The following is a 72089-nucleotide window of genomic DNA, read 5'->3' on the forward strand; positions in this document are numbered from 1 at the left end:
ACAGGATGCATCGAACGATGCGCGCGCGGACGGACGAACGCAGCGCTGCGTGCGCGCAAGGTATGGGCTGGTTGTGCGTCCGGCTGACTAAGTGCCTCACCAACGCAACCTTATTTCTTTTTATCTCTAATCAATTTAGCAGCCTAATAACTAAAACATCACTCTCTTAATATGCTCTCAACACACGATTTAGGTGCTGGTATGAATGAATTCCCCTTGCCCAACTCCCCTATTTATAGCCATTTCAAACTCACCCTATGTTGACAACACAACTCCCATTTGTCTCACTTTGGAGCTGCCAACATTCGGTCTACCCAACCTATCCTTAGCCTAGCCTTGAGTTGTTCCCATTTCAGCTTGCCAGCCAAAATCTTCGTTTCTGCATGAAATATCCTTCACCTACCTCCTACTTAGGGTGATAAAACTTCAATTGCATGCAATCTCCTTTAGCCACCTCCTACTAGAATTTTGTGTGATCCTTCTTTTGCCACCTAAATACCTCACATATTTCTCTACTTAAATTTTTTAAGTCTTATTCATACATCTTTGGCATCCTCCCTTGAAGCTTTCCATCAATTAGCCTGGCGCATCAATGCATGGTTGCTCGGCAGACTCAGCAGCGCTTTGATGCATAGGATGGCTTGCCCGCTTGTTCATTCGACGCATAGGCAGGCGCTCGACATACACCATCAACGCATGGCCTGCGCACTCGACGCATGGCCTGCGCGCTTGGCGCATGGCCTGTGCCTTTGGCATCGACGCCTGGCTGGTGCGCCTAGAATGCTTCACTCGACGTATGCTTGCTACCCATATCTGTGAGCCTTTGCATTGGTTGTATGCAACCCTTAGCCATTTTTTCAAGTTTTCTTGCCTCCATCCTCTATGCCTTCTTGCGTCCACATGTTTTAAGCCCTTCATAGGCGTTTGGTTTTTGGTCACCCTTTTTGGATAATTTTGATGTTTTCCTCCCTTTGTTCCACTATCCTTACTTAGGACTTTAGATTTAATGTTAAGGTCTTACATTGCATCCTTCTTTGTGGTGAACCGATTTCTTCGATTGTGATGGCTGAACAAACTAGTCACATTTTTCGATTATCGCATAGCTCTACCGCAATCATTTACCACAATCGTTGCTAAAAACATCGAGAGAGTAAAAAATATAAAAGACAGAGTTAAAAAAAAAATTGAATGATGGTGTAAAAAGGATAAAGGATATAAAAAGGTAGAGTGAGTTCATGAAATGAAGATTTCAAAGGATACTTCAAAAAGATTGTGGCCCTGATGAGTTTGAATCGTATGATTGCGCAGGGACTGCCCACTTCTTCTTTAGTCGGAATTCCTCAGGTCCACGGAGGTTTTCTCGCGATGCAAGTCTTCTCCGTGATATATCTTGACTCTTTGCCTGTTAACTTTGAATGCGTTGGTCCCGTCTTCATTGGAAAATTCAACCGCTCCATGCAGGAATACCTCTTTGATTATAAATGGACAAGACCATCGTGATTTTAATTTTTCGGGAAAAAGTCGTAGCCGAGAATTGTATAACAAAACCTTCTGTCCGACTTGGATATTCCTCTCGCATAGTTGTTTGTCATGCCAATGTTTTGCGCGCTCTTTGTAGATCTTGGCATTTTCATATGCTTGAGTTTTCCATTCGTCAAGCTCAACCAACTAAAGTTTCCTTGCCTCCCCTGTGGTCTTCAAATCAAAATTGAGCTTTTTCACTGCCCACATTGCTTTATGCTCCAATTCAAGCGGTAAGTGTCATGCCTTTCCAAACACCAGCGCATACAGGGACATGCCTATAGGTGTTTTATAGGCGGTCATGTATGCCCACAAGGCATCGTCCAACTTCATTGCCCAATCTTTGCGCGAAAGCTTCACCACATTCTCTAAGATCAGCTTAATTTCCCTATTGGACACCTCAGCTTGGTCGTTTGTCTGTGGATGGTATGCGGTGGCGACCTTATGGTGGATATTATACTTGAAAAGCAATAAGTGAGAGCCTTCATCACTTATTATGGCATGTGGGGTGCCAAAACGAGTGAAGATACTTTTCCGCAAGAATTTGGAGACTACCGTCACATCGTTTGCGACGCACGATACCGCTTCTACCCATTTGGACACATAATCGATGGCCAACAGAATGTATTTGTGACCATTTGATGGTGGAAATGGCCCTATAAAGTCTATGCCCCATATGTTGAATAGCTCCAATTCTAAGATGATATTCATGGGCATCGCATTTTTCCATGAAATGTTTCCCATGCATTGGCACCTGTCACATTTCATTGAGTAGTCTCTTGTGTTCTTAAATAAAGTTGACAAAAAATATCCACTTTGTAGAACCTTTGCAGTTGTGCGTTGACCTCCAAAATGTCCACCATACAGCGAGTCATGGCATTGGGATAAGATGCGTTGGTGAGCAGCTTCTGGTAGGCATAAGCGAAAAATCTGGTCTACCCGCCTCTTGTAAAGATTTGGCTCGTCCCAATAATATGATTTACATTCGTGTCTAAGCCACCTCTTTTGGTGGGTTATGTAGTTCTCAGGAAATTATTCACAACCCAGATAATTGACCATATCTGCATACCATAGTAACTCTTCAATTTTAAACAGCTGCTCATCTGGGAAATTTGCGTTCACCTCCGACTGGTTGCGGTCGTCTTTCGGATTTTCTAATCTTGATAAATGGTCCGCAACCTGGTTCTCTGTCCCCTTTCAATCAATGATTTCCATGTTGAATTCTTGAAGGAGGAGAACCCATCAAATCAACCTCGGCTTTGCATCTTTCTTTGTCATTAAATATTTGATTGGCAAGTGGTCAGTGTGAACGATCACTTTGGATCCCAGCAAGTAAGCTCTGAATTTCTCCAGCGCAAAGATCACCGCAAGAAGTTCTTTTTCAGTGTTAGTGTAGTTTATTTGGGTAGGGTTCAAGGTTCTACTCGCATATGCGATGAGGTGTAGCATTGTTTTCTTCTTTTGTGCTAGCACCGCCCCCATCGCATAACTGCTTGCATCGCACATCAACTCAAACGGCTTTGTCTAGTCAGGTACGATCAACACAGGTGCGATTATTAATGCATTCTTCAGTATCTTGAATGCACTGAGGTATTGTTCGTCAAAGTCAAACGTTCTCTCAGCCTCCAGCAATACACTCAATGGTCAAGCAATCTTTGAAAAGTCCTTCACAAAACGTCGATAAAATCATGCATGCCCCATGAAGCTCCTGACAGCCTTAACATTTGCTGGAGGTGAGAGCTTTTCGATGGCCTCAATCTTGGCCTTATCCACTTCTAGCATGTTCTTAGAGACTTTGTGCCTAAGCACAATACCTTCATTCACCATGAAGTGGCACTTCTCCCAGTTCAGCACAAGGTTCGTCTCTTCACATCTTCTCAGTATCTTTTCCAAATTGTTTAGACAGACTTCATATGTTTGCCTGTACATTGAGAAGTCGTCCATAAAAATTTCCATTGAATCTTCAAGATACTCAGAGAACATGGCCATCATACACCTTTGGAACGTGCTCGACGCATTGCATAATCCGAACGGCATGCGGCGAAAAGCAAACGTTTCATAGGGTCAGGTAAATGTGGTTTTCTCTTGATCTTTAGGAGCAATCATGTTTTGGTTGTAGCCCGCATACCTGTCCAAAAAGCTGAAGTAATCATTTCCTGCTAGGCGATCTAGCATCTGGTCAATGAAAGGCAAAGAGAAATGATCCTTCTTCGTCGCTGCATTAAGTTTGTTGTAGTCCATGCAGATTCGCCAGCTAATGACGGTCCTCATCGGTATTAATTCATTGTTTGCATTTGGAAATACCATCATTCCTTCTTTCTTTGGCACACATTGCTTGGGGCTGACCCACGTGCTATTGGCGATTGGATAAATAATGCCTGTGTCCAACCATTTGATTATCTCCTTTTTCAGGACTTCCTTCATTGCAGGGTTTAGTCTACATTGATGTTCAATCGACCCTTTTTTATTTTCCTCGAGACGTATCCTGCACATGCAATATGCGGGGCTGATTCCTCTAATGTCAATTAACGTCCATCCTATTGCTTTTATGTACTTTTTTAGGATTCTCAGCAGCACATGCTCTTGTTCTTCTTGAAGTGCAGAGGAAATTATTACTGGTAGAGTTTCATTTTGCCCCAAAAAAGCATACTTCAGGTGGTTTGGCAAGGTTTTCAACTCCACAGTGGGTGGTTGTTCCAAGGAAGGTTGTTGTGCTTTTCTCTCTTCATTCAACGTCAGTTTTTCTTCTTTGGTTGTTGTTTCCATGATCGCATTGCAGGTTACTACGGATGCGGTCGCATCCTCTCTTTCATTTTCATCTTCGGAATCTGTTAGGTCTTCTTCTTCCGAATACTTCATGGCCTTAATAATGTCAAGCCTGAGCTTTTTTCCATTCACGCTCAGGGTGATCTCTCCCTTGTACACATCAATTTGACCGCGACCAGTGGATAAAAATGGTCATCCCAAAATGATGGGTACATCCTTATCTGCTTCATACTCAAGGATGATGAAGTCTGCTGGTAAGATAAATTTGTCAATCGAGACCAGGACATCCTTCACTTTCCCTTCTAGATGAACAAGGAACCTGTTAGTTAGCTGGAGAGTCACCGTCTGGGCGCCAGTTTCCCCACATTCAACTGTTTAAAATTGAAAGAGGCATTAAGTTGATACTGGCCCCGAGATCGCAAAGTGCTTGAACAATATATATCCCGCCAATTGAGCAGGGTATTGTGAAACTTCCAGGGTCGCGCATTTTCAGTAGAATAATGGTGTTTGACTTTTGTGTAAATGCCACCGTTGCGAACTTCCTTGTGCTCTTCTTCTTTGTCACCATGTCCTTCAGAAACTTTGCATATTGGCATTTTTTTCAATCGCTTCAGAGAAAGGGATGTTGATATGTAACTGTTTCAGCATGTCCACGAAGCGATGATACTGCACTTCATCATTTTTCTTCTTCTTAAGTCTCTGAGGAAATGGTGGCAGCTGTATTTTCACGGTTTCCTGTTCCATGGGCTTAGAAGTGGACGCAACTTCTGGTTCCATCGTCTCCTATTCTTCTGGTTCCTCTTGTGTTAACGGGGTCTGAGGTTCCATCACAACTGGAGCAATCCTACTCGACTTCTTCTTCTCTTCTGCCACTATCTTTCCGCTTCCCAAAGTCACAACTTAACATTGCTCATTTCTCGTATTCCCTGAGTTGCGTGGGAGCTCAGTTGAACTCGGTAACGCCCCTTATGGTTTACATTTGAGCTTGTCCACAATCTGTCCTATCTAAATTTTGAGATTGCGGATAGACGTCGCCTGATTCTGGAGTACTGTTTCATTCTTCTCAATATACTGCTTTAGTAAGCTCTCCAGAGATGAAGATTGTCGCGTCTGTGAACTGCTAGTTTGATTTTGCGATTGACCGTTTGTTCGCGGGAAAAATCCTGGAGGCCCTTCTTTTTGCGCCATCGATTGAAAAAAATTTTGTTGATTTTTCCACGCAAAATTGAGGTGGTTTCTGGGTTGTAAGTATTAGAGAAAGAATTGTTTTTTACAAAGCAAATAGATTGCGGATTCCTCGGACACTCTTCCATCGGATGGCCTTCTCCGTAAGTGGCATAACTTGCGCTCGTTTGATCGATTGCTTTGACCTGCCTTCTATGCATTCCTGGGCTATTGATTGCGATGCCTTGTATCATATTCATCATCGCATTCATTTGATTTTTTAGGGATGCAATGGCCCCATTACTTGAATCACCTTCTTTAATTCTGAGTCGTCGATCGCTTTCCCTCCAGTCTTCATGATTCTTTGAAATGCGATCAAGTATATTTTTAGCCTCGTCATATGTTTTGTCAAGCAGACCTCCAGTTGCTGCCGCATTGGTAGCCGTCTACGATGCAGTTCAAACAGTGATAAAAAATTTCCATTTGGAGACAATCGGGTAAGCCATTATACGGACAATCTCACACCAGTCTTTTAAACCTCACCCAGGCGTCACTGAGCGATTCGTCAATATCCTGTTCAAAATTTGTAATCAACTTCCTCCTTCTTGCATTCTCTGTCAGAGGAAGTACTTCTTCATGAACTTCTCAACTACTTGTTCCCAAGACGTTATCTCCCCTAGTTCGAGAGAATAGGCCCACTTCCTTGCTTGGTCGCACAGTGAAAATGGGAACAACGTTAGTGGAACCTCTTCAGCTGAGATGTTTGGGAATACACAAGTATTGCAGATATAAAACTCTAGAGATGGGTGTGCAAATCGCCACGCCTTCCACCAAACTGTCCGGCCGTCTGAATCATCTACAACATAACCGACTTCATCTCGGACCTCGATCCGTACAAGGTTGGCCTCATGATTCCTGGGGAGAAATCATAGAGGTTGGGTGACGCATAGTCCCGGATGGGTCTATTGCAGTCGTTCGCCAGGAGAATGGGGTTCGCCACGAAGCGATGATACTGCACTTCATCATTTTTTCTACTCTATCTTCTGGTTGCTCCACCATATTGGGATTTCTCTCTTGTTATTGTCGGCAGTTGTTTCTTCTTCTTCTTTTGAACGTTCTTTCATTCTCTGGATCGTAGTTGGGATCAGGAACTTGTCCTTCGCTCATACGACACCCATTTCTTCTCTTACCAAAGGAGAAGCAGTGCACAGAGGTTGAAAGCTGCAAAGAAAATCAAAATGTTATTGTTAGTGCAATATGTACTACCATAGTCCCTGACAACAGTGTCAAAAACTTGATGCGTTGTGAATGTGATGAAATAATGGTATGAAATTGCGGTGGTAAACTAAGTGTTGCACATGCAAGTTTTCCTAGTAAAACTCAAGTATAAATCTTACTAAGTTTCCTGGTAAGTCTAGGGTCGAACATAGAGACTACTGAGTTACTTATGCGACGGCAAAATTTTGATTCCTTTGCAGTGACAAAAACAATAAGTTGGTTGATATGTTGTTTAAAGTATAAATCCTATGCAGGGGAGTTGAGTAAAGAGTTAATGACAGTGAAAGTTATAATGAATATGTAGGGAATGGATTGATAAGGGATTTAGCTAACACTTCCTAAAATTGTGTTCAAGTTATGCAATCATGCTACATACATACAACAGCATGTCATCACTCAATGCAAATGCTATAGTCCTTATTTCTAGGACGCATGCGATGTATACGATAATGTTGATAGAACTTATGTCTAAGCCTCTATTCTTGTCTATGTGATGATGAATGACACACATACACAAGGTGACCGCATACTATCATATCCTATTTCTAGGGTGCATGCGATGCATGATAGCAAACAGAACTTATCCCTAAGTCTCTATCTCTTGCTTATGCAATTCTAATCTGACTCTCTCAAGCCTAGATTCTAACCTGATTTTCTCAAGTCTAGGTTCTTTCTTTAGACTACTCTCTCAAGTATCTCTAAAGGGTGAAGGGTGCATACATAAGACAAGATGACCGCATAAAATGAAGATCTTAGGTCATGCTAGCTAAGTGCTTCTCAACCCATTCAGAAATTTAGTTACTCATGCGCAATGTGAAGAGATTGAACAGATGTAGAGATGCAATTTCCATTTTATAAATAAAATCAGAATACAAAACGACAATGGAAAGTAGGGATAGGAAGCCCGGTAGCAATGTCTTGCTTCTCGAGGCTTTTACACTGTGTTCTACTCTACTCTACCCAAAAGAATGCTCTTGCTTTCGCAAGTGTTGGCCCTCTCTCCGTTTGCAGCGCCTCCCAGCAGTCTTTCAAGCTACCCAGGAGTGATCACTCGGCGTCTTCTTCTCTTCGCTCGCCTCCACCTTCTAAGTATAAAAATTACATACTAACGACTATCTATGATCTATCTTCTATGTATATGGTGAACTGTGTATATTTCGAACTCCAAAAACTCAGAATTATTTTTCAAACTCCTTTCACGGTGGTGGCCTTTGGTATTTATAGAGCTTCAAGGTGAAGAACTTTTCTCTCAAATGATTTCTATATTGGGCGGTCATTAATTCATGCCGATTAATGGTCAACGAAAAGTTGAATGTACTTTCTACAGTGTGTCGTTAACGGCTTGTCAATCAAATTCGGATTCGACCATCGTCAACTTTCCGTCCCATCATGATTTATTATGCTTTCACCTTGATGTGCCATCTTTATGTGGCCACCTTCTTGAGTAGATCTTCGCGAACGCATACGATCGCATAGCTTTATGGTCGTAATCTTCTAATGCGCTTGGGCGCCGAATTCCTTGGATCGTAATTTACTTTGGGCAAACGCATTTTTCTACACAAAATAAGTAAATTAGCTTCTTTAATGCAATGGGCGCATGCGATCGCAATATTCTCAACTTAATGCTTTTGGACACGATTTTGCATATTTTTACTATCGCATTCCCACATTGTTTTATATCTTTACGTTGTAATAATGTACATTTCTACCCGTTATCAATAGCTCAATACCACCACAACATCATCAATTGACGTCGAACCTATAGAGGTCAATGTCCCACAAACAGAGCCCGACATGTCTGCCTTACTCACCATGTCACATACAGAGACTGATATGTCTAGCATCCCAGAGGCCAACACTTATGGGATTGTTACGACCATAGAAGGAGTTACATTGGTGAGTAATTTATTGATTAATAATCTTACGACCACAGAAGGAGTTACATTGGTGAGTAATTTATTGATTAATAATCTTTGTTTATTTTTTTGTATTTCTTGATGAGTAATCTTTTTTTATCTGTTTATGTAGGAATCTCGAAGAATTAGTCGTAAGAGGAAACCTGTTGATAAATATACACCTCCAACTCAAGTAAAGAAGAAAAAAAGTGTGGTTAAGTATCCTCTCCCAGGTGTAGCTACGTCACTATCCAGAGCGATCTTCACATATAACGTAGCACATGATGTTCCACACAATATCCTTACAGAAATGATGGGCTGGATCTCAGACGACAATACGGACAACGAGGTTCGAGAGAACTCCTTTAAACCAACTCGCCAAGAAATTCTTCAAGGAATTTATTACTCCGAGTTCGTTGGTCGAGTGCGATGTAAGTTTCCTAGTCTTGACTTCTTTACATGTTGACTATCTTGTACTTTTACTGACATAGTAATTTTTCGTGTAGACCATAAATACTTTATTTTATTTTATGAAAGAAAAATTTTATACCCGACTCGACATGTGCATGCACAAGTTCACCATCTTGCCAATTGGTGTAATGGTAAATTTTGATATTTCGTTTCTTAACTTTTCATTATATTTTGTTACTTAACTTCTCATTTTATTTGATAGAGCCACCTTAATGCCCGTGGCGGGGTATTTAAACGAATAAAGAATAAGACACTTCTGGAGGCTGCCCTAGCATGGGAAGATGAAGACACATATAAGGACTACGTCACCAGTAAATTCGATGTCAAATGGGCATATGTGAATTTCATTTATATGGTGATGAATATCAGTGACCACTGAATGGTCCTTGCAATGGACATTAACAGAGGCCACATATTCATGTTCAATTCACTTTAGCCATACATACCAATGACAAAGCTGGTGAATTAGCTAGAGCCATTGACTGTCACAGTACCATTCCTACTTCACTACTGTGACGTGGATCGTTCAAAGCCAGACCTATCCACAACCCGTTGGAAAATCTCGCGACCTATGAACGTCGACATACAACACGGGTCGTTTGATTATGGCATCTTCGCAGTCAAATTACTAAAACACCTAGTGACTGGTGTTGATCCATCCGTAATAACTCAAGAGAAGATGAGCGAATATAGGATGCAGTTAACGTGTCAACTATGGGCAAACACTCCATATTTTTTATGTGTATAGAACATGTATTTTTTATGTATGTAAAAACATTTACTTTTTATGTATAATGGAGCTACTACTCTTTTCATTGTATAATTGAACATGTGTTTTTTATATAAGTTCAAAATTCAAAGTTCAAAGTTCAATATCATAATTTTATCAGAACATGTATAATTGAGCTACTGCTCTTTTCATTGTATCAATGGTATGTAAAACATTATATGGTTCAAGGTTCAAAGTTCAAACATTGAGAGAGCGAGATTTTGAGAGAGAGCGAGATTTTGGGAGAGAGCGAGATTGAGAGAGTATAAAGTTATTGTTTTTTGTTACAAGTATGAAAATTGAGAGAGTATGAAGTTATTGTTTTTTGTTACAAGTATGAACATTGAGAAAGTATGAAGTTATTGTTTTTTGTTACAAGTATGAAGATTGAGAGAGTATGAAGTTATTGTTTTTTGTTACAAGTATGAACATTGAAAAAGTATGAAGTTATTGTTTTTTGTTACAAGTATGAAGATTGAGAGAGTATGAAAATGGAGAGAGTATGAAGATTGAGAGAGTACGAAGATGGAGAGATATGAAGATTGAGAGAGTATGAAGATTGCTATTATAGAAATACTCCAGCTTATTATTGATTTTTGTTTACAAGATGAAAGTATGAAGTATGAAGTATGAAAAGGTATGAAGTATATTACAATGAAGTATGAAAAGGTATGAAGTATATTACAAGTATGAAAAAGTATGAAGTATGTTACAAGTATGAAAACGTATGAAATATGTTACAAGTATGTTACAAGTATGGCGTATAAAAAAATGATAAATGGTATTTATAACAAATGAAATGTTACAAGTTAGTTATAAAGTAAACTAGATGAGGGGTGTTTGTGTCACAGTCTCTGGCATTTTCAGTACATCACACGGTTGTAAGCGGTTCGGTACAATTTTGGTGGTTATGCCCATAATTCCCACACTAACCATATTTCATTTGTCTGCGAAATTCTCCTTTGGATGGTATTCTTCTCACTCTCCGTCGCTCGGCTTGCGGCACAAACTTCGTAGGAAGGATAATCTTTTCTACATATCCAGGAGGTCTCTTCCATTCAAATATGTGGCCAAATGGATTTATAGGCTCCGCATACACAGTCATTAGAAAGTCCACTGTATAAAATTAACTAAAAAGACTATGGATGGGTATATTTCATTCCTTGGCAGCAACAATTGCATGCGAACACGGGATACCAAGTGAGTCGAATTCCTTCGTGTGAAGATTGACAATACCATCCAACCGATTATCTCACATGTGTACCCGCTAACAATCAATAGGCTCAACTAGATATCATCTGCCTTTATCGGCCTCAATTGCCAATTGGGTTTCACAGTAGTCAGAGTGCAATGTCGTTCGAGATGCCCAGTAATTCCTCGTTTCGTAGAACCACGATTGGAGCATTCCTCTAACATGTTCAATCAAGCATACTATGGGCAATAGTCGATACTCTTTAGTTAATGAATTGAAACACTCTGCACTATTGAATGTTATGTTATCATATCTTCGTTCTATTTGGTAAACTCGTGCCCGCCTTTGAACATCGATGTCTTCCAAATATTTCGTGACAGCACCGTCTAGAAAACTATGAAGTTCGTCCCATTTTGCCTAGAACTCTGTCATGCGAAATGCTCTTGTTGCATCTATAAATATTCCAACAACCGTACTATCCTTAAAGTTTGTAACCAGATTTTGTTCTATATACCATGAGCACAATCCATGAAATGCCATGGGAAAAAATGCACGAATAGCATTGTTGATAGATACCATCTGATCAGACACAAACACCAGATTATCAGGTTCTCCAATACTACATTTCAAGTTTAATATAAGTCATTTCCATGATCGATCGATTTCATTGTTCACTATTGCATATGCTAGTGGGTATAATTGATTGTTTCCGTCCATAGAAACTGCAACCAACATGGTGCCTTTGTATTTTCCTTTCAAGTGCGACCCATCAACAATAATACAAGGCCAACAGCTTGAGAAACCTCTAATACAAGGCCCTAATTCCATAAATATATACTTGAAATGCATCTCATCTTCAAATTCAATCTCAAAGACTGTACCCGGATTCTCTATTTTTAACGCTTCTCCATAAGCATGTAGTATGGAGTATGACTATTCTAGAGTACCTCTAGTGAGATTATACACAACTTCCCTTGCACGCCATGCTTTATCATAACTCATGTTCACGCCATAATCTCTCTTCATATCCTCAACAATATGACAAGGTTTATAAATATGTCCTATTCCTGTGAACTTATCTTTAATGAGTTGACCAACAACCGTAGTAGTTGCTTGTCTATGGTCGTGATTCAGAATTCCAATGGAACATGTGTGCGAACTGCAGTACTTTGTGATCTTGAATATATCAGACCCTTCCATTTTGACTGCACGAAAGCTCCATTTACATGTCTCCCTAATACATTTAACAGTAAACAAAGATTTAGTTGATTTCCTGACCTTAAATTCAAAATTTTTGTTGATGGACAGCATAGATAATCTCATTTTCAAGTCATGTTTGCTCAAAAATAGTTGACCAACTTCAACGTTCTCTGTCCCGGATGAAGAGGTACCAGGCATAATCAACTTTGTCCTATGACTTGAAGACACAAATGTGGAACCACTGAAGCTGCTGTAGGACAACGCACATCTCCATGATCACGATCTATTTCATTCAATCCTGCTGGTTGCTCATTCACATCCACTGAAGGACCACAATCTATATAATCGAATGCTAATGGTACAGTGTTGCTAGACAATGGAATATCATCCTCTTCCCGACGAAACTGATATGATTCCTCATATTGTCTGTCCACAGCCGTATCATCATAACTCATATTTCCGAACCCCATTCCAATATTTTCATCCTGATTAGATTTCAACGTTACAGCTATCTGAAGTCTACTAAGCTCTTCTCGTAAAAGAAGGAAGCGAACATCATCCTCATTCCTTATGCATTGTGGAGGGCTTCAAATTCAAGCTTATATTTAACTTTTAGTATAAGATCAAACTCTGAAGAATTGACATTTGTAATCCTGTAAATGCGAGATTTAAATTCTTCATAATTCAATGTATGAGGCACAATGATTCCTGTCAACTATCCCCCAATATACGAACTTTCATTCTCATCCCAATCACCTCCATATCGAATAAGTAGACACTTTTCTGTCATCTTACAAAGCAAGAAAACATTTGTCATTAAGTTGTACAAGCAATTGAAGTGTACTCTTGCTCTCAATCTCACTCTCTCTCTCTTAATCTCGCTCTCTCTCGTAATCTTACTCTCTCGTAACCTCGCTCTCTCTTAATCTTGTTCTCTCTCTTACTCTTGCTCTCTCTCTTACTCTTCCTCTTTCTTACTCTCTCCCAATACAAAATTTCGTAATGCTACCTTTCCAGAAATAACACAGCAAAAATAATTAAACAAACTCAAAATAATGAAACATCTTTCTGAAAAAGTTGTTTCGTTCTGAAAAAACCTCGTCTTGGAAATCCCCGTTTAAAAATTGTCAAATCATTCATACACTGACGAGCAATCACATCAAACCGGGAATTTCAAGTGAGAGCGAGAGTGTTTAATCAGACGAGAACAAGATTTACCTCATGTGGCTAGTGTAAGAGCAATTTACTTAATTTGGTATAGCGATGATATCAATAGAAGGTCAATTGACATTATTTTTTAAAAATGGGTCATTTGACATTTTGGATCCAAAAATTGGATCATCTATACAAATTTTCCAAGTCTTATGGTCTCAATTTCGATCTCCTAGATTGAAGGCGTCCCTATTAGACTAAGAATTAAAAGGGTAATCACAATCTTCAAGAAAATCCTTAAAACTCACCCAAAATTCAAGATTCTGGCGGCCGAACGAAACTGTACAACGATCGACAATGGACAGGACACGACGATAAATCTTAACTGATCAAGTTTGTAGATCACAGCACTTCAAAACATTAATTTTATACCTCATTAATTGAGTATGGATTCAGAATTTGATAACTCCCCTCCATCTCACAAGCTTAATTGACACGCATAGCCTAACAGGCTAAGAAGCAAAGGCAAAACTGAATTTTGCTTGATCGAACGGTCAAACGCCACTACTACAATCCAACGGTGGCAATAATTTTATCCTTTCGAACCTCACGTGGAAACAATCTTCCATCGTCCTTCTTTCGTTTACGGAGAGAGATATCGAGAAAGGTCCATTGAAATGGAAGAAAGTAGCAAAGCCACCGCAATCCGTCAGCTGCAGGACGCGAAGCGCTCATCGGGAAAATCTTACAACCAGATAGCAGAAGAGACTGGCCTCACTAACGTCTATGTCGCTCAACTTCTCCGCCGTCAAGCACACCTTAAGCCTGAGACTGTCCCTAAGTTGAGGTCCGCCTTGCCTCAACTTACGGATGATCATATTCAGGAGATGATGCGGCCGCCGATGAGGTCCTACGATCCTTGTTTGATCCAAGAACCCACAATTTACAGGTGGATTATCGGCTAATTGTTTGTTAGTTTGTTTGTTCGCTTTCCGTTCTCGCTTTTTCTTTGTGTAGTTCGTTCTGGATTCTAATCGCATTGAAATTTCAAAGCCTTTTGGGTACTGATTTTAATTTACTTTCTTAACTAATTGAAACTTGAAGTCCTGGATGCTGTTTGGCTAATCCAGTAATCTTATAGGTTAACAGCTATTGTATTGTTATATTGCTATATTAACAGCCTCTAACTTCGATGAATGCTTAGGCTTGAGTAATCGGTTAATTGAGCTTACTTCCAGTGGATTTGCTCGTCTGTACTGACTTGTGATCACTTCCATGCATATAGATTGAACGAAGCAGTTATGCATTTTGGCGAGAGTATCAAGGAAATTATTAATGAGGAGTTTGGCGATGGAATGTAAGTGATTTGTTTGATTTTTTTTTTTTTTTCTTTTCAACCTGAAATTAATAATAGTTGATTCTTATTTGTATGTCTTGGACTTCATCATTTGCAAGTAAATATTAAAATCTTAAGTTTGATAACAACTTTGTTCTGATAAGGATGTTTATGAATACCTAGTGTTCTGTGTTCTACTATCTGAAACCACATTTCAACAAAACAAATCAATCAGGCTTTGATTTCTAGTTTTTTAACATCTTGCTAGAAAAAAAATTAGTAGCTATAGTTATACTATGAAGAAACAAGCTTGCCTTGAAAAGCAAAATAACTAAAAAATAAAATGGCTTCTTTGATTCCCTCAGAAGGAATTTTCTGGTACTCAATATTTCAATCCTTACCTTGGACATAACAATGAATAAACAAAACAGATTTTATTCCTCCTTCCATGAATTCTCCATCAGGAAAATTAAAGTTGAGAATCAATTACATGGCTAACATTAATAATTCAAGGATTTAAGATAAGACCCTTCAATTCATGCAGGAGCATAAACATTCTGATATAATTAGTTTGAATCAGTTCCAGGTGGTAGCACAGCAAACAAAATTAAGAAATGTAGAGGTCTAGTGAATGTTAGTATATGGAAGTATTGAAACTTGTTTGAAAAATTGAAAGTTACTGAACGATGATATTATAGCTGTGTGTTGCTCATATTAGTTTTCTGCTCAGACTCTGAGGTCTTCAACTGTTCTTTCACTTTGATGATGGAAATTTCGTGGTGTTTATCATATTCATACGAAACTTTTTTTCTCAACTTCTCGCATAAGAAATTACCAGTCAAGACTTTTTGTGATTCCTTTGCTACCATACTCAATGATAAGATTCTTTAACGCTTCACTATATGTTCATAAGCCCAAACACTTCATATCATTGTAAACACCCCTTTGTCCTTCTATTCCATAAACCTCAACCCTCCTTGCAGCCAAGACCAGTGAGCTTTAATTTTTTCCCAGTAGTAGAGATTCTGTTGAAGAAGCTAATGTATAATCATTTCAAGATCTGATTTATGTTTATTAGTATGTCAGCTATAGACTTCTACTGCTCAGTTGACAAGGTCAAGGGTGTTGATGGGAAGGATCGTGTTGTGATAACGTTCGATGGTAAATATTTGCCCTACACTGAGCAGGTTAGTTTTCTTTTCAACATCCATGACCATTACCCTCAATTTTTCATGAATGGAGTAAACAACAGAATGGTATCAAATACCTGGATGTGTTAACATCTCATAGATTCTCATTCTAAATTTACCTATCTTTTTTTTATATGAATCTGTAGAAGGTAGAGCACATGGCTTCCAAATGACCGTCGCAGGAAAGTTAAACGAGATTCTAAAGCTTGCAACACGGTTGCTGTAGGAATCTGCTCTTTTTCCCCTTTGCATAATGATTACTTTACATCTTTCATCTGAAAATCTTGTATGATTAAATGTGAAGCTGCTTGTTTTGTGTATGAAAGCCTTGTATCCATGTTCTTTTGGCTTCCAAGGATTTGTATGTGATCGTGTCATGGCCAAAGTTTGTCCTGGATAATTTTCAGGGCTGTTTGTGCTTAGTAAATGACATGTCTTCTAGTATCTTTATTTACGTTGGCAGCTCTAAATTGATTGTCTATCAAGATATGGACATGAAATTGTCTCTTGTTACCAAGTCAATGAAGTGTCTTTTAATTGTTTAGAAACATTGTTGTTTGCTTCGCTAGTTTTTGCCTACAAATTGTCTCAAGGCGAGCCATGATTTATTGACAACTAATTTTACTATACTTATTTAGGGGCGGGTTGAGGTTTTATAAATATCCCAGAATTAAAGATGCCTGAAATAATAAACCTGTGGTATAAGATTGATGGAAATCTAGAATGACTGTATTTGGTTGTGTCATGAAAATGTTACCAGGATTTTATACGAATAAATTATTTTTGTATTTAATTTGTAAAATTAAAAATTTAATAGATTAGTTGATAAACAATAGATTCAATTCAAAGTTTTGAGAAAAATTAATATATTAATTAAATTATTAATTATAAGTGTTTGTAAAATAAGAAATCTATAATTAAAGTTAATGAGATCAATTTGATGAATTTATATAATTATGATGTATTAATTAATAAAACAACTAATAAATTTTAATTAATCAATGATAAACTAATTATAATTATTAAAAAAATAAATTCATATTGTATTGATCATAATGATCATTGACTAACTGTAAATATAGTTAATTAATTAATGGATAGTTTTATTGTAAAGAATATGTGTATATATAAATTAATTTATTAAACTAAAATAAATGTTTATATATAAATTAATTTATTTATTAGATAGGATTAGTTAAATTCATACACTATAATTCAAAATTTAATATAATTTTATAAAATATAAATTTAATTCGCATATAATAGATAATTTTAATTTTAATTTTAATAATATATAAAATAAAATAATAAATAAATGTATCATAAGAGTTGAAAGAGTGGGAATGAAAAAAAATTACTCTTTTTATGGTAATCATTAATGTGTATAGTGATTATTTCCATACCAAGACTAGAAAACTGGTAGCAAACAAACGATACACATTCCCTTGTTTGGTACAAGTTCTAGTAAACAAAAAAAACGCATCTCCTTGATTGATATAAGTTTTGAAATTTTAGGTATGGAAATACGAGTCTTTCTAAATCCACTCTCTCCCCTTTTAATACATAAATTTATTATTTTATTTTATATTATTAAAATTAATTAATATATGAATATTAAATTTATAATTTAGAGAATTATATTATATGTTGAATTATAATATTTGAATTTAACTACTCTAGATTCATAAATTAATTGATTAATTATTTAATAAACCATAAAGAATCAATCATTAATACTATGAATTCATTAATAGATTATATATGTAGTTATTAATTGTCATTATCATTAATATTTTATGAGATTATTTTTAAATAGTTATAATTAGTTGATCAATTCATTAATCAAAAAATGTTATATTTATTTTTTTAAAGCTGATTTTGATTGTTTTATTAATTAATACATCATATTTATATAAGTTCATCAAATTAGGTAATCAAGTAACTTTAATTATGAATTACTTATTTTACAATTATTTGTAATTAATAATTTAATTATTATAATTGGATAGTTAAATAATTAATTTTGCAAAAAAAATTTGTGTAGTACCTATTTTTATCCGGTCTTATTTAAAATAAATTTAATTATTAATCTAATTTATCTTAATTTTGTTAATTTTAATTTGATGCTTTTTCACCTTTTTTTTTTCGCGCTAATTTTTACCTCTTTTTAAATTTTATTTTATAAGTTTGGTTAAAGTAACCAACACTACAAGAAATAGTAGGTATCATAGCTTTGGTAGATAGCCTTTCAGAAAATAGGTTATGAAATCTCACCAAAAAAAGGCTCTCAATTGTTAAAAATGAAATTTGGGAGGGTTCAAAATTTTGGAACCAACGTGCACAAAGCTCAACAGTACGTACTAAGAGTTTCTTTTTCCCTTCTCATCTTCCCTTTCCTTTCCTTATCTCTTCACACAAAAACCAAACCCCTCTTCCTCTAAAAACCCAAACTTTCATTGTTGAAAACCTGGCCAAGCTCTGTCGCTCCCAAATTTCTTGGTGAAATCGCAGAAGAAGAAGTGCAAAGCAAAGACGACACTCTCGTCATCGCCTTGATTTTCAAGAAACATCGATTCAAATCTCACTAAAGGCAAAGGTCAGTGGCTCTTCTTCTACAATACGATTGATTATGATTTTTTTTGTAACATCCCGAATTTTTGTCGTAATGTAATTTCGATATTTTGTAATATTCGAGATTATTTTTGAATTTGAAAATTTAATTAGATTACTAAAATTTAATTACTAAGTAAGAGGTGTTTCCATTTAATGGTTAAATCAAGGACAAATTTTGGAAATTGGACTTTTCATGACACATAATTTAATTTGAGATTAATATCAGGAATTAATTTCAAATTGAAAGTGGAATGGTTGTTTTTGAGATTTGGGGGAAAGGAATTTAATAAAATGAAATAAAATAGGAAAGAATAAATAAAGTAAATATTTTATTATATTATTTTATTTTATTTTTTCCCTTTTCTTTTATTTTTATTTTTTCTTTTTTATCGAGCTGCCCAACCCACCGCCAGATCCGGTCGAACGCCTCCCTCCCGCCGCCCCTGGAGATCGTTCGTCGCCTTTCGAAGCCACCTTTCTTTCGTGCCAAGCCCTGCTCCGCACGACGCCGCTCGCCGTTCGTGGTGTGCAGCCGCGGCGCCGTGAGTTGCCCAGCCTCGCCAGCTCGCCGTACCTGTCCGGCTCACATAGAGGCTGCTGCCGCTGTCGACCGCCTCTCCGATCTGCCTCATCCACCAATTTTCGCCAGTCAATCCCTGCCGCGTGGGTTTTCGTCGGACTCTTGGAGTTGGGTAAGTTTTTTTTTTTTTTTTTTTTTTTTGTTGTTGAGGTTCTTGAAGGATTGTCACTCACCGGTTACTGAACTGAATGTTGTCTTGATGTCTATTTTTCTTTGAAGGTCCCAAGTAGTATCTGTTGGAATTAGAATCTGCTTTAAGGGGAGATTTTGGATATTGAAATCTTGGGTGTGTTGTTGATCAAGTTTCTATGAGTAAGTTTGGGATATTTTAGATTTGGATATGAAGTTTTGCGGTTATTGTTGGACTTGTCTGATTTGAGACTGGTGATAAAGTGTTCTTAAAGGTGACACCGATGAAGGGTGTTCTGAGGTTTGGAAGGAAATGGAAGCTGAGCCCGAGGTTTATTGGACTTCCGAGGTCTTGGAGTAAATTGGTCCTATAGCTTACTGATGTCTTCCATGTTTTGATGCTGAGAAAGTATGTGACAGATCCGTCCATGTAGTTGACTTTGAGCCATTGTAGTTGAATGACAACTTGAGCTACAAGGAGAAGCTGTAAAAATGCTCGCCAGAGGGGGAAAGACATTGCACAGAAGGGAGATAGTATTTGTGAAAGTCCTGTGGCAGAATCACAATTCAAGAGGCTACCTTGGAGTGAGAGGATGAGGTGAAGCCATAGTACCCAGAGTTTTTTCAGGAATAAACTTTCAAGGATGAAAGTTCTTGAAGGAGAAAAGAATGTAAAATCTCGAAATTTTGTTCGTAATGTAATTTCAATATTTTGTAATTTTTTAGATCATTTTTTAATTTTGGAAATTTAATTGGATTAATGAGATCCAATTATTGAGAAAGGGATGTTTCAATTTAATTGTTAAATAAGAGAGAAATTGTGGGAATTGGACTTTATGTCAGACGAATTTAATTTGAAATTAATGTCAAGAATTAATTTTATTTTGGAAGGGGGTTATGTCACACAAATTTAATTTGAAATTTATGTCAATAATTAATTTCATTTTGGAAGAGGGTTATGTCACATAAATTTAATTTGAAATTAATGTCAAGAATTAATTTAATTTTGGAATGGGTTATGTCACACAAATTTAAGTTGTTATTAATGTCAAGAAATTTAAGTTTAAGTTGTTTTTCAGCCAACACCCGATACAACAAGCAGGCAGAGTTCTTGAATTTGAAACAAGGGGTTATGTCGGTGGAGAAATATGAGCAGAAATTTAATAAGTTGTCCCATTTTGCCCCTAAGCTGGTAGCCACCAAGGCAGCAAGGACAGAAAGGTTCATCCAGGGTCTGAGGAGCGGATTGCGAGGTATGGTGCATGCCTTGGACCTCAAGACATATGTTGCGGTACTGCGGGCTGCCGTGAGGATTGATGCTGACTCCCAGGAGGGAGAAGAGTACAGAAAGTCGCTCGAAATTGGGACCTCTGTAGATCAGAAAAGGAAGGCGGAGTCAAGGACTTCTAAGCCTCAGCAAAGAAACCAGAATGCAGTTAATGCTCCACGTCAATGAGGACAGCAAGACTCTCAAGCTATAACTATCAAGGAAGATAAGCCGATCTGTACAACCTTGGTAGACATCATTGGGGATGTTGCATGGCTGCTACTGAAGTTTGTTTTCGGTGTGGTCAAAAGAGGCATATGTCAGAGAAATACCCAAAGAGGAACGTGTCTAAGATCATAGGCCAGCCCGTATGCTCATTTCAGGGAGGCCCGAGCCGTCAGCAGCAGCAGGGTACTACTACTCGGCATGAGGCCGAGAAGTCAAGCACAGTTGTGACAGGTACGCTTCCCATCAAGACTCTCTTTTCTTATTCCAGCAGTGTGAGTTGCAGGCAATAGACGACGGACATGGGGAGAAAGAATCTCCGGCACAGGCATGAGCAATTTTGGCGTGGGCTCGAGCAGAGGATAGTGTGGTTGCAGACAGACGGCGTGAGACAATGTGGTGCGAGGCGAAGTTTCCAACACCGAGTGCCAGCAAATCCGATGAGGACTTGTGTATATCCAGTCGACGGCGACGCAGGCTCGAGCAAATAGACGATGTGAGATGACGTGGCGAAGCTTCTGAAGATCCGCGCACGGACTCGGGTAGATCCAATCGATGGAGCTAGGCAAGAAGATCCAGCCGATGGTGGGGGTTTAATATAAACGATGAGGATATATATACTGTGATATATATAATCGTTTATTTTACATAAACGATGATGATTTTTGTATTTAGAATTCTTGTTTTGTGAGATATACACTTATATATATGTTCCATGTTGAACATCAAGTTCATCTGTGATTTTTACTATGATAGATTTTTTTTGCTGATTTTTGACTACTTTGAATTTATGATATATAATATATACATGTTTGTATATATGTTCTCTAAGGTATATTTAAAAATAACCATGAATACAAGTAGATATCAAATATATTTACCAATATATTTCATATATATTTTTAGAATGTTTCCAAATAAACAACGAAATATATTACATGTACACGTAAACAAACAATGAAATATTTCATATAATAACAAAAATCAACAAAAAAAAAACGAAATGGAAAATAAAATCATATTAAATGTCATTCTCTCCAAATGAAAATGTAAAACAACATATCAAATGTATTTTATCTCTACAATCAAAAAAGGAAAAAATCATAATAAATACATTTTCTCTCTTCATAATAAATGCATTATAGGGCGATTTATGTCAAATATTGAATTTATATACTGTGGTATATTTCATATATTGGTTAGAATATTTTCAAATACCAAACAAAATGTTCTGAGGTATATTTTAAATAATCATGAATCCACAAAAATACATTTAATGATTTTTTTTCTATTTTTTTTTCGTTTCATGCTTTTTTTGTGAAACGAAAAAAAATAGAAAAAAAATCATTAAATGTATTTTCTCTCCCAATTAAATTAAATAAAGGAAAAAATCTAAACAAATGCATTTTCTCTCTCCATTTGAAAATATATATATAAAAAAAAAATCATATTAGAATTTTCTTTCTCCATAATAAATGCAATTTCTCTCTCTATCATTAAGAAAATTTTGAAAATAGGGAAATGTATATAAAAATCGGGAATAAAAATAATAAAAAAAAAAGTAAATTTATTCCAAAATAATATTAAAAGTTTTTCTTGAAAAAATTTAAATTTAAAGACATTTTTTAAATATAGGGCCTAAAGATAGTTTTTTATATAAAAATCTAATTTTCATTTATTTGAATCAATCTGAATTGATAACCCAAACCAAATCATATAGATTAGGTTGGATTGATCGGTTTGGTTAGATGACACCCCAAACATGTAGCCTAAACATTTTGAAACTTAACTCTCCATAAAAGTTATTTTTGAGAAAAAGAAAGTCTATGCTTTTTGGAAATAGCTTTGAATTGGGGGTAGGGCAGGGCAGGGGTTGGGTGGAGGCTCGGGATTGCCAGTGTTCCATTACGATCACCATTGAAGACAAAAGAGAAAGTTAAAGGAAAGAAAAAGGATGCAGAATACGGTTGAATTTTGGCTCTACTCCGACCGATTTCACTCGTCGGAGTCCCAGTTTTGGCTGTCATTCGAAGGAACCCAACAAACAAGCATTGTGAATACCGAATTGAATCGAATTCAATTGGCATTCAATTCAATAATGACAGAGGCAGGAGTTCGGTTGTTTAAAGCGCTTTTGCATTTAGTAGCCATCTCTGTATCTGATGTCCTTACCTTTCATCCGTCTCCAGTTTCATTTAATCATTTTAATGGGAAACAGCTTGTCCTCCACTTTCGTAGGTAACTCACCAGGTTTTACTTTCAATCCCCAAAATTGCTTTCCATTTTCTCTTAATTTTTGTTTGTATTCCAATTTTTACCAATGATTTGCTCCCAATCCCAAATACCTCTTTAATTCATACTTTTCAGTAACAGTTCCTTCTGTATTCGGGCAATTGTTGACTTGTAAGGGAGGGGTTTTCAAAATGGGCCCTGCCCTGCATATTAATTTTCATTGGAAATTGCCCTTGCCCATTATTTTAATACTTATTGGCACAAATTTGTGAGATTTTGGACTGGTTAAAATATTTAGAACAAAATTATGCGTGTTCACACGTTGAAGGGAGAACTAATGAATGTGTATTGTCAGGATTCCAGGTCTGTGCTTTGACTTTGAATACAAATTTGCACTGTGCCGTAAGGAAATGAAAGATTAAAAAGTAAAAAGGAAACCCCAGAAAGAAAGTATACTCATTGGGACCTTGGATTCTTGGTTAGGAAGATAAGTTAGATGGCTTTCTTTCTTTTGAGAGAATTGGAGAATGCACGGTGGAGTTGATGTTTTGTGGGCTCGCTCGATGACTTTTCTTGGCCTAAAGGTTTTACTTTTCTTTTTGTTGATGTTTGCTCTCATCGCATTACCTCTCCTTCATGATGCTCCTGTGGGTTTCTCTTTCTTTTTTCATCCTCTTTACCTTTAGTAATCATATAATTTTCCTGCATTATGATGTCTACTTATAGTGAGTTTGATTTCATTTTGTCACTGCTTATGGTTTTCTCCATAACTTTCATCATTTCCTTGTTCTTTCCCTGTTATGGGTTTCTTTCGTGCTTAATATTTGTTATTTGACAGGTATTTAACGAGTCGTTGAAAATTATACTGGAAAATTTGATGGGTTCCAATATTCTATGCTAGTAGGAATTTTGGAAGAACTATTGAGTCGACCTTTCTCAATTCCTAAACCGTTCATTTTTCAAATTGAATCTTGTAGTACAAGGTTTTACTGATTAGGAATTGGGCATTCTATTTTTGTAATTTTCTCAAATCTCGAGCTGTGTGCCTTACAGAAACTTGTTTAAGAAGTTTTAATCTTTTGTTTATCCCCCCACTTTTATTCCATCTGTTTTTGCAGTTCTTCAGGTGGAATGAGCCAGCATGAGAGCAAAGGCCTGGATTGACGAACAAATTTTTGGCCTCAAGAGTAAGTTCAGGAAGATGATAAATTGTATTCGTCCAGGGGATCAGTTAAGAGATGAAATGATTCATTCATCAGATTCTCTGGCAACTCGAGACTATTCAGCTAGTGGTTTTTCATCCCGAACGGGTGAGGTGGAACCAAAGGTGGATAATGGCAACATTGAAGAAGCTGAATCATCTCTTCGTGAGAGTGGCTATTTGAATTATGAGGTCTGTCTATCTTCAATTATGAAACCATTGTTTTTAAGGAAAGAGGCAAGAAACTCACTGTGTTCTTGGTATAGGATTAGCTCATTGTATTTTTTTTTTTATTTATTATTCTTCTTTTTTTTGTTGAGGACATCGCCTGAAATGGTTACTTTCATGAGGCAGATGCGTTAATGAATTACTGTCTTCTTTATTTGGAAGATTTGTCTCTATGTATTCACGTTGTAGAAGATTGAGAAATTGACTCAACTAAAGTTGGTGTTTGTTGAAAGTCTTCAAGTTGCTTGTAGATTCAAGGTCTGTTTAGAATGACTTTCTAAGTGTATAAAAGCACTTTTGATGCAGTCATCTTCAATTATGAAACCATTGTTTTTAAGGAAAGAGGCAAGAAACTCACTGTGTTCTTGGTATAGGATTAGCTCATTGTATTTTTTTTTTTATTTATTATTCTTCTTTTTTTTGTTGAGGACATCGCCTGAAATGGTTACTTTCATGAGGCAGATGCGTTAATGAATTACTGTCTTCTTTATTTGGAAGATTTGTCTCTATGTATTCACGTTGTAGAAGATTGAGAAATTGACTCAACTAAAGTTGGTGTTTGTTGAAAGTCTTCAAGTTGCTTGTAGATTCAAGGTCTGTTTAGAATGACTTTCTAAGTGTATAAAAGCACTTTTGATGCAGTCATTTGACCATGTATGACCTAACGTAAGGAAAATTACTCTTTTAAAAGCACATTGTAGAGAGTGTCCAAGGATATTTGAAATATCATATTTGCTATTAATGAAACTGAACAGCTACAGTACTTAAAATTTTCTAGGAAGCACGTGCCTTACTTGGAAGGCTGGAGTATCAAAAGGGTAACATAGAAGCTGCTCTTCATGTTTTTGAAGGAATAGATATTGCTGCTGTAATTTCCAGGATAAAAGCTTCTATTTCAACGAGATATGAACAAAATAGGCGCCAATCACAAAGTGATGTTGTGCCTACTATGTCCATGCATGCCATTAGTTTACTTCTTGAAGCTATTTTTCTGAAAGCAAAATCATTGCAGGGTTTAGGAAGGTTTGTAGGTAGTTTCTCTTTTCTCTCCCCCCCTTCTGCTTTACCATTTTCAAAGGATGCCTTTTTCTCTCCATCTGTATTCATAATCTTTCCTTTTTGTCCATGATCTGCAGAGGCGGCGAAATCATGCAAACTAATTTTAGACACTGTTGAATCGGCATTACCAGAAGGCTTACCAGAAAACTTTGCTATTGATTGTAAATTGCAAGAGACACTAACGAAGGCTGTTTACTTACTTCCAGAATTGTGGAAATCTGCTGGTTCTCCAGATGAATCTATCTTGTCATATAGGCGTGCTCTTCTCTATCAATGGAATCTGGAAACGGAAACCAGAGCAAAAATAGAAAAAGAGTTTGCAATATTCCTTCTCTATAGTGGTTGTGATGCAAGTCCTCCAACTCTTCGTTCACAGATGGAAAGCTCGTTTGTGCCAAGAAATAATATGGAAGAGGCAATTCTTCTGTTAATGGATCTGATGAGAAAATATATACTTGGATTGATTGTATGGGACCCGTCAATACTAGAGCATCTCTCATTTGCATTGTCTATTTCAGGGGAATTTGGAGCTCTAGCAAATGAGGTTGAACAATTGCCTCCTGGAATTATAGGACGAAAAGAAAAATACTGCACCCTAGCACTTTGTTACTATGGGGAAGGTAAAAGCTTAGTTGCATTGAATCTTTTGAAGAACTTCTTGAGTAACATAGAGAACGTAGACTGCTTACTGGAATTGTTGCTGGCTTCAAAGCTCTGTGGAGAAAATTTGGTTTGTCTTGATGAGGGGGTCACATACACATTGAGAGTGCTTTCAGAGCTGCATGGTAAATGCATCCAGATGACTTCTGTTGCTAATTGCTTACTTGGTGTGTTATTGTCAGCTATGTCAAAATCAGTTGCTTCGGATTCTCAGAAAACATTGAAGCAGTCTGAAGCACTTAAGGCGCTACAAACTGGTGAGCAATTGATGAGACAAAGAGATCCATTCATTGTTTATCATATTTGTCTTGAGTATGCTGAACAGAGGAAGCTGGATATTGCTTTATACTATGCAAAACAGCTAGTGAAACTCGAGGCAGGCTCTAGTCTGAAGTCTTACATACTCTTGGCTAGAATATTGTCTGCCCAAAAACGGTTTGTGGATGCGGAGACTGTTCTCAATGCTGCTCTTGAGCAGACAGGGAAGTGGGAACAGGGGAAACTCTTACGAACTAAAGCTAAACTCCAGATTGCGCAGGGCCAGTTGAAGAACGGTATAGAAACATATAGTCATCTTCTTGCTATAATTCAAGTCCAGACCAAAAGTAGTGGAAAGATGCTTCCGAAGGTAAGGGAATCCGTATTAGGAGCCTTTTCTTGTGATCTTATTATATGGGGTATTTGAATGAGAGATTCATAATTTGATGAACCTATGTCTCAATTTGGCTAACGTCAACACGTTGACACTTGGACACTCCTATACTTGTTGGACACGAATTGAATATTTGGTAATACAATAGATATGTGTTAAATACTAATTGCACAGAGTTATATTAATCCACATTTATTAGAGATTGAACACTTGTTAAGCATACTCAATAGACACATAATAATATGGGACAAAAATAATGAATTTTGAGTGAAATACATCAAACTCATTTTAAGCATATCAATCCAAAACCTTGTTTGAGTTTGAAATTTCATATTGTTTAAAAATGCACATTTAAATAAATATACCACATTGGACACGAATTGAACAAGTAGCACAATAGATATGTGTTAAATACTAGTTGCACAAAGTCATATTAATCCAACATTTATTAGAGATTGAACACTTGTTAAACATATTCAATAGACACAATAATATTGGACAAAAATTATGAATTTTGAGTGAAATATATTTCAAACTCATTTTTAAGCATATCAATCTATAAACTTGTTGGGTTTAAATTTTCATATTGTTTTAAAATGCATGTTTAAATAAACACATCATTGTTATGTTTGTGTCCTAGATTTGTTAAAAATGGTAAATGGCATGCCACCGTATCTGTGTTGTATATGTGTCTCATGTTTCCATACAAAATCGGATCCATATCCTCCATACTTCATAGACTATGGCCATCAAGCTGAGTTAATATTAGTTCATTTGTTCCTTTGTTTCTTCACCTTCATGCAGGATGTGAGAAAATCTGACAGAAGTCTGGAAGTAGATACGTGGCATGACTTGGCCAATATTTACACAAGCTTGTCTCAGTGGCGGGACGCGGAGATCTGTCTGTCAAAATTGGAGGCAATCAATCCGTATTCTGCTTCCAAATGGCATTCCACAGGTAAAACATCATCCCCATTTACTGTGTGGCTCAAATACTTTTCAATTTGAGGCTTCCACACATTCTGTTAATTTTTGGATCAATTGCTCGATTCAACTTCTCCATGCTGCTTAGTAAGTTGCTAAGAATTAAATTGACACATTATAGAGTTAGTTCTTCAGAAAACATTTAGTTTAGTTGTATTTCTCTTATGTGGGCATTTTTTACTTTTAGAGGCCTGTGGTTTCCTGTTGGCTTGTTGCTTTCAAGACTCTAAAAAATTATAAAGAAAAGAAAGACTCATTACTAGTAATCAACTCAGTTTTGATTCAAAATTTCCCCATCGAAGCGTGTTGATAAAGAATGTCATCAAGCTGTGATATCTATACTGAATAATGAATTCATAACTCGATGAACTGCTAGGTTTACTCTACGAGTCAAAGGGTCTTCCGCGAGATGCTCTGCAAGCATACAACAAAGCATTGGACATTGATCCCAGCCATGTTCCCAGCTTGATATCCACTGCCTGTCTTCTCCAACAGTTAGGCGGCAGTCAGTCATTTCCTGTAGTAAGAAGCTTGCTAACCGATGCCCTTCGACTAGATCAAGCAAATCCATCTGCGTGGTACAGTCTCGGGATGCTATATAAAGCTGACGTTGGGGCATCGGCACTGGAGGTTGCTGAATGCTTTGAAGCTGCAACTCTGCTTGAAGAGTCAGCACCAGTTGAACCTTTCAGATGATGAACACTTGCTTTCTCGACATAGAGAAGCCGTATCCTAACTCTAAGGTTTTACTCAAGATTTTCTTGCTTGCTGCATTTTATTTTTCAGGATTAGGGATGTATTAGATGATTGTCACAAAGTAGTGTGTAAATAAAAGAGCAGAAATGTGTAAACGAAGTTTTCTAGCCAACCTTTTTTTCTTTTTCTTCACTTTCTTTTATAGAGATATGAACATTAAAATTTAGTAGTTTGATCTGTAAAGCGGATTAGTGAAACATTATTCCCCAAGTTGGCCAGGTAAATAGAAGTTCAATTCAACTGTGGCACCAAATATTAGTATTTTTATATTTTTATATGATAAATATTATTTTATAGTACAGTGGAATATGAGAATTGAACCATTAGTCTCAAAAGAAGGCATGCCAATTATCGTGGAGTTACGCTCACTTGACGAAAAAAAATAATAATGATAATAAATATGGGGTATTGATCACTTGTAATGTTTGTACATTTGATATTAATCTCTGTCTTATAATTACTTTTTCAAGTTCATTAAAAAGAAAATTATAATTAACTATGTAAATAATAAATACTGTATCAAATTGAACTCGTTAAAGTTAGACTCTCTTACTATTCTCATTGAACATTATATAACATTTCTCATTCATTCATTTTCAATATTTGAGTATGTTTGGAATGATCTTTTCCGTATTGATCATTTTTTCTTTTGCATTAATTTTTTTAAAAGCATTTAAAAAGTCATTTCAAATAAATTCTTCAGAAAAATTAATAATGATGCTTCAAACTCTCAGCTCTTAAATTGTCAAACACATTAAGATAAAGTTTCTCTTAAGTTATAAAGATGATTCAAGAAGTTAAGAAAAATGCAACTGCACATGGGATATTGAACCTGGAGGTTATGTTAATATCACTAAGTCATGGGATATTGAACCTGGAGGTTATGTTAATATCACTAAGTCAAACTCACTTTGACAGGAACCAACCTTTTCGTTATTCTTAAATGGGTTAAAATACTTGGCTTCATTTACTAAAACACACTGCTGCCCCTTCTGGATTGATGCATTGTTCCCAAGGGCAAGGGGAAGATGAAGAAATCTTCTGAAATTAAATTAACTATTTGGAAGGCCAGCTCAAGTTGAAATCATAGGTTCAAATGCAGAAATCATTAAGCATGAAAAATTCAGCCACAAAATGTATTCAACTCTCTACAGCATTAAGTTCTAGGCTTTGGAGTTACCTCCAAATGATACCTAATTTGATGAAGAATTTTAGGATTTAGCATCAAATTTGTAAGACCACTCTAGCTGGACTACTAAAAAATCGAATCATTCGTGAAACCCTGAAAGGAAAAGGGATGGATTTCAGATTTCAGCTTCATTGCCAAATGGAGGAAAAACAAAGATATAAGAATATTGTGACCATTAAAAATAAATAGTTCACTAACAACAAGAATAAGCAAAAACAGCAGGATACAACATGATAGTGTAATTAAACAAATCTTCATCGAATTCTAAAAAGAGTAAAATTAAAGTGACATGAAGTACCATATCATTCCTTACGAAGATCAATCCCTGCCTTCTTAGCCACAGCATCAAGTCCATTCTTCTCAATGGTCTTCAAAGCCTTAGTTGACAAGCGTAGCTTAACAAAACGCTTCCCAGCTTCCCACCAAACCTTCTTGTATTGAAGATTTACAAACTGCAACTTCTTGGTCTTGTGGTTGGAGAAAGAAACTAAGTTCTTCTTATTTGCTTTCTTTCCAGTAAAGGGACAAACTCTACCTGAAACAACAAACAATCAGACCACCAAGATTGAGATGGTTCCCAATTCTCACAACATTCCAATTCAAATAGAAATTCTAGATAGCCCAAATTGGAACCAGAACATGGGTGATTTAGAAACCTAATTCAAATAGGAAATGCTTCAAATATACAAATCAATTAGAGCCCAAAAAGGGTTGAAGTTGAGGAATGAAAAACAAGAAAATGAATCATATTAAGCAAGAGTCGAGAAGAGGGGATATTACGAGCAACAGGTTGAAGAGCAGGTCTGAGAGGAGCAGAAATTGGTGAGGGGGAGATCAGCGAGTGGTTGGAGGAGATTTTGATGCCGGCTAATTGAGAAGTGAGAAACCCTAGCTCGGAATTGGGTTTAGTTGTGAATTGAAGTTTGGTTGAGGAAGCTGCCATTACACCGGAAGAAGTGGCCGGCGTGAAGCCTAAGACTACGGAAGCAGCCATTGTTTCTGATCGTTATCTTTGTAAGTTGGGGAAGCGTCTGGTTGAATTTCTGAAGGAGAAGGGGATAAGCTTCTTTTGTTGTTGGGTTGGATAATGCTCTCTTTGGGCTGAGGATGGAAGGTCAAGTAAAAGCCCATAAATTTCCGTTTGTTTGTGTTTGTTGGTTTGTTTTTGGGATAGTTAGGAATATACCAAATCTCGTCCAAAATATTAGCAAATGTAGTACAATGTAAAAAATATCACTGATAGAAGTCTATTAATGATAGTCTATCACTTGTAGATTTTGATATAGTTACAATTCTTTAAAAATATTGATATACAGTTTATTATTATCTCTGAAAATGTTATTTATTGCAATTTTTTTTTGTTGATACATATTTTTTATTTTTTTTTTCTCAATAGAAAAAGTGGAGTTACAAATATATCAATCAACCCAAAGTATTTATAGGTATAACGCAATATAAAAGAATGTACAAATATAGCAAAATTTAGATTCTCCAAGTCATTGAGTCTCGTGAAGTCTATCACTAATAAAAATCTGTCAATGATAAATTTTACGATATTTGCAATTCTCTAAAAATGTTGCTACAAACTTAATAAGTAATCCTAAAAGTGTTATCCATTTTAATTATTTTATTATTTTAGAATGTTTGGACCACCGATTTCAAGTTGATAGAATGAGCACTTATAACTCACTTAATGCGTATCCAACTATTATTCTTTTCCTTGGTGTAGCTGGGTCATCCTGGACTTGAACCAGAGACCTCGCCCGTGAAGTAAATCATCGCACCTATGGTCCAATCATTGATAAAGCAATTCGGTTTGGCGAGAAAAACAATTTTCAATAACTTGTTGATCCCTATCCCCAGATTTTGATCTTAAAATAAGAAGATTGGAAATAATCCAACGGAATGCTTAAAATGGAGTTCTCTTTATGAGTTTGTCCATTCGAGCAGTCTGTCGAAAAGAGAGTAGTGGATGAACTATCCTAATCTCTATCTTGAGTACCTCCCACTTATTGATTCAATTACAAGGGGTGGTTGACTCTTGATTCAATTCAAAGATAGACAGTGAACTAAACGAATCAAAAAGCAAAGAATTTAGTTGGTGATGCTTACTTAAGAAACAAAGCCATTAGTCTCTTTGGCAAACCAGTAATAAAGCCTGACGCTGGACTCGCTGCCTCGCCAATCCGCAAAACTCTTGCCAATGGGTTAAGTTTGATTCAATTTAATAGTTTTTTATTAGCGTGTGAAACTTATAATGGCTCCTTGAGGGCTTTATTTAAATCTAAGGAGCGTATCCAAGTGCAAAATAAATTAGAGATTATTCTATACACGCTACCATAAACAAGTAGCCAAAGCAAGCACAAGTTTCACACTAATTGGCACATACTCATTCCTTCAAAGTTAAAAATAATAATAATCATTATTATTAATTAACCCATTGGCAAGAGTTTAATAAATTATATAAACCAACCGTTAGAAGAAGCTTTTGCAAACTCGATTTAAATACCTCAACCACCATATAGTAAAGATAAAAGACAATTTCAACATCAAGGGGTCACTTGCAAAGCTTCCCAAGCTTGTTATTAAATTTTCACGAAGGTTATAGATTATATCAAATTTTAGAGAACTAAAAAAGTCGAAAGCCTTTGTACTAAGACTTTGAATAAGGCTATATCAAACTTTCCCTAAACGCCCACAAGTCCACTCACATAGCTCTTGCTTAGACTTCAAATGTGCACACGTTCAGAACTAAGCAAACTCAATAAACATTCACTAGGAACGCCATAAAGATATTTATCCATGTTCATCGGCAAAAGTTAACATCTACTGAACATGACTCTTCTACCAAACAAATAACTTCAGTTTAATGTTTCTAAAATTCCTCAAGTTCTCCAATTTGCCTTTCCAGATATTTCAGATTCCCTTTCCCTTTAGTCATATATGCACATTTTCTCAATGTCTCAAATGCATCACCTTGCATTTTCTCGGCGTCTCACATAGCGGGTTCTGTCATTATATCTCGGTCTATCCTGAGCTCTCTGGGGCTGTGGTTCCACCCTTCTCTGTCTCTCTGGTGGCCTTTGAACAATCTCTCCATTCACGAACAACTCAGCTGCACCCAACAAAATCAGTGGGGTTAGCATTATCAGTTGACAATTATCATCTATCAAGTCCTAACATGCTTCAAGTTTATGAAATACGAGCACTCAAAACTTTGACCTTCTCAACCAAAATTATTTGGCTTCATGAGTTGAGATGGTTTCTATGAATGAAATTGCTGTATTGAGTGAAAAAGATATTCCCAACTCCAAATTTTTAGGATGCTGCTAGAAAGCTACGTCCAAATTTATCAGCACTAAAAAGTAAGCACCGCAAGGATAAGTCTTCAAAACATTATAAGCAAGCTGGATGTTTCTTCTCTACTGATCTGCATCTCCACAAAGTTTAAAGAGCACAGAACAGTCTAAAGAGACATTTGCTGTAAGTCCATTAGCATTCAAAACTAATCATTGTCTTCAAGACTGTTTTAGGTTTGCCAAGATAGACTGTACACATTCTTTAGATAACTCATTGGAGAAGCAATCTAGTTTTCGTTCATACTATCAACCACAAGCTTCCACTACTAATGAATATGTGATGCAAGAAAGCTATTTGGCATAATATATCAGGAATCAAAACTAAACTGCGAAGATAGACTCAAATACATTTAAACAAACTTTAATGTTCCATCTCTACTGATCTGCAACTCTACAAAGTAAAAGGAGCACAGAACAGTCAAGAGAGACATTTGATGTAAGTCCATTAGCATTCAAAACTAAACATTGTCTGAAAGACTAGTTTAGGTCTGCCAAGATGGACTGTGCACAGTCAACAAGCTAACTGTTGCAAGACTAATAGCAATCGCTTTTTCTTCAAAAACTTCTCAATACTGTCACAGTAAAGTTTCACCTCCATATATAGGATCCTAGAAAGCTATTTAACAAAACATTCAAGCAGAATTTAATGTTTCATCTCTACTGATCTGCATCTCCACAAAGTATAAAGAGCACAGAACAGTCAAGAGAGACATTTATTGTAAGTCCATTAGCATTCAAAGCTAAACATTGTCCAAAGGACTAATTTAGATTTGCCAAGATGGACTGTAACCCATTCTGCAATACCCTATAGAGAAGCAAAATATTTTTCTTTCCATACTCCTCCATACAATCAAAACAAAGGGACTGAAATAGGAATGAGGTTAAAAAAAAGCACTTCAAATAAATTTCAGTGAATTAGCGCAAAGTTAATTTATCATCTCTAATGATCTGAATCTCCACAATATATATAAAATCTCAGAACAGTCTAGAGTGCATTTGTTGTGAGTACATTAGTATTCAAAACTTAAAATTGCCTAAGTGACTGATTTAGCTTTTCCAAGATGGACTCTATCATAACTTTTCCTGTTTGCATCCACAAGTCATGTTTCTCGCACTTTATAAGATGTCAAGATAATATTTATAAAATAATTTTAAGGACGATTAGTTAGAACGGATATCAATGCACGACAAACATACATAATGTCTCATCTCTACTGACCTGCATCTCCAGAAAGAATATAAAGTGCAGGACAGTCAAGAGTGACATTTATTCTAAGTCCATTAGCATTCAAAACTAAACATTGTCTAAGAGACTGGATTAGCTTTGCCAAGATGGACTTTAATGTCATATGTTAAATTTCTTACATATGCTCTCACCTGTTACAACAATGCTTATAAACAGATTATTATAATATAGCATGTTCAAATGGTTGTCAGTGGACTATGGGCAGGAATAGGATTATGGTTCATCTCCACAATGAGAATCAAGCACAGAATCCCAAAGAAGGATATTAATAAGTCAATCAATTAAACCCCACAACTGCCAAAAGAGACTCTGCCAAGATGGACCTTCTAGGTGTCAATCTCATTATCTCTCAAGAACTCTTTGATCGGGATTTGATGCAAGACCCAAAAAAATGAAGGAAAAAAAAAAGTTTCAGACACTTACCCCCATAGTCTTTATACTCAGGGTCAACATAAGAATCAGGAAGAACAAATAGAACTCCTGGCAAGCCTGTAGACAAAGATTCCAACAAAAATCGTCAAATACAAGCATCACGACTTCAATATAGCTAAATAACACACAGCTTCACAGTTATCAATCCCTTAAAATTGAAATGCAAGAAAGGAAATAATCATGGCCAGTACGTTATGGCACAAGAAGACGAAAACAGAAGATAATTGACATCAACACAACACATACCTTCGAGCTTGTTGGAGGTCTCTTCATCGAGCTCACACCCAAACCCAAAATACCTCTCACAAGAAACGTTATAAATCTTCTTCTTCGCTTCTTCTTCACTGGTCAAAACACAAAAACGGGGACAAAATCAGACCAACAGATAGCGCAAACAAATGAAGAAGGAGATACATCACATAATCAAAAAGTACCTGCCAACAACTTTAGCGAGGGTCTGAATATAGCAATCAATCATCTGCTGCTTAGTGGCACCCTCACCACCAGGCTTGTCCATGACAATGAGCCAGTGCTCATAGTCACAGCCAGGGAAGAGAGGTGCCATCTCAGTGGGTGGACGATCACTGAAGTTGGAATTAGAATTAAGGGGAGAGTAAGACGAGTTACCAGACCGATTGACGCGGCAACGAATCGAGGTGAACCTGGAGGCGGAAGGGATAGATCGAACAGCATGGGAAAGGGGAGGGAGAGATCGACGGCAGAGAGTGAGAGAAGGGAGTGAAGGAGGATGTGTAAGAGTAGATGAGGAGGAGAAGAGACGCCTTTGAAGAAGGGAGAGGCGAGCGGTGTAGGCGGAGGCAGAGGGGGAGGCGGAAGCCATAGCTCGAAGAAGTGATAACGCCATAGCAGGCGAGAGAGGTAGGGTTTATAGTGATGAAATGAGGATATGTGAAGAAGAAATTGATCCGACGGTTTTAATAGCAGAAGGCACCGTGTAAGATATTCCTTTTCTTTCTTCCTGGGCCTGCCCTTTCTGTCTCTTCACGGCCCATGATTAAATATCTACTTTTTTAATTTTTTAAAAAAATACTAATAAAACTTAATTGTTTGTTTTTAGTTGCTTTTAGTTATAGTCAATAACTATTTGTTAATCAAAATGTTATTAATGTGTAGTTTAAAATATTCAATTTTGAACTTAAACTATTTTCTCTTGAAAGAATAATACTCAAGTCTATTATAGGATGGTTTGTTTATTTATTTTTATTTAATTTATTCACTTCAAGAAGTTTGATATGCAATCAGGTATGTTTGAAAGTGATTTTGAAAAGACCAAAATTCCTCCAATTCATTTTTATGGCATAAAAACTATGTTTAGGATTGTAAAATCAAAGATTACATTGAATTTGAATTATTAATAAAATGTTTCATAGTAACTTTAAAACAAACAAATGTAATTTTAACAATTTTAGAATCACTCTTATATATGCTCTAAATTTAACTAACTACTTTTTAATATGAATAAGTTAGAATCTCTTGCTACGAAATTAAAAGTTCAAACTTTCACCTCTGTGAAAAAAGATAGAGAGATGAGGATCCTTCTTTTTCTCAAAGAACAAATGAGTTACCAATGACCTATTACATCAAATAAAACATTGTGGTCTTATAGTATTTTTGGGCCCTTAGGGTCCTCAACTCTATAAACCTGACCCTACGTATCCATCCAAGGTTCAAATCTTGTAAAATGAAGAGTAGGATACTAGGATAACTATAAGGGACCGTTTAGTTTAAGATTTTAAGGATGTCCAAGAATTAAGTATGTCTGACAATAAAAAATAATAATAATAATAAAAAATCGGGAAATAAGATTGTTGAAAATGAAGGATGATTGTGTTTATATATGAGAATGTTATCAAAATTTTATGGTAACAAATTAGCTTTGTATTTTATTCATAGAATTAATCATGAACATCTTTATAAAATTTTGATAGATTAATTGATATACAATAAATTCAAGAAGTGTCACCACGTGCCCGAGACGATGCAGAGCAGCGGTGTCCTAAAGAATAGTTAACTTTAAAATAAAATAAAAATGAGTCGCCACCAATCTTTTTTACGGTATGATTGTACACAGAAGTAAAATGAACAATTTTTAATTAAGAAACGAAAATGGTCTGCAAAAACTAGAATTGAGTTTGAGAGTCATTTGTGTATGGGAATTGTTAGTACCCCACAACACCCATTTAAAAAACGGTGGTCGAAATTTAAATTTTGAATGGTTTTTTTCTAAGAAATTTATTTGAAAAAAAAAAAGCTTTAAAACAAATGTGTTATTTTACCCCTCATTGCTCCAATTTTGAAATAATAATCCTATAAAATAAGTTGATAAATTCCATCGATTAGGCTATATTAGAATTGAGGAAAAATTCCTCACCTCAAGAATACGAAAAATTATTACAATATCTCAAAAATCGTCACAATGATAGCCTTTTAATAAATAATTTTTTTAAAAAAATATTAATTAAATTCATTTTCTCTTATGATTAGATCTCGGACTCCGAAAGATGTCTCACCTCAATAATTCTAATAAATCAGACTCCCAAATTTTCTAGATTTCATCATAATTTTTTTTTAAGGAAAACGTTTGAAATTATTAGCAAACATCGATTAGGAAATCTTTTGAAATCATAGATTAATTTTTTAATGTTTGAAAAAAAAAAAGTGTAATTCTAAAGAAAATTTTTAAACGATTTAAAAAAAAAGTTTTATGAACTATTTTAAAACTTAGAGAAATTTAAATTAGAAGGATTTTAAAACTTTGAGAAATTTTAATTAGAAATCAAGTAAGACTTAACATGATTATTATACAAGTAAAACATAATTAAAGGAGCATCGTAATAAATTAAGCAAACATGAAAAAAGCATATGAGAGTTTTAATAAAAACATACTGGAAATCTATCTTGTAACGACCCGACCCCCTAGGACTCAAGCTAGGTCGTTACTAATGCATGCATGTATGTAAGTTAAAACGAAATTCTTTTTATAATGAAATACATGCTAAATAAATGAGATAACTAAAAAGATTTTCATTAAATTGAAATACTTAGAGTCAAAGGATAGGATACCCATAAATCATGAAAAGAAACAAATAAGTCTGAAAACAAAACTTCAACGGTAGTCTCGAACTTCAAAACTGAAAATGTAAAACATAATAGAAATATTAAAATATGAATGGAAGCATGTAAACTAGTCCCTGATGGCTCGATCAAAGATTCCTCTTGTCAGTCGCCAGTGCATCTCACCTGAAATAACAACATGAGAAAGGATGAGTATAAAAATACTTAGTAAGTAACCCTACTACTGGGGTCAAACTAGGCATGCCTACCTCTGGTGGAACATAAATACTTCTATAGTCCTCACGGGACTCATACACGAATAACTGATTTTGATCCTACTGTAGTTAAGTATCCCCACTACCTCTAGTAAGTCTCATAGGACCAACAACCTCTGGTGAATCTCGAAGGAAAGCACCACCTCTAGTGAATCCCGAAGGAAACACAACCTCTGGTGGATCCCGAAGGAAACCACTTCTTTTAGTGAATCCCGAAGGAAACACAACCTCTGGTGAATCCCGAAGGAAAGCACCACCTCTAATGAATCCCGAAATAAAAACAACCTCTGGTGGATCCCGAAGGAAACCACCACCTCTAGTGAATTCCGAAGGAAACACAACCTCTAGTGGGCATCTAACTAATCAGTGAGGACACTATCACGATTTAAACATCACAAGTATCATATCAAGGTTCTATAACATATGCATCTCATCATCATGGTTCTATAACATATACATACATCTCATTATCCTAGATCAAATACAATTTCATGGATTGAAATATCACCTCATCCTAGCATTCAAGTATCTATATGCGCATTTAATCTTTCGGATCCTCATACGAAAACATACATCGATTATATTATACTATCAGGTTGTCATGCTATCATTCTGTCATAATCTCAATTTTTCATGCTAGCTACATCTAGTGTCTGGCCCGTGGGTAGTTTCCAGTAGTAAGATTACTTACCTCAGATCGCAAGTCCAAATATTTCTCTCCAAGCAACTACTCGATAATGAAACTCAAATTAAACCTACAACATAAACCCAACATTTAATTCACAATAAGGCTCGATTCCACCCATCAATTCATACAATTAACCCCAAAATAATTTACCTAAAGTGTAGCTTAACCAACGGTCATTTCCAAGCTTCAGCTCCAAAATCTCCACTAAATTCCACAAAGAAAAACAACCTCTAATTCCAATGAAAAACGACCTTAAACCTTCTAAATATAATAGTCAAGTCAATACTTAATCTAATCATTAGTGGGTATCCGGAGATCAACCTAAAGAACCACAAATGTTACCAAATTTCTTGTTGAAAACGAACTCGAACTCGTTGAACAGCATGTTGCGCACTTCAGACTACTCAAATCTTGGATCTAAATGCCAAATATAATAGGTATCAACCAAAAGGAAATCCAAAATTTAATGGGCAAACAAGAACCTTCAAAACTCAACCGATATGCCAAACAACTTACCCAACAACAGAACCGACAACAAACGACGACGGCAGAGGCTGGGCAGTGCTTGGACGGATGCGGCTGGCCGGCTGGGCGAGATCGGCACGCGTAGAAAAGATCTTGAAAATTAAGTATTACAAAAATCATCAAAAGAAAGAAATGAACTAGGAGAAGTGGAAGAAATTTTCCTCCGAAACTAATTGAAAATTAAGTATTACCACAATTTGAAAAGTTCTAAAGATGTCTAACTAAAAAGCCACCACGCCTATGAATCTAGAGTTATAGTTCCATGAATAATATACCAAAATCAAACAAAGAACAGAGCATTTAAGACACAAATGTAACAACCCGACCCCCTAGGACTCAAGCTAGGCCGTTACTAAACACATGCATGCATGGAACTTAAAACGAAACCCTTTTATAGTGAAATAAATGCTAAATAAATAAGTAAATTCAAAAGATCTCCATTAAATTCAAATATTAAAAACAAATGATAAGGTACCCATAAATCATAAATGATAATAAATAGGTCTGAAAACAAATCTTAACAGTAAATTTCAAACATCAAAACTGAGAGTTGAAAAACATGAAAAGAAATCTAAATATCATGAGTGGAAGCATAAAACTGGTCCCCAGTGACTCGATCATGGATTTCGCTTGTTATTCGCCGACACGTCCCTACTCTTACCTGAAACATCAACATGAGAAAGAATGAGTATAAAATACTCAGTAAGTAACCTCACTACTGAAGTCAAGCTAGACATTTATGTCCTCTAGATGCCTACCTTTGGTGGAGCGTAAGCACTCTCCTAGTCCTCATGGGATACATACATGCATCAATAACTGAATTTTATCCTATTGTAGTTAAGTATACCCACTACCTCTAGTAAGACCCATAACCTCTGGTGAATCCCGAAGAAAACACCACTTCTAGGGAATCTCGAAGGAAACACAACATCTGGTGAATCTCAAAGGAAAGCACCACCTCTAGTAAATCCCAAAGGACACACAACCTCTAGTGGGCATCTAACTAACAGGATACTATCACGATTACAACATTACAAGTATCGTAACATGGTTCCATAATATTCATATACACTTCATCATCATAGTTCTATAACATACATATACATCTCGTCATCATAGTCCCATAACATACATATACATCTCACCATCCTCATATCAAATAGAATCTCATAGAATAATATATACTCAAATCATGCTAGCATTCGAATATCTCTATGCGCACTTAGTCTTTTAAATCCTCATATTAGCAAGGCATACATAAATATCAAACTATCATCAAATCCTCAGTAAATCATAACTACATTGTCTGGCATGTGGGCAGTTCCAGTAGTAAGATTACTTACCTTAATCGAAAATCCACGGATAAAATCAGACAACCAAACGATGACAGTGACTTGAAGTAACGACCCTAGCATATGAATACAACCATTAAATTTCAGTCCAACAATAATTGTGAAATCTTAGACCCAATTCCAAAATATCCAAAACTTACCCAACAAAACTTGATCAACAACACACCTAACATTTCAATCTCCAAAATCTCCTATTAAGCAGATTCTAATTCCAACGAATGACTACTTGGGACCTTCAAAGAAAAAAAAGCCAACATTCAGTTCAGTAACCGATGAGCGTCAAAATCCTTCAAGAACCTCGATCCACAAAAAATAGATCTTATCTAACTCTAAAAGTCCGACGAAAACCAATGCAGCAATGATTGACTGGCGAAAATTGGTGGGCGTGGCAGGTCGGAAAGGCAATCGACGGCGATAGCAACCTCTACGTGAACCAGACAGGTATGGAGAGCTGGCGAGGCTGGGCGGCTCACGGTGGCGCAGCTGCACACCACAAACGGCGAGGGGCGTCGCGTGGAGCAGGGCTTGGCACGGATGAAAGCTGGCTTTGAAAGGGAACGAAGGGTCTCCAGGGGCGGCGGTGACTTTCGCGGTGCGAGAGAGGCGGTCGATTGGATCCGACGGTGGGTTGCGCGGCTCGGATGACTGGGCGGAGGAGGGTGAAGGGGAGGCGGTAGCTTGCGAGTGACGAGGAGGAACACGAGAGGGGTCTCGGGAGGAAGAGAGCGTGAAGGGGGACGACAAAGAGAAAGGGAAATAAAAAGAAGAAAAAAATAAAAATAAAAGAAAAGAAAAAATAATATAAACTAATATAATAAAATATTTACTTTATTTTATTCTTTCCTATTTCATTTCATTTTATTAAATTCCTTTCCCCCCAAATCTCCAAAAGCAACCCTTTCCTTTCCAATTTGAAATTAATTCCTGACATTAATCTCAAATTTAATTATGTACCATGAAAAGTCCAAGTTCTAAAATTTCTCCCTGATTAAACTATTAAATCGAAACACCTCTTACTCAGTAATTAAATTTTAGTAATCCAATTAAATTTTCAAAATTACAAAATAATCTCAAATATTACAAAATACGGAAATTACATTACGACAAAAATTCAGGAAGTTACATTCTTCCCTCATTAAAGAACTTTCATCCTCGAAAGTTTACTCCTGAAACAGTTTCGGGTACTGGGCTCTCATCTCATCCTATCGCTCCCAAGTAGCCTCCTTGAGCTGGTGATTCTGCCACAGGACTTTCACAAATGCATTTTTCCTACGATGCAAAGTCTTTACCTCTCTGGCGAGAATTTCTACGGGCATCTCCTCGTAGCTCAAGTTGTCATTCAACTGCAATGGCTCGAAGTCAACTACATGGGATGGATCTGTCACATACTTTCTCAGCATCGAAACATGGAAGACATTATGAACTGAAGAAAGTGATGGAGGCAACGCCAAACGGTAAGCTACAGGGCTAATCCGTTTTAGGACCTCGAAAGGCCCAATAAATCTCGGACTCAGTTTTCCTCTCATTTCAAACCTCAAAACACCCTTCATAGGTGCCACTTTTAGGAATAGCTTATCACTCGTCTCAAATTCTAGGTCCTTACATCTCACATCGAGATAACCTTTTTTTCTACTCTGAGTTGTTTGCATACGAGCCTTGATCTTCTGTATTACCTTATTCGTGGTTTGCACTAGCTCAAGTCCTAGCAACTTCCTCTCTCCTACTTCATCCCAACACACAAGAGACATGCAGCTCTTCCCATAAAGGGCCTCAAATGGTGACATTCCAATAGTAGACTGGTAGTTGTTATTGTAAGCAAATTCCATCAAATGTAGGTAGCATCCCAGCTTCCTAAAAACTATATTGCACAAGCGCGTAACAGATCTTCTAATATCTTATTCAAACGTTATGTCTGCCCATCAGTCTGTGGGTGAAATGTTGTACTGAAATCCAACTGAGTTCCCAATGCTGTCTGCAGACTCTTCCAGAAGTTGGATATGAAACGGGTGTCTCTATCTGACATAATGGACACAGGCACCCCGTACAATCTCACTATTTCTTTCATATATATATATTTGTGCCCACTTGTTTATTGAGAAAATAGGCTTCCCTGATATGAAGTGTTCTAGCTTAATGAGTCTGTCTACTATAATCTAAATCATGGTGAAACATTTTGCTGTTCGGGGAAGCCCCACAATGAAGTCTATAGATACGTGCTCGTATTTCCATTCTGGCACACTCAATGGCTGTAACAAGCCTGTGGTCTTCTGTCTTAGGGTTAGGCACTTACTGACGAACTCAGCTATCTCTCTTTTCATGTCATTCCACCAGTAGTAACGCTTTAAGTCCTGGGACATCTTGGTTCTACCAGGATGAATTGAAAATAGGGAATTGTGAGCCTATGGCAATAGCTCATTCTTAATGCCACTATTCGCCGACACGCACAAACGTCCTTGATAGAAGCGATCACCTTTTTCTAATACAAAGAATTCCACATCCTGGCTTGACTTCACCTTATGAACTTTCTCCTCCAGATAAGGGTAATACCTTTGCACATCAATAATTCTCTACCTTAGACTCGATTGCATTGACAACTCCGTGTACTGTGCCGTGACTTTCCCCACTGCTACTGGAATCTCGGCCCACTCCAAATCCTTGCACAAATGAGTCTGTCTGGTAACGAGGGCTGCTGAATGGGCTACTTTTCTACTTAGAGCATCTGCCACTATGATAACGGGCAGAAATGCACATTATTACAACGCAAAATTATAAAACAATGCAGGGTTGCGATGATAAAAGTATACATTATTGCTTCCAAAAGCATTAAGTTCACAATATTGCGGTTGCATGCATCCATCGCATTAAAACAACTAACTTGTATATTTTTGTGCAGAAAATGCGTTGACACAAGGCGGAAATGCGATCCACAGAAATTAACGTCTGAGAGCATTAAAAGATTGCGTTGACGTAAGGCTATGCAATCAAAATTGCGCTCATGAATATCTGCTTGAGAAGGTTGTTGCATAGAGCGGGCGCATCATGGTGGGCGCATCTGGGTGAAAAGCGTAATAAATCACGATGGGACAGAAAACTGACGGTGGTCGATTCCGAATTAAGTTGACAAGCCGTTAACGACCTACTATAGAAAGTACACTCAACTCTTCGGTAACAAATATTCGACACATCAGACAGAGAATTAATACCATCCCATCAGTGAATTCATAAAAGAGAATAAGTCTTCCACCCTGAAGCTCTATAAATACCGAAGGCAACCTTCAGTGAAAGAGTTAGTTCAGTTAGATAATTTCCCCTTTAGATAGAAGTAGCCCTGTTCATAGTTTTCTTTTACTTAGAAGGCGGAAGCGAGTGAAGGGAGATTATACTGAGAGATCGTTCTGGTGAACTTGGAAGAGTGTCGAAAGCGTCGAAACCAGAGAGAGGTCCGACTCTTGCGGAAGCAAGAACATCTTTTGAGCTGAATAGAGATAACAGTGTAAAACCTTGGGAAGCAAGGAATTGCTACCAGACTCTCTAGCCTTACTTCCATTTTCATTTTGTACTCTGAACTTATTTATAGAAATGGAAATTTCCTCTTTATATCTGTTCACTCTTTGTACATTACGCATGAGTAGCTAAATCTGTCAAATGGGTTGAGAAACATTTAGCTAGCATAACTAAGGATCTTCATTCGATGCGATTATCTTGTATTATGTATGCGTCATTCGTCCATTAGAGATACTCGGGAAGGTAATCTAAGGATAGAATCTAGGCTTGAAAAAGTCAGGTTAGAATCTAGGCTCGGGAGAGTCAGATTAGAAATGCATAATCAAGAGATATAAGCTTGGGAATAAGCTCTGTTTGCTATTAACGCATCGCATGCATCCTAGAGATAGGTTATGATTGCATGCAGTCACCTTGTCCTTGTGTGCATCCTGCATCATCGCATAAGCAATAAGTAGAGACTTAGGAATAAGCTCTATTGACACTATCACATTCATCGCATGCATCCTAAAATTAGGAGCCATCACATTTGCATTGGAAAATGATTTGTTGTCGCATAAGTGTAGCATGATTGCAATGTTTAAACGCATTATCGGGAAACGCTAGCTAAAGACCTTCTCAACCCATTCTGCCACACACTTGGTGTATCTATTGCATAACTACTCTTATCTCAAATCCACCACATACTTTTTATACTGTAAACAACAAACCAACCAACTCTTTGAATCATTTATTACCGCAAAGTAATCTAAAAATTATTGCCACATATTGTCTTCCTTAGTCCTTGAGTTCAACCCTGAGCTTACCAGAAAACTCAGTAGGATTTATACTTAGGTCCTGCTGAGAAAACTTGTTTGCACAACGCATTTTCCATCACTACAGTTCCTTCCATTATTTCATCGCATAAAATAGCGCATCACACTACATTCACCTTCCCTGGGTGATACAAAATTTCGTAGTCATAATCCTTCACCAGCTCTAACCACCTTCGTTGCCTCATGTTCAACTTCTTCTGAGTAAAGAAGTACTTTAAACTCTTATGGTCGGTGAAAATCTGTATCTTCTCTCCATATAAATAATGCTTTCAGATATTTAGAGTGAAAACCACTTCTGCCGATTCCAAATGTGGGTGGGATAATTCTATTCATGATTCTTCAGTTGACAAGAAGCATAAGCAACCACTCTACCTTGTTGCATCAGCATGCATCCCAATCCTTTCTTGGAAGCGTCATTGTAGATAACGAAACCACTTGATCCATCTGACATTGTAAGAACTGAAGCTGAAATCAACTTTTGCTTGAGATCTTGGAAACTCTTCTCACAAGCCTCACTCCAAACGAAAGAGGCTCCCTTCCAGGTCAACTGAGTCAAATGGGTGGCTATGCGAGAAAAATCCTTCACAAATTGCCTATAGTAGCCTGCTAACCCAAGGAAACTACGCACCTCGCTGACCGTGGTTGGGTGAACTCAACTTGTAACTGCCTCAATCTTCGCAGGATCCACATAGACTCCTTCCTTCGATACCACATACCGTAGAAAGGACACATAACAAAGTGTGTTGTGTGTGTGCGTGCGTGTGTGTGTGTATTAACATTTATAAAAAATCTGGGCAGGAGCAGGGATCGGGTTCGGGGTTGGGGATGAGGCGGGGATCCTCTCCCTGTCCCCGACCGGGGGGCGAGGACCTGATTTAAATCCCTGGTTTGACCTTCGTACCCTGTCAAACTGGGGATTTCTCAATCCCGTGGAGAATGTCATCCCTAGTACCTAACCTTATCCCTATACTATAGACCATTTAGGCTGTATCTTGAACATTGTCCTTGTATGTCTTTATATACTGTTTAAGACTCATATGATAGCCTTGGATGTTAGTTTATTGGGTTTAAGGTTATAAGACAAAATAGAATACAACACATCAATAACATTTATTGAAATAACATTAATAACTCTTTATTGTAATATAGTTGACATTTAACACACGGAAGCTATTGGGATACTAAGCACTCTAACTACATCAATTTTAATGGATTAACATGCATATTTAGTTTCTTCCAGAAAATAGGGTTAAAGTGAACAACCTTTGAAGAATTCCTTTGATATTCCAATCTGTCACAAACGTCTTCTTGAATCTCTTAAGTTGATCACCACATGAGTCTTCTATACTAATCTCATGCCTTAGATTGGATTGTGAGATCCAAATTGAGGTGAATTTGGGATGAATTTGAAAAGATTGAGAGGAAACCTTTGACAGAAACTTTTTCTGTTAAAAAACAAATTTGCATGCCTAATTTCTCTTAGATAAATCAAGTATATATATACATTGAACATGTAATATGTTTAAATGGAAGATTGACACTCAATTTTCCACTTTATAAGCGGATTAAGTGTATCAATTAGTGGAAAATCCAATTTTTTCCACCCATTTCATTTATATTATTATTAAATGAAATTTCATAAATTCATAAATAATAATAATGAAATTTTAATTTAATTTAAATTATTTATTTATAACTAAAACAATTTAATCAAATTAAATTAATTTTATATTTTGAATTCCACAAATCCAAATTTTAAATAAATAAGTTGTTAATTAATTAAATAATTAAATATCAAATATTAAATTAATAAAACACCTAATTCAAACATGAATAATTATTTATTTAATTAATATTTAAATCATATTTAAATATTTTATTCTCTCCAAAATTGTTTAATTAAACGTTAATTATATTGAATATAATAATGCAAACCCTAAACCAAATTTGAACATTTTAAATTCTCTCAACACGCTATTTTAAGGTTTAATCCTTTTATGAGCTTATAGAGGGACCTAATGGATCTATAGATCATGAGCTCCAACGATTTGAGATTAATTAGCTAAACTCTTTAATTAAATTAGTCAATATTCGTTAACTACCGAGACACACCACTATACCTTAATAGTTGCACTCTCATCACTGTACATATATTTCTGTCCACTTGATTTAACCATAATCAATAAGTCGATCCCTCACAAGTTGTTTGTATTTACAGCTAGGTCAAAATTACTATTTAACCCCTGTAATACATCTTGCTCCTTAAGTCTCCACTAATCCTCTAATGAATAATTGGTTTATGGCCTACCAATAATCTGAGTCCTTCTCAGCAATAGAGAGGGCGTGGCCCCTTTGTTCAAGACCAGGACTCAGTACTTAAGGGAACAACCTATCTGCTAACCCTAAAATGGTAATGAGTGAATTCCATCTTGCAGGACTATGTCCCCAACTATCTATTCGGTCTTACCCTTAAAATGGGAGACTTATTGAGCGGTGATGTTGAGCCACTCTCACGCGTGCAAATTAAAAGATAATCCCGAATAAACAGGAGTTCATAGTTAGCTCAGGTTCAGATCGAGTTACCTTAGGTCATCAAATTGAAATAGTTAGTTTTAATAGTAAACGGTCATTATAAAGAAAAGTGACTATTTCGTGGCTCGGTATTATACAAATATCTTTTGTATAGGACATCCCCATTCACATGTCTCCACATGAATGTTCTTGGGATCACATCGTTTGTATCAATATAGAAAATGGGTCACATCCATAGTGTCCCTAGGATAAGGTATCCAACCCTATCTATATACTTATAGACCGTTTTGTCTATATACTAAAACTTGATCCATGATAGCGGGTAGAAATACAAGCTATTAAAGTCTTTTATTTAGATTTATGAGGGCTAACAAGCAGAATATACGGTGATAATACTAAGAATTTATGTAAAAAGTGAGCTTGCATCGATCAATACTGAAAATCTTCGCTAACCCAATATTATGCGTTATTTTGCGTCAAAATGTCTATTTTCGTAACTATTATAGGAATCGATCGCATGCGTTGAATCCCAGACCATCGCAAAGTTGATCACATGTGTTCATCGCATGGATGTTGCGGCTATAGTGTAATAACCATGATAGAAGGTTGATTGAAAGGTGGGTGGAATGCGTTGGTACTTCGGGAGAAACAAGCATGACCGCATACCTTAAGAGTATCAAAAAAGATAAAATGATGTTGACATCACCTACCGCGCCAAAAATGGCAGTGATTCCAGCGGTACCATCAATGTTGTCGGCGTCTGAGCTCTATAAATAGAGCCTTAGATCCCAAATTCAAGGCATCTGAGCTTCTGCCTTAAGGCAGATCCTTGTGATCACAGATGAGAGCATGAGCAAGATTTTCTCTAAGGATTCTTCACCTTCACAGCCCATTCCAAGTGACGACCGGAGTTTCGTCGGAGATAGGCTTGAGAGAGATTACTCCACCACCCATCCATGGCACCACTGACAGGCTTGACGGACATCTGATGGAAGCAAGAGATTGCCTACAACTAGCCTTCCATCTTTCTTTTTATCTCTGTATTGTATTACATTTTGGCTTAAGACATTAATACATTTTGTAATCAATTCATTTCTTTAGTTCCTTCAATACCATATTCTTCATCTCCTTCATCTTTGTCATCGTTTACCTTCGTCGTTTAGTGATCCAAGGCGGTCACATACTCAATCGTGTAGCCTAGAGATAGAACGCATGTAGCAACTCACCGAGAGGTGTGCGTTGTGCGAGTATAGTGAGTTAATCCTCTTTGCTTGGTGTGAGGCTATAGCAATGCTTGTCTATGAGCTTATTAGCTGCAACAAACAGCCTGAGAGGGTAAATAGTGGAACACACTAAAGCAAAGTAAGCAATGTACCTAAAGATAGAAATAAACTTAGCTCAATGCAACCATGCGTTATAAAGATATAAGCATGAGGTTGACCACCGAGAGGTGTGCGATGCTTAGTGTGGAGTTGGGATTACCCTTGCGACCAAACTTAATGCCACGGTGAATTTATCCTCTCCACAATTCTATTTCTTCATGCATAGTATTATGCGTTAATAGTTGCCACATCTCTACCAATTCTCATAGTTAAACTTCCATTGCTCAATCTGTTTAGTTAGGAGTAGGAGTAGCGCATAATCCTTTAATTTCTGTCTTTTTACTTTTGTTCTTCGCCTCAAACGCATTACTTCACAAACATCATTGAGTTACAAGTCCCTGTGTTCGACCTCGGATCATCCCAAGAAACTTGCGTTCTCGTTATACTTGACGAGAAAGCAAGAAAACTTGTGGCAGGAACGTATGGTCATCGCATACATGCTTGAACGCATATTGTATATTTTCTAGTTCAACGCATGACCATCGACACATGGAAATCGACGCATATCATAAGATGCACGCATATTTATTTTTCCTCTCTCCCTTTTCCACGCTGATCCACTTTTATGTCTTTACATAAAGTTTAAGTATTCATGTTATAGTCAAGGGTTCATTAGTTTATTGGAATTATGAATCTGTAAATGCAGTTAATATATTCAATAACAACTTTATTGAAATACTCTCAATAACATCTTTATTGTAAATATAAATATGTTTAAAGTTTACAAACTCGAGTTTTAGGACGTAACCCAACATATTGATGACAGTCAATTAATTACGTTCACTATATACGAGTTTTAGGGCATAAAACCCAACTGGTAAATCTGATTTACTTGTCTTGGGGATGTGCTTAGTAGAGAATGATGATTCTGCCTGGATAATTAATTTAGGGGCTACTAATCACATATGTTCTTCTTATCAGGGATTTAATTCTTGGAGATAGTTAGTAGCTGGAGAGATGATTCTTCGAGTTGGTACTAGTGAGGTTGTTTTAGCTATTGTCATAGACAAACTTATATGTACAAGAAAAGATTTATGTCATTAGATGACATATATGTAGTTCCTAATATCAAGAGAAACTTAATCTTTGTTTCTTGTTTGATTGAACAAAAGTATTTTCTATCCTTCTCTGAAAATAAAGTATTTATTTTTAAGAATAGAATGGAGATAGGCTTTGGTTCAATAAAAAGTAACTTGTACGTATTAAGGCCATTAGTTACAAAAGGATATCCTAAATACTGAAATGTTTAAAACGACAACCACTGCTAAAAGACCAAGAGTTTCTCCTAAATAAAATGTCTACCTTTGGCATCTAAGGTTAGATCATATTAATCTTAATCGAATCGAGAGGTTGGTGAAAAGTGGACTTCTAAATGGTTTAGAAGAAAACACTTTACCTATATGTGTGATAGGTCTTAAAAGAGCTATATTTTCTATGATAATTCCTTCAAATCTACTTTCATTTTTTGCTTAACATGTCAATTTTATAGGTAAAATAGTCACAGGAGTAATTAGTAGTCATTACAAGAAGTTTGGACTAAAAAGGATCAAGAAGAACAAAAAAATCAACAAAATTGAAGAAAGTCAAATATTTACCAAAATGCCATCAAAAGCAGCATCACGACCCTCTCAGAAGCGTTGAGCAACGTTTAAAGACAGAAAGCATCACATTGTTGCACAATAGGACAGCGTTGCAACACTCTCAAGGAGTGTCACAACGCTTCGGAGATTGACGGAAATGGTCGGGCACTCGCGCTTGCCTTGCGCAACCCAGCATCAGCCAAATGTCTCAACCCTCACCCAACGCTTCTTGTATTTTTTTACGAATTAGCGTTGCAACACATCCATAGCGTCACAGCACTATACCTGCAAATATAAAAGGTTTTCTTTCATTTTTAGAGAGAGAGGCAGAATTTTTCTCAAAATCAATTCATCTCCTTGGTAATTCTGTTCCAATTAGGTTAGGTTTTCATTTATTTTTTTAGATTTATAAACAATTTATGAAACCTCTTCATGGATTTGTCAATGAATTTATGAAGTAATTTCTTCAATTTTATCTCTAGTTCAAGGATTTTTTGTACATTTCTTGAGTTTTCTACATTTCATTAACTAATTGCAATATGAATATATGCTTATTTGAACCAATCTAAAGTTCTAAAAGCATGTTTAGGGATCTTTATCTTTTGAGCATGTATAGCCAAGATTCTTAGTTTTGCTACAATCTTGCTTGAATATGTTGCTTGAATGTATTCATATATAAGAATGTCTAGCTAAGATCTATTAAGTGGCAATAGTTAATTTTGTATTTGATGGCTATTCCTAGAATACATTAATTGCTAGATTCAAAGATAAATTCAATTAATTGAATATGGCTATCTTGACGATTAGTTGACACAACTGAATTCTCGAACTTAATATATATGTTTTCTATTCTATATAGACGCTATTGAACCCAATAGGATTAGAAACATATAGGTTGATTAAAGTTAGGTCTACGAACTTTAATCAATGTTTAGAACACTTTCTTAATTAGATTTTTGCTAGCTATCCACCATTGTAGAGGTTAGTGATCACGGGCAGAAATGCACGTCATCTTAGACTTTTTATTTAGAATTATGAGGGCTGTTAAGTAGAATATGCGGTGAATATGTTAGGAATTCATGAGAAAACGAGTTTGCGCCGATCAGCATTAAGAATCTCGGCTAACCCACTATTATGCGTTATCATACGTTCAATTGTTTATCTTTGTAGCTAACGCAGGAAGCGGATGCATACGTGGAAGTCGGGCTATCGCAAAGACGATCGCATGCAGGGAATCTCTCCATCGTAGAGGCGAATTCATACATTTGATGCATGGATGTTGCGGCCATCAACCGCATGCGTCCATCACATAGAAGTTGCGGCCGTTAAACGAATGCGGTCGTCAAAGAGAAGTTGCGGCCGCCAAATGAACGCAGTCATCGCAGAGAGATTGTGGCTACGTAATGATGACCATAATAGAAGGGCGACCGCAAGGTTGGTGGAATGCAACATGAACGTATACCTCGGGAGTATCAAAAGATGATGTTGACATTTCACCTCCCAAGTCGTTAGCAGCAGAGATTTAGAAAAGAACCATCGCACCACGAGTGTCAGATTCAAAGCAGGTCCATAAATACTGTCGTCGATTAAGCTCTATAAATAGAAGCCGATGAGCAGAATTTCAAGGAATCCAAGGTTTTTCGCCTGAGGCTCCCTGCCTTAGGGCGGATCCTTGTGATCTAGACCAAAGCGTGAGTAGATAGCTTAAGAGTTCTTCATCTCCTTCATCCATTCTGAGTGATGGCCAGAGCCTTTGTCGGAGTTAGAGCTTGAGAGAGTCTGCTCCATGGCCCATCCATGGCACCACCAGCAGCCTTGACACACATCTGTTGGAAGCAAGACATTGCTTCCAGCTGGTCATTCCATTTCTCTTCTTTCCTTGTATTGTATTACATTTTGGCTTAAGAAATTAATACATTTTGTGAACAATACATTTCTATATTTTCCATCGACTCCATCTCCATCTTCATTTACTTAGCATCCTTAATTTTCATTGCATCATTGAGTTAGATTGCTAGAGTATCGCATACTTAATCATGCGGCATAGGAATATGAAGCGTGTAACAAACCACCGGGAGGTGTGCGTTGCGTGAGTGTTGTGAGAAAACCTTATTTGCTTAGTGTGAAGCTGTAGCAATGCTTGTCTATAAGTGGACACAATGCTTGTTTATGAGTAGAATCAACAACAACTAACTGCTCGGGAGGGTAAGTGGTTGGTCGCATTAAGCAATGTAAGCAAGTGTTCACTAGAGATAGGAATAATCTTACGTCAGCCAGGTTTATGCGATTACCTTGTCTTATGAGCGCATTATTCATCATTTAGGCATACTTGGGAGAGTAGTCTAAAAACGAAATCTAAGTCTCGAGATAGCGGATTGGATCGCATAAGCAAGAATAGGGAACTTAGGAATAAGCTCCATTTGCTATTACACAGTGTATGCACCCTACGAATAGGATATTGCATGCATCCAGAAATAGGATATGGTGGTATGTGGTCATCTTGTTTATATGTGGGAGAACATGAGCAGGAATAGAGACTTAGGAATAAGGCCTCTCGACACTATCGCATATACATCGCATGCGTTCTAGAATTAGGCACAAGTGTGTGTATCATGATCATATAGCTTGTGCTGACTGGGGTTGCCTTTGCGGTCAAGCTTAGTGTTGCAGTGAAGACATCCTCACATTTTCATCTATTTTTCCATGCATTTTACTACGCGTCAACCATTGGCGTGTCTCTACCTCTCAGTCATATTCCTACTGCTTTGTCTGTTAGTTAGGAGTAGGAGTATTTTATAGCTTATAACCCCCATCATTCTTTAATTTATCTGCCGCAAACACATCACCACATACATTTAGCTACGAGTCCCTGATTTCAACCTCGAATCACTCGAGAAACTTGCGTTCTCGTTATACTTGGCGAGAACGCAAGAAAAATTGTGACGGGAACTCATGGTCCTCACATACATTCGTGATCGCATATTGCATAGTCCAACGCATGACCGTTGACGCATGAGAACCAACGCATAACTTAAGACATGCATCGCATAATTACGTCCACTAATTTTACGTCACCAGTTAGCTTAATCGAGTCAAGCGAGTAGTTGTGTACATAATTCGATTGCATAATAATTCATAGAAATCAATGATAAAATCGCATTGAATGTCTCACTTGAACTAGAAATGAGATTGACCAAACTTTGTTTACATTTATTCTCTTTCTTTTAATTTCATTTATGTTTCTTGTTTTACCCAAACCCCTATTTTTATCACTTTTATAGTTGAATTTAACTTAAGAAAAAATTAGAAATAAGCCTTCCCTGTGGATCGACCCCGTACTTGCCACTTATACTACTTATTAGTACAAGATGTAGGTTTAGGTGATTTATAAATATTTTTGTTTTGGTTTGGAGTTGAATTAATGACATCGATTTCAAGCACGAAGAAAATGGCGTCATTGCTGGGGAAGGCTAAGCCATTTAATCTCTTTCTTAGTTAAAATCAACTTGTAAACTTTAAAAACACCAAAAGTATTTTTCTTTTCTTGGAGTCATTTGTTTTAATATGGCAGATATGAATATCTTTTATGCACTTCTTTCGAGACAAGTGTTGATGCATAAAATTTGATCTTATCTTATGTCATACAACGCATGGATGATTGGTTCTAAATAGGCATATGGATGATGATGAATGATGGATCGTACAAGCTCATGTTACCATAAACCTGACGACTTGGGATGGAAATGGAATGTGGATGCTGTGTTATGCTTATTCAGACACACTTTCTTTATGCGATACTACTTCTAGATATGCATTATTACTGAATGTTCTTGTAGTATGCTATGCGTTGTCACAAGTTTCCTTGCGTTGGAACCAAGTATAATTCCACCACAAGTTTCTCGGTGTGATCCGAGGTCGAACACAGGGATTTTTTTAGGTTAATGTGTTACATTCGTGATATATGCGACCAGGGTTTTTTCAATTAATAAAAGATTGAGGTTTGTACATGCGATAAAGTAAAGTTGTGCAGTAAAGTAAGGATGCGATAAAATAAAGTGCGATAAAATAAACCTAAGCTAACATGATACAAGATACATGATACATGATATCGAGATTGAGACTGACTGTGAAGATTATACAAAGAATTGTGTTATGCGGTGACAAGGCTTTATGTACGAAGCAGAAAGAGAAAAGATAATTAGTACAAAAATCGCAAGTTCATTAATTGTGTTAAAGATACAAGTAAGGTTCTGCTTTCCTTTGGCATACACCTCTCGATGATCGACCGCGTTTCCCACATCTCTGTGGTGAAACGGGGATGAATGTAATGAATGCAAGGTTGCTTCCATCTCTGGAAGTACTTCTCGCTTTAGTTAACGCATTCTTCTAACCTTCTCTCGACAGATCAAAATGGATCTTCACTTCTGCTCTCACAAGTGAAGATGTCGTCTAGCATGTTTTAGCTAAACATCTTTATTTCTTTAGCACAGATTAATTAACTTGTTTAACCAAGGGATTAAGAAGACATCGTGGAGAAAGCGATTTATGGAGGAACGGAAATGGATAGAAAGATGAAGATGAAAATGATCATGACATTTAATTATATAATCAAGCGTCTGATACATGATGTGAATGATAGAGATTAAGAAAATGAGATACAATTGATGAACAAGAGTTAGAAACAAATACAGAAGAGTGCCAACGTCCTTACACAGATCTGGATGGAGAATTGCTCGCTGGTGTATGAAGTGAATGGAAGGATGAGCTTCCCTCTTAGGCTTGCTCAACCGATAGAAGGGATCTAGGTACAGAGCTTCACGGTGGGGATTTGGCAGAATTGTACTGAGACTCACCTATCGGCCTTGTCTCTTTAATCTTCCCGGATATTCTTCGATCAACATTCAGATCAGCCTCTCTCTCAATATAAGTATCAAAATAGCCCCGTATCAAGTATGTTTTTCGGTGAATTCTCTGAGGGTATTTATAGATGAAGGCTTTGACTCTCTGCTGTGTGGTCCCACTTTATTATTATGGAAATTCCAGAAATGGTGGAATAAATATTCCTTCTGTTATGCAATCAATCCCGTCAATAATGCACAACGGTTAATTGTACACATGTCTTAATCCTCCACAATTGCGTTGCTCATTTGCATCTTTCGATCGTGTGCTCACATGTGGTGTTGTTTTTTATTACCGCATGCGATTGAAGTTCAACTCTGGATCGACTATCGCATGTGCCACCATCGCATTGATCATTTCTTCATTATTGATTGACAGGCGCAATGTGATGGAAATGCATTGTTCAGTTTCTCCTCTTTGAGCCTTGATCGCAAGCGGTGACTTAATTTCCTATAAAATAGACTTGAAATATCATTTCCTACCATCACGATGGTGTCAGTGGGTGTATTGGCGATAATTTATAATTCTTGTATTTCTTAGTCAATTTTCATACAATCGATGCATATTTTCTCTCTTTTACCCTCAATATCTAAATAAAGCAGCATAAATAACTTTTATTTCTACAAGTTATCAACAAGCAACTCAACATAAGGAAGAACGTGAGGTAAGAGAAATAAATGAACTTAAAAGTTAAGTTTTTCAACTAACCACTTTTGTTCAAGATTTGACTATTAGGCAAACATAGGTTTCATGTGGTCCTGTACGCGAACATTATCCTTCTTAGGAGATACCTAGCCAAACAACGATGTCGATACATGCCTATTCCTCCAATTCAGGTATTTCTCTAGAAGAATTAGATAAGGAGCTTTCTAACAATTCTTGTGAGATTGTGCAGGAGTCCTATCTTAGTCAACAAGAATCCTCCAGTCTCCAACAAGATAGCTTTAGTTTTTAACTGAACTTAAAATTTAATTTAGTAATTTGAGTAACCTCTTTGCTCAGATTGCTGAATAAGTAGGGAGACTAGAAGAGTCTTGGGTCGACAATCTTCTAGTCATACTAAACCTTGCAGTGAAATTGCTTACATCGACCATAATGTCGAGCACCTGGTTCCTCAGAGTATAGGTCAAGGTAAGACTTTGGATTCTATTATGTGTGAATTTGCTAATGCTTCTTTTCAGTATGTACAGGAATCTATTGAATCTCACATAGAGACTCAACCCTCCATGCTTGTTGAAGTAAAGCTTGTTCCTCAACTTGCACATCCCAGGCTTATACTGGAAAGTCGTTCAGAGCCTTCCATTGTCTATTGCATCGAGATTGACACATTTGAGGAATTCTCCTAATCGACTGACAAAGAAGATATTTATTCCCCGTCATACCAAAAACAAGTCAGTAAGGTAGAGTATGAGTCACAACATCATATCGAGGAGTCTTAGGTAATAGAGTTTAAGGTTGCCAAACCTCGTTCTTTTATTCCTTCTGGCATCTCTTATATTTGTTTACTACTATTCATGTTATCCTTATGAGTTAGATATGTTGTTAAGTCTTTCTTTGTTTCGACTCTTTTGGGTCACTTGAGTATTTTGATTCTTTCTTTTTCTTTTTTTTTTTTGCCAAAAATTAGAAAAACAAAATTCAACTTGTTTGGTTCTCATCAAAAGATGAGTACTCTTATAGCCCTTCTAGGCTATATAGATTCATCTAAGAGAGGATCAGAAAAGTATAAAAATTTCTATGTACCTTGAAAACGAAAAAGACAGGTCGCATTGAGCAATTAACGTTAAAAATTTGCCCTTCTTAGAGGTAGCCGAGTGTCAAAAATAATAAAAAAAATTAATTTGCCTAGTTTTAAATTTTAGGATTAATTTTTAGAATTAGTTTAATTTTAGATTTGGGTTTTAATTTTAGTTTTTAATGAAGTTAGGTTAGTCTCAATTTCAATTTCAACTTCAATTTAAAAAAATAAAAATTAGGGCACAGTGTCACAATATTGTGTAAGTAGCGTCGCGACCCTGTGAGACAGAATTGCGTTTTCAACACAAATTTTGCATTTCGAAGGATACCCAAAACATAATTCTTCTTCTCCAAACCATTCTCTCTCAAAGTTTCACCCACCCCTCACCGATTTTCACCTTTAAACTCAAAACCCTTGCCTTTTCTTCACTAAAAACTCCATCTTTCTTTCACCTTTCAAAGATTTCTACTTAGAAATTTTGGGTTTTTCTCCCAAAAGCGTTTTCTAGGGCTTTTTCTCCTTAAGCAAGATCTCTTCGTCAATCTAAGGTAACACACTTTGTTTTCCTTGAATTCTTTAATGATTATCTTAACTGTAATTGAGTATTCTTGATGGATGATTTTTTTGCTTAAATGAAAATTGAGTTGTGATAGATTTTGTTGAATTTTAGATAGTCTAGAAATAAAATGCTTGGGATTTTTCTGTTTTCGAGTTCCAAAATTGAGTAGTGGTGTGATTCTTTGTTGAGAGATTATTTTAGAAGAGTTTGTTTAGATTCCCTTATGTTAATCCAAAATTTTTGTGAGCTTTTCTTTAGACAAATCTTCATGGGTCCTAAGGTGGAAAAGAGGAAGAACATTGCTAGCACTAGTGGTAGGAATTCTCCTCCACAACCCGAGATTAACAATCCTAGATTTTCTTCTGAAGGAGCTGAGAGTAGGTACCATTAGGTGGTGGCCCTTAGGAATTTAGTACCAAAAAAGGCCTTAGCTTTAGAGCCTAATTTCTATCCTCAAATCACTTCTGAAATACGGGAAAGAGGATGGGAAACTTTAGCAGCCAATCCTAGTGAGGTCGTGGTTTCTATATAGTGAGGGAGTCTTACACCAACATTGACGTTGACAAAGATGTCTCATTGGTGAGAGGCGTTAGAGTCTCATTCTCTTCCTCTAGAATAAATGAAATCTTCGAATTGACTCAATTCAATGATGAGTATGGACGTTTTTTGTCTCAATCGTTAGATGAACAGGAAATCATACAAGCCCTCTGTGGGCAAGATGCTTAGTGGACATGTTCTAGTGGTGTTGTCGTTTGGTTTAGATTAACAAACATGTTTGTTATAGGACAAATTTAACATGCTTTCATTTGCTCCAGATTAATACATGTACTCAGATTAATCGACGTTACAAGAGATAGAGTTAAGCTCCTTTACTGTCTTATTCAGGGTATGTCCATATATATCGAGAGGGTTATTCATGCTTCTATTAGACAACGTGGACGTTACTCTACTACGGGTAGCCTTGGACACCCTAGTCTTATCACTTTGCTATGTTAGAGGTCTGGAGTAGAAATACCCAGAGATGAGGAGCATATGTAACGTAAAGCTCCAATATTTAAAACGTTTTTCTCAGCCTTTCAAGGTTATGGTGTTGAGGAACACCACGAACAAGAAGAAGAAGAAGAGCTAGAAGAGGAACAAGAACACTTTAGAGAGGAACCACTTAGAGTAGAACTTCCAGACTAGTCCCAAGAGCAACTCGAGAATGGAGATACATTAGATGAGCAAGCTCTTAGAACAGCTACTGAAGCCTTAAGAGTGAGCCGCGAAATTGCTCGCCATGTTAGACATATGCAGAGAACAATCGACTTCATAGGCGAAACAAGACCACCTCTACTATGCTAGCATCGGTTTTCAATACGATACCAGAGAGAGCCTGACTCACCTTACTCAAACAGACTGCTGACGATATGTATTTTCCTGGTATCTTTCTTCATCTTTGCCCTATATTTTCATTTTCACTTTTATTTTCTTTCCTTTATTTGATTTCTAAGAATAGAATTTTTAGACTAACTTCTTTGTATATAGTTTCTCCTTTGTTTTGTTTTTCTTTTCTTTTCTTTTTGTAGGAACAACCAAAATGAAAGAAAAACAATATTTTGAAGCAGAGAAAATAATTCTATCACCACCCAGTGCATAAAAACTAGGGGAGTTTTATGTTCCCTTTATCTTTTTCAAGAATCACAATTCACTTTATTCTTATGCATCAATTGATTTAAACAATCTTTTGATTCTTATCAATGAAACTTGGATGACGCATTCTTTCAAGTAAAGTGGTAACTAGTAGAAATACAAGTTATTACAACTCAAATAAGTAAAACAATGAGAGAATGCGATGGTAAAATAAGCAATATCATGTTCGAAAGCGCTAAACTGAAAGGAATTGCGATCGCAAGCGTTCATCGTATAAAAGCAGTTAATTTACCTATTTTGTGCAGGTAAAATGTGATGGCGCATTTGAAATTGTGATCCAAATGCACAATGCGTCAGCGCGCTTGAAGTCATGTGATCGTGAGAAGTTTCTTAAAAAGGCGGTCGTATAAAGACCTCACATCAAGGTGACAAGGTGACAACATAATAAATCTTGATGGGACGGAATTTAGTTGATAAGCCATTAAAATCCACACTGTAGCAAGTACACTCAACTTTCGGTGACCATTAAACGGCGCAACAGAATAGGAAAATTAATGTTGTCCATCACTGGAATCATTAGCAAGAAAGGCGGCTTCACCTTGAATTCTATAAATATCGAAGGACACCGGTGAAAAAGGAGTTAGTGAGAGTTAGAGAGTTAGTTAGTTAGTCTGTTCACGCACATACTCATACATATACTTAGAGGACGAAGAAGAGCAAGGAGACGAGAAAGCCGAGAGATCATTCCCGGACAGATCGAGAGACTGCTGGAAAGCAACGTAAATGAGAGAGGTCCAACACTTGCGAGAGCAAGAATACACATCTAGAAAGAGTTGGAGTGAAAAAGAGCAGTGTAAAAGGCTACGGGAAGCAAGACATTGCTTACCAGGCTTCTTATCTCTCAAATCCATTTGTTATTTTGTATTCAATACCTTATTTTACAGAAAATGGAAATCCCATTTCAATCTATGTTCAATCTCTCCATACCACGCATGAGTAGCTAAATTTCCGAATGGGTTAAGAAGTACTTAGCTAGCATGACTTAAGATTTATATTTTATGCGATCATCTTGTCTTATATATGTATCACTTATCATTTGGACATACTTGAGAGAGTAGTCTAAAGAGAGAATCTAGGCTTGAGAGAGTCAGATTAGAATCTAGGTTTAAGAGAGTCGGATTAGAATCGCATAAGCAAAAAATAGAAACTTAGACATAAGTTCTCTTGCTATCCACACATTACATGCGCCCTAGAAATAGGAATGATTGTATGCGGTCACCTTGTTTAATGTATGCATTTTTCATCATCACATTGGCAAGAGAGAGGCCTAGAATTAAGTCCTATCGACTGTTTCGCATACACATGCATGTGTCCTAGAAAAAGGAATTATGGCATTCTGCATTGAGAAATGAAGTGTTGTTATTTGTGTGTAGCATGATCACATAACTTGTGCCGCAACCTTAGGAAATGTTAGCTAAACCCCTTCTCAACCCTTTCATCGCATACTCATTATAACTCTACGCTTTCACCAACTTTACGTTCAACTCCGTTGCATAGGAAAAATCTCAATCAAAACACTATCCACTTCATTTGTTTTTACTACTGCCATAGAATCAAAGTGTTTATCGCATATCTACTTCGTAGTCCCTGTGTTCGACCCTGGACTTACCAGGAAATCTAAGAAGGCTTATACTCGGGCCTTGTTAGGAAAACTTGCATGATCACCACATAACACACATCACCGCAAACTCACACCATAACACATCATAATTTCACGCATCATAAAGATACAAATAAAACTTTAGACTTCTCAATTTTGAAATCATTTTTCTCAAAAGAATTTTTTTTCCTTTTAAATTTCGTAAAAAAATCTAATACTTCATCGTTTTAGATTTATTTAGAAACTTAAAACTTTTAGAAACGTCATATCTACTTAATTTTCTTTGTTACCTCAATAGGATAACCTTTGGTCTAAGAACAACCATCTTGTTTTAGAAGCAAATATAGACAAAGAGGATAAAATAGGGCATTCTAAATAAAAAAAAACTAGCATATATTAAAAAGAAGGTTAATTAAGCAAGCTTACAAAACAAAACAAAAATAATTTTCACTAACGTATGGCGAGTGCAAGGATAAAGGTGAAAAGAGCTACCTCCATCGTGTCTAGTTAGGGCCGCGAGAAAAGGGCGATAGGTTCCCTACAGTCGTTGTGTGAAAGTTATCCCTCTAGGTAAAAGAAATGACAATTAAAATTTGTGTGTGTGAGTTTTTCAAGGCACCCTTGTCTTAGAATTGCATCAATTTTTTGCAAGTTAGGTATATCTTAGACCGATAGTTGAGCCAGTGTAGGGTGAAGAAGAATTGAGAGTTTGATATCACCTTTCTACTAGTTTTGGCCTTTAAATAAACTACAACTTAGTAATCCTTTTTTTTAATGACTTTACGAGAAAAAGACTATTTTCTTTTCAAAAATAAGTTTCAACTCTTTGTTAGCAAAATTTTAAATTTCTAAATGCCTATTTGTATCATTACTTCCTCATTTGTTTAAAAGAGATACGAGAAAAGATTTTTTGTGTAAGTCAAGTGAACATATAAACATTTTGAATAACCTCCTTGAATGAATGCACAAATGAATGTTCATATTTTGCTTGACTGCGTACATATTTCTAGTTTCAACTTGCTCGGGACGAACAAGGTTTAAGTTGGGGGTATTTTGATAGGTCTTAAAGAGCTATATTTTCTATGATAATTCTCTTAAATCTACTTTCATTCTTTGCTTAATATGCCAATTTTATAGGTAAAACAATCTCAGGAGAAATTAGGAGTCATTACAAGAAGTTTGGACTGAAAAGGATCAAGAAGAACCAACAAATCAACAAAATTGAAGAAAGTCAAAATATTTACCAAAATGCCATTATAAACAACGTCACAATCCTCCCAGAAGTGTTGAGCAATGGTTAAAGAAAAAATGGATCACATTGTTGCATAATAGGGCAACGCTGCAACGCTTTCAAGGAGTGTCACAATGCTCAAGAGATTGACGGAAATGGCTGCACGCGTGTGTCTTGCGCAACTCAGTGTCAGCCAAGCGTCTCGACCCTCACCAATGCTTCATGGATTTTTTTACGAATTAGCGTTGCAATGCTATCCATAGCGTCACGACACTACACTTGCGAATATAAAAGGTTTTCTTTCATTTTTAGAGAGAGAGGCAAAATTTTTCTCATGGAGTTTAGGGTTTCTCTCAAAACCAATTCATCTCCTTGGTAATTCTATTCCAATTAGGTTAGATTTTTATTCTTTTTTTTATATTTAAACAATGTATTGAACCTTTTCATGGATTTGTCAATGAATTTATGAAGAAGTTTCTTTAATTTCATCTCTAGTTCAAGAATTCTTTGTACATTTATTGAGTTTTCTATTTTTCTTTAACTAATTGCAATATGAATATATGCTTCTTTGAACCAAATTGAACTTCTAAAAGCATGTTTAGGGATCTTTATCTTTTGAGCATGTATAGCCAAGATTCTTAGTTTTGCTACAAACTTGCTTGAATATGTTGCTTGAATGTATTCATATATAAGAATGTCTAGCTAAGATCTACTAAGTGGCAATAGTTAATTGTGTATTTGATGGCTATTCCTAGAATACACTAATTGCTAGATTGAAAGGTAAATTCGATTAATTGAATATGACTATCTTGACAATTAATCAACATAATTGAATTCTCGAACTTAATGCATATGCTTTCTATTCCATATGGACGCCATCACACCCAATAGGATTAGAAACATATAGGTTGACTAGAGTTAGGTCTTCCAATTTTAATCAATGTTTATAATGCTTTCTTGAGTATATTTTTGCTAGCTATCCGCCATTGTAGAGGTTACGAGTAGTTATGTGCATAATTCAATTGCATAATTAATTCATAGAAATCAATGATGGAAATTGCATTGAATGTATGAGATTGACCAAACTTTGTTTGCATTTATGCTCTTTCTTTTAATTTCAAGTATGTTTTTCATTTTATCAAAAGCCCCTGTTTTTATCGCTTTTATAGTTGAATTTAACTTAAGAAAAGATTAGAAATAAGCCTTCCCTGTGAATCGATCCCGTACTTACCGCTTATGTTACTTGTTAGTATAAGATATAGGTTTAGGTGATGTATAAATATTTTTGTTTCGATTTGGAGTCGAATTAACGACATCGATTTCGAGCACGGATAATGTGAGTCATGCCTTGAAGGCAAAATGACAAAACGATCTTTTACTGGAAAAAGTTATAGAGCCAAAAAGACCTTAGAGCTTATACATTCAGACCTTTGTGAATCGGTGAATGTAAGAGCAAGATGAGGGTATGAATATTTTATTTCTTTCATAAATGATTATTCTAGATATAGGTATCTACACCTAATGCAACACAAGTCTGAAGCACTTGAAAAGTTCAAAGAGTAAAAGACCGAGGTTGAAAACTTGTTAGATAAAAAAGATAAAAACACTACGATCTAATTGTGATAGATAGTATATGAATATGAGATTTCAGAACTATATGATAGAACATGGAATAATGTCCCAACTCACAGCCCCTGGTACACTTTAACAGAATGACGTGTCGACACTACTACAAAATCTACATTACTTGACACTTACAGTTTTTAAAAAAGAAAATGTCAAGTAAAAGGGTTAAAAAAGCGGAGATTGACGAAATATTTCGAATATATCCATTACTTGACACGTTTTTCGTGTCAAGTATAAGAAGCTTTTACTTGACATATTTTTCGTGTAAAGTAAAATATAAAAACAATATTTTTTTCCCCTCCCTCCCCCATTTTCATTTCCCTCTCAAATTTGGTTTACCTCCTACCAAAATTATTATTTTAAAGTTAAATGCCCTAGACCAAAATTATTATTTTTAAATTGGAAGGGGAAGGATTGCTTTTGGAGATTTGGGGGGAAAGGAATTTAATAGAATGAAATGAAAAAGGAAAAAAATAATAAAATAAAATAAAGTAAATATGTTATTATATTATATTCTTATATATTTTTTTTCCTTTTCGTTTATTTCCTTTTTTTTTCCTTCTTTCTTCTTTTTATTTCCCTCTCCCTCTCTCGGTCCACCCTCACGCCGTCGAGACCTTCCCCCAAATCTTCATCTTCTTCGTCTGCTACCCAGCCCCTTCACACTGCTTGCTGCCCTTCGCTGCTGCCACCGGTCGTCAACACTCGCACCTGACGGTCCTCTGACGCCTTCTTCACCAATCAAATCAGCATCGCAGGTAAGTCCGTCGAGCTGCCTTCAATCAGTTCCACCACTAAGTCCATTCACGTCAGTCATCGTTAATCGTCTCAGACCCACCAGATCCGACATTCAACCATCGTTCTGCTTGGTTTCGCCAGTCGACGCCATCGAGAACTCCACGACCGGTGGGGGATCTAGTGGGTAAAGAGATTCATGATTTTTTTTTTTTTGGTTTTCTTGGTTAGTTTTGGTTACCCACTTGATTTTGGTTTGGATTTTAATTTACTCATTATGGTTAGATGCTAGATTTGGAGGTTTGAAGGTTTTGAGATACTATCCAGCGGGTCGAAGGTTGTTTTGGTGTGTCATAAGTCGTTTTTCAGCAGATTTGAAGTTTTTTCGAAGGATTTTAGTGAGTACGAAGGTTTTGAAACCCTTTTTGTTGATTGTTATTGCTAGAAATTGGTTCTATGAGCTTTAATTTTGACTTATGTATAGGTTAGAGTCCATTGGTGAAGTAATAAAGAGATTTTGATTTTAGCCTAATTTTTGGGTAAGTTGTGTTGGTAAGTTTGGAATGAATGGTCCATTGGATTTGGGCTTAAAAGTTAAAAGTGATTTTTGATTTGTGTTCTATGATTTTTGAAGTGTTGGAAAAAGTTGAGTTGTTGTCCAATAGGTTTGACACCGATCTTTGCAAGGTTTTGGTAAGTTTGGAGGTTAGTATTAATAGTTCTTTGTTACCCATTGAAGTATTGATCAAATAATTGAGTTATTTTCACTTTTTGATGTTCAATTCAAAGATTTCAAGGGATTGAAAAAAAAGTTAACGATGTTTGGACGTTTTGATAAGTATTGAGGTCTTGAAAATGTTTTAGAATTGTTACATAGTTGCTGGAATTTGCGTTTTGTAACCATTATTATTGAACTTTTCGTAGGTTGGGTTACTTTGTTGTAGTTTTGAAGTGGCATTCGAATGATGTTTATTTAATGCATATGTATGATATATGTATTAATTATTGGCTTTGTATTGTAGTGTCCTTTACAAACGGGAACTGTCGAATGTGGGTATTACGCTATGAGATATATGCGAGAAATCGTGACTAAAGAGAAGAATATTATAACAGATGCGGTATGTAATACGAGAAATGGGCTGAATATTTATATTTATAGATAGTGTAAATAGTAAATAAATATGTATATCTCACTTTCTATGTTTTATAGATTGATACGAAGAGCTCGTACTCGCAACTTGAATTGGATGAAGTACGCGTGGAATGGGCTGAATATTTAGATCGCTATATCTGATGAACTTCCTATAAATTGTATATATGGCTACATGGGAATGCCCAAAACTTTTTTTGTGTAAATGTTTTGTTTAGCCATTATAGGTTATATACTTCAAAGAAATGTGTGGTGGAGGATAGAATTTTAGTGTTGTGAATTTTGGAATACATAACACATATAGATTGGTCTTACAATTGTGGAATTATCATATATTGGGGTGGGTTGATAGGTAATGTACTTTTTTGAATTATCGTACTGTTGTACGATTCGTCTTGTAAATTTTGGAACCGTTCATGTAGATATGAGTAATAAAAGAATGGAATGGTTTATTTTAGTATCCTCAATTGTTACGTTGGATGTATTGGGCTGATATATAGACCTGAAATATATGTGCAACTGTTTAGTTGATGGAATTGTATTATTGGAATAAATGTAATGCAGGAAATGAGAAATGGAAATTAAATTTGAATATTTAATGTGAAAAAAAAAACATATATGACATTGAAAATGTGTCAAGAATTAGATTACTTGACCCTTATTTCGTGTCAAGATAAAAATATACTTGACAAATAAAAAATGTTAAGAGTAATCACAATAATAAGTGTCAAGAATTAATACACTTCACATGTCATTAGTGTCAAGTATATTATATTTCTTGAAGCGAAAAATGTGTCAAGAATTATTTCTCTTGACGTTTTTATAGTGTCAAGTTATCACACTATACTTGACACTCGAATAGTTGACGCTTTTATAAGTGTCAAGTATACCCTTTACTTGACATTGAAAAATCGTCAAGCAATCCAAATTCTGTAGTAGTGCGAAAAGGAGAAATAGAACCTTGTTGGACATGGTTCGGTCTATGATGAGCTATGCTCAACTTTCTGATGGGATATGTAGTGGAGATTGTTGTCTGCATCTTGAACAATGTTCCCTCAAAGAGTGTTTCTGAAACACCTTATGAGTTATGGAGAGGTCGTAAAGGTAGTTTACGTCACTTCAGAATTTGGGGATATTAAGCTCATGTGCTAATGACAAATCCCAAAAAGTTGAAACCTTGTTCAAGAGTCTGCTTATTTGTAGGCTACCCTAAGGAAATGAAAGGTGGGTACTTCTTTGATCCAAGTGAGAATAACATGTTTGTATTGATAAATGCTACCTTTTTGGAAGAATACCACATGAGGGACCACAAACCATGAAGTAAAATAGTTTTAAGTGAAATTTCCAACGAATCTACTGACATTTCAACGAAGGTTGTTGAAGAGCCTAGTACATCAACAAGGGTTGTTGATGTTGGTTCATTTAACCAAACAAATCCATCTCAAGAGTTGAAATTGTCTCAACACAGTGGGAGGGTTATGAACCCACCTATATGCTATATGGGTTTAACAAAAGGCCAAGACATCATATCAGATGATGGTGTTGATGATCCATTGTCTTATAAGCAAGCAATGGAAGATGTTGACAAGGATGAGTGGATTAAGGCCATGAATCAAGAAATAGAGTCTATGTACCTCAATTCTATTTGGAAGCTTGTAGATCAATCTGACGGGATAAAACCTATGGGTTGTAAGTGGGTCTACAAGAGGAAAAGAGGTGTAGATGGAAAGGTACAAACCTTTCAAGCTAGACTAATGGCAAAGGGTTACACCCAGGTTGAGAGAGTGGACTATGGAGAAACTTTCTCACCTGTTGCCATGTTAAAGTCTATTTGAATTCTTTTGTCGATAGCCACATATTATGACTATGAGATATAGAAAATGGGCGTCAAAATTGCTTTTTTGAATGGTAACCTTAAAGAGACCAACTACATGAATCAACTAGAGAGATTCATTAAATAAGATCAAGAACAAAAGGTTTGCAAGCTTAATTGATCCATTTATAGACTTAAACAAGCATCTCGATCTTGGAATATGAGATTTGATATTGCGATCAAATTTTATGAATTTGATCAGAATGTTGATGAGCCTTGTGTTTACAAGAAAATCATCAACAACTTAGTAGCCTTCCTCGTGTTGTATGTGGATGATATCCTACTTATTGGAAATGATGTAGGTTTTCTAACTAATATAAAGAAATGGCTAGCTGCCCAGTTCCAAATGAAAGATTTGGGAGAGGCGTAGTTTGTTCTAGGGATCCAAATTATCAGGGATCGTAAGAACAAAATGCTGGCCTTGTCTTAGTGATGGCAAAAATTTAGAAGTCAAATTATTCAACAATTAAAATCCCTTGGACGCGGTATGCGATGCATGTTCCTAAGATATGCATTGATAGTCAGGCGTCGATGGTCATGCGTTGGACTAATAATGCATTAATGAATGTATGCGATGACCATGCGTCCTGTCATAAGTTTTCTTGTGCTCTCGTCAAAAACTTGATGGTAGAAAATTAGAAGTCAAATTATTCAACAACTAAAATCCCTTGGACGCGGTATGCGATGCATGTTCCTAAGATATGCGTTGATAGTCATGCGTCGATAGTCATGTGTTGGACTGATAATGCGTTAATGAATGTATGCGATGACCATGCGTCCTGTCACAAGTTTTCTTGCGCTCACCCCAAGTATAACGTGAACAAAAGTTTCTCGGGTGATCCGAGGTCGAACACAGGAACTTATAGCTATATGTATACGATAATGTGCATGCAACGGTTTAAATAAAAGAATGGAAGGGAGGTTGCTAAGTTAACCCTTCCTACTCCTATCTAATCGACAACGCAATGCGAATATACATGAGAGGTAGAGATACGACAACCCTTGACATGAAATAAATGTATGGGAAATTAGATAAAATGCGGAGATGATTTCATTGCAATCCTTAAGAGTGACCGCAAGGGAAACCTTAGTCAACGCAACCCATGCAATAATGCTACACACACGTGAACCTAACTCTAGGACGTATGCGGTGTATTTGCGATCTTGTCGAGAAGCCTGTGCCTGCCTAGACCTCTATAACCAGCTCACTAGCTCTCGCCGTATAACCCCTTGTCCTACTTTCTGGACGCATGCAAATCCATTTTGTAGGGTGCATACGCTGTGCGAAGCAAACAAAGCTTATCTCTAAGATCCCTGTTCTTGCCTATGCGTTCCAATCCGCTCTTCTGAGTCTTAGATTTGTGTTTTAGACTACTCTCCCAAGTATGCCTAAATGATGAATGAAGCGTTCATAGGACAAGGTAACCACATGAACTTTGCTGACCTAAGATTGTTACTATCCCTAGTGAACCATGCATATATTGCTTAATATGGCCAACCACTTACCCTCTCGGGCAGTTTATTATTATTGACTTTACTCATAGACAAGCAATGTGTTAGTCTATAGACAGGCGTTGCAGCAGCTTCACACTAAGCAAATAAGATTACTCACACACTCGCGCAACACACACCTCTCGGTGGGTTGCTACATGCTTCATATCCCTAATCCACATGACTAAGTATGCGATACCTAAGTAATCCCACTAAGTGTTGCAATGAAAGTAAAGATGCTAAGCAAAGAAGATGGATATAGAGTCGAAGGAAACAGAGAAGTGCATTGAAAATAAATTGTATTAATTCCTTAAGCATAAAATGTCATACAATACAATATAAGAAAAGAAAGGCAAATGGAATGACTGGCTGGAAGCAAAGACTTTCTTCCAGTGGATGTGCGTCAAGGCTGCCGGTGGTGCCATGGATGGGCAGAGGAGTTAACTCTCTCGAGATCTAGCTCCGGTCGTCACTCGGAATGCATGAAGGAGGTGAAGAACTGCCAACCATCTTCTCACGCAGTTTGTCTGGATCACGGGGAAAATCCTTGGATCACAAGGATCATCCCCGGATAACTTGAATTTCAGCTCATCGGCTTCTATTTATAGAGCTTGGGTCACCGACAGCATCAATTGGACTGCTCTAAGTCTGATATTCGACGCGTTAGTCTTTTCTGAACCTCTACCACTAACGGCGTGGTAGGTGAAATGTCAGCATCATCTTTTGGTTTTTCTCGAGGTAGATGCGTTGATGCGTTTATTTCACCAACCTTGCATTGATCCCATTAGTATGCGTTGTCGCGTAGCCGCAATCATTCAATGACCGCATTCGCTTAATACAGCAACTCTACATGATGATTGCAATCGCCTGACGAGCGCAACTCCCATGCGATGGAGGCATACAGCTGATTATCGTAACATCCATGCGTTGATCGATGCGTTCGGCCTTGCGATGAAGTGTTTCTTCGCATGTGGTCGTCTATGTGGTGGTTCGATTTCTGCGTTTGCGTTCATTTCCTGCATTAGCTACAAAAATAGAACATTGAACGCATAATTAATACAAAATAACGGGTTAGCTGAGAATCGACATGCTGATCGACGCAAGCTCACTTTCTTGTGAATTCCTATCATGATTGACGCATATTATGCCTAACAACCTCCATAATTCTAAGTAAAAGGCCTAAGATGACATGCATTTCTGCATGTCATCACTTAGACATCGTATATTGATAAGATGCTTGTTAGATATTCTATGCACAATTTCAAGAAGAGTTTATTACTTTTTAGACATGCAACTATTTTGTCTAAGGATCAATGTTCTAAGGCTCCTTAAGAAGTTGAGGAAATGAGGGAGTTCCCTATGCATCGATTGTTGGCAGCCTTATGTATGCAATGTTATGTACCAGATTTGACATTTGCTATGTAGTAGGGATTGCTAATAGATATCAATCCAATCCAAGATTAGATCACTGGACATCGATCAGAACAATTCTCAAGTATCTATGGAGAACAAGGGACTATATGCTTGTGTATGGAGCTAAGAATTTGATCCTTGCAGGATACATGAACGCTGAATTTTAGATTGATAGGGATTCTAGGAAATCCACATCAAGGTTAGCTCTGAACGAAGGAGCTATAATTTTGCGAATCATTAAGGAATGATTACATTGCAGACTCCACTATGGAAGTTGAATACGTAGCTGCTTTTGAAGCAGCCAAAGAGGCTATTTGGCTAAAGTGGTATCGTGGCAAATTCTAAGGAACCTAGAAGTCATAAAAGAGGCAAACACATGGAGTGAAAATATCACTTGTTGCAGGAGATTGTACAACGAGGTGACGTGATAGTCATGAAGACCTTTGGAAGACAACATTGTGGATCTGTTTACAAAGGCTCTCACGGCTAAAGTGTTCGAGGGTCATCTAAAAGGTTTGGGTCTACAGGATATGTGGTATATTGTTTAGGGCAAGAGGGAGATATAACTGGGGTATAGTGCATGCCCTAGTTTATTGTATTTTTGTACTTTATTTATATTGTACATTTTACCCCCCTTAGTTTTAGGATAAATGGGAGATAGTTGGGATTGGTGTCATAAATCTCTTTTGTATTCTCGTAGTTGTGGACTTTGTAAACAAATTTTTATCAATAAAATAATTGTTTTTTATGAGTATACACTAAAATCCAATAAATTAAGATCCTAGGTTATTGTTCGGGTCTGAATTAATGTAGTTAATTTGACTTTAAACCGAAGCAAAATATTTATAAATCATCGAACCCTACATCTTATACTAACAAGTAGCAGAAGCGATAAGTTCAAGGTCGCCCACATAGAGGCTTATGTCTAATCTTTTCTTAAGTTAAATTCAACTATAAAAATGATAAAAATTGGGGGTTTTATTAAAACGAGAAACATACTTGAAATTAAAAAATAGAGGATAAATGTAAACAAAGATTGGTCAATCTCATTTCTAGTTAAAGTTCGACATTTAATGCAATTTCTATCATTGATTTCCACAAATTATTCATACAATCGAATTATATACATAACTACTTGTTTGACTCGAGTAAACTAGCCTCTAGAATGGTAGACAACTAGCAAAAATCTAATCAAGAAAGCGTCCTAAACATTGATTAAAGTTGGAAGACCTAACTATAATCAACCTATATGGTTTCTAATCCTATTGGGTTTGGTAACGGCCACATAGAATAGAAAACATATGCATTACGTCCAAGGATTCAATTGTGTCAATTAATTGTCGATATAGCTATATTTAATTAATCGAAATTATCTTTGAATCTAGAAATTAATGTATTCTAGGAATAGCCATCAAATACACAATTAACTATTACCACTTAGTAGATTTTAGCTAGACATTCTTATATCTGAATACATTCAAAGCAACATATTCAAGCAAAATTGTAGCAAAACTAAGAATCTTGGCTATACATGCTCAAAAGATAAAAATCCATAAATATGCTTTTAGAAGTTCAATTGATTCAAAGAAGCATATATTCAGATTGCAATTA

The 72089-nt window shown here is 36.5% G+C and overlaps 4 protein-coding genes and 3 long non-coding RNA genes across 18 annotated transcripts; 4 read left to right on the plus strand and 3 right to left on the minus strand.

The window, feature by feature from the left end:
- The first annotated feature begins 13903 nt into the window (after positions 1-13903).
- CYN (cyanase) lies at positions 13904-16482 on the plus strand. The gene is made up of 4 exons (XM_039023919.2): positions 13904-14357; positions 14694-14765; positions 15823-15931; positions 16081-16482. The coding sequence occupies exons 1-4, from the start codon at positions 14086-14088 to the stop codon at positions 16105-16107; spliced, it is 480 nt and encodes a 159-aa protein (XP_038879847.2). The 5' UTR covers positions 13904-14085; the 3' UTR covers positions 16108-16482.
- Positions 16483-18338: 1856 nt separating this feature from the next.
- On the plus strand, positions 18339-20083 carry LOC120089530 (uncharacterized). Its single transcript, XR_016528071.1, has 4 exons — positions 18339-18530; positions 18961-19239; positions 19347-19439; positions 19521-20083. It is a non-coding gene; the product is annotated as an uncharacterized LOC120089530 (long non-coding RNA).
- A 2475-nt stretch (positions 20084-22558) lies between these two features.
- Positions 22559-28773, plus strand: LOC120075562 (protein NPGR2-like). Of its 10 annotated transcripts, none has more exons than XM_039029079.2 (7): positions 22559-22986; positions 23336-23564; positions 24099-24373; positions 25188-25440; positions 25546-26756; positions 27585-27738; positions 28141-28773. In XM_039029079.2, exons 3-7 carry the CDS (start codon positions 24122-24124, stop codon positions 28458-28460), a joined length of 2190 nt encoding a protein of 729 aa, XP_038885007.2. In that variant the 5' UTR covers positions 22559-22986; positions 23336-23564; positions 24099-24121; the 3' UTR covers positions 28461-28773. The 10 variants fall into 10 exon arrangements, with proteins under 10 accessions (XP_038885007.2, XP_090173478.1, XP_090173477.1 ...); XM_090317352.1 differs by having other exon boundaries at positions 22561-22986; positions 23344-23627; XM_090317351.1 differs by having other exon boundaries at positions 22705-22986; positions 23344-23564.
- Positions 28774-29598: 825 nt separating this feature from the next.
- Positions 29599-30821, minus strand: PRPL28 (Ribosomal L28 family). Of its 2 annotated transcripts, XM_039029132.2 has the most exons (3): positions 30490-30821; positions 30008-30244; positions 29599-29802 (listed from the first exon to the last, which is right to left on the minus strand). In XM_039029132.2, the coding sequence occupies exons 1-2, from the start codon at positions 30701-30703 to the stop codon at positions 30012-30014; spliced, it is 447 nt and encodes a 148-aa protein (XP_038885060.2). In that variant the 5' UTR covers positions 30704-30821; the 3' UTR covers positions 29599-29802; positions 30008-30011. The 2 variants fall into 2 exon arrangements, with proteins under 2 accessions (XP_038885060.2, XP_038885053.2); XM_039029125.2 differs by lacking the exon at positions 29599-29802 and having other exon boundaries at positions 29866-30244; positions 30490-30768.
- Positions 30822-32250: 1429 nt separating this feature from the next.
- LOC150038258 (multiple organellar RNA editing factor 2, chloroplastic-like) lies at positions 32251-35733 on the minus strand. Its single transcript, XM_090317381.1, has 4 exons — positions 35181-35733; positions 34993-35090; positions 34738-34803; positions 32251-32824 (listed from the first exon to the last, which is right to left on the minus strand). The coding sequence occupies exons 1-4, from the start codon at positions 35609-35611 to the stop codon at positions 32682-32684; spliced, it is 738 nt and encodes a 245-aa protein (XP_090173507.1). The 5' UTR covers positions 35612-35733; the 3' UTR covers positions 32251-32681.
- A 2043-nt stretch (positions 35734-37776) lies between these two features.
- Positions 37777-41419, minus strand: LOC120093032 (uncharacterized). 2 transcript variants are annotated; one of them, XR_016527906.1, is made up of 8 exons: positions 40990-41419; positions 40802-40894; positions 40653-40717; positions 39301-39970; positions 39127-39201; positions 38935-38988; positions 38788-38851; positions 37777-38007 (listed from the first exon to the last, which is right to left on the minus strand). It is a non-coding gene; the product is annotated as an uncharacterized LOC120093032 (long non-coding RNA). The 2 variants fall into 2 exon arrangements; XR_016527908.1 differs by having other exon boundaries at positions 39106-39201; positions 40990-41403.
- A 23177-nt stretch (positions 41420-64596) lies between these two features.
- LOC150038259 (uncharacterized) lies at positions 64597-66161 on the plus strand. The gene is made up of 3 exons (XR_016527349.1): positions 64597-64738; positions 65574-65669; positions 65762-66161. It is a non-coding gene; the product is annotated as an uncharacterized LOC150038259 (long non-coding RNA).
- Positions 66162-72089: the final 5928 nt, after the last annotated feature.

Source organism: Benincasa hispida, chromosome 1 (genome assembly GCF_027475165.1).
Source record: "Benincasa hispida cultivar pf3 chromosome 1, pf3_genome.v1.1, whole genome shotgun sequence".
Taxonomy (NCBI): Eukaryota; Viridiplantae; Streptophyta; class Magnoliopsida; order Cucurbitales; family Cucurbitaceae; genus Benincasa; species Benincasa hispida.

Coding starts and splice junctions, on each gene's coding strand:
- CYN (XM_039023919.2), top strand. CDS start 14,086: ATGGAAGAAAGTAGCAAAGCCACCGCAATCCGTCAGCTGCAGGACGCG. Junction 14,766..15,822: donor GAGGAGTTTGGCGATGGAAT/GTAAGTGATTTG, acceptor TATGTTTATTAG/TATGTCAGCTATAGACTTCT. Junction 15,932..16,080: donor ATTTGCCCTACACTGAGCAG/GTTAGTTTTCTT, acceptor ATGAATCTGTAG/AAGGTAGAGCACATGGCTTC.
- LOC120075562 (XM_039029079.2), top strand. CDS start 24,122: ATGAGAGCAAAGGCCTGGATTGACGAACAAATTTTTGGCCTCAAGAGT. Junction 24,374..25,187: donor GTGGCTATTTGAATTATGAG/GTCTGTCTATCT, acceptor AAAATTTTCTAG/GAAGCACGTGCCTTACTTGG. Junction 26,757..27,584: donor GTGGAAAGATGCTTCCGAAG/GTAAGGGAATCC, acceptor ACCTTCATGCAG/GATGTGAGAAAATCTGACAG.
- PRPL28 (XM_039029132.2), bottom strand. CDS start 30,703: ATGGCTGCTTCCGTAGTCTTAGGCTTCACGCCGGCCACTTCTTCCGGT. Junction 30,245..30,489: donor TGCTCTTCAACCTGTTGCTC/GTAATATCCCCT, acceptor TTGTTGTTTCAG/GTAGAGTTTGTCCCTTTACT.
- LOC150038258 (XM_090317381.1), bottom strand. CDS start 35,611: ATGGCGTTATCACTTCTTCGAGCTATGGCTTCCGCCTCCCCCTCTGCC. Junction 34,804..34,992: donor GACCTCCAACAAGCTCGAAG/GTATGTGTTGTG, acceptor CTTTGTCTACAG/GCTTGCCAGGAGTTCTATTT. Junction 32,825..34,737: donor TGAGTATAAAGACTATGGGG/GTAAGTGTCTGA, acceptor TGTTGGGTGCAG/CTGAGTTGTTCGTGAATGGA.